This window comes from Arachis ipaensis, chromosome B7, assembly GCF_059453495.1.
Source record: "Arachis ipaensis isolate K30076 ecotype BB chromosome B7, ASM5945349v1, whole genome shotgun sequence".
In the NCBI taxonomy this organism is placed as follows: Eukaryota; Viridiplantae; Streptophyta; class Magnoliopsida; order Fabales; family Fabaceae; genus Arachis; species Arachis ipaensis.
Genome location: NC_142442.1, coordinates 102,779,728 through 102,851,816, shown reverse-complemented (window position 1 = coordinate 102,851,816; position 72,089 = coordinate 102,779,728). Strand labels below are relative to the sequence as shown.

Below are 72,089 nucleotides of genomic sequence, written 5' to 3'. Positions count from 1 at the left end.
TTGGTGCGTGGCCTTTGTCACGCGTCCGCGTGGGTCACGCGGTCGCGTTATTCGGAGCATTTCCTTCCGACGCGGTCGCGTCAGTCATGCGATTGTGTCATGTGCGTTCTGCTTAAGGCGCGCGGTCGCGTCAGTCATGCGGCCGCGTCACTGCTGATTCGCGCTTGGCACGCGATCGCTTCGTCCATGCGATCGCGTGGATGCCAGTTTCTTTAAAAGCTCCGTTTTGTGCTTTCCTTCCATTTTTGTATGTTTCCTTTTCCATCCTTTAAGTCATTCTGCCTTAGAAAATCTGAAACTACTCAACACACTAATCACGGCATCGAATGGAAATAAAGGTAATTAAAATAATTAATATTAAAGCTTAGGAAACATGTTTTTCACATGCATCACATAATAAGGAAGGGAAAGTAAAACCATGCAATTAATATGAATAAGTGGGTGAAGGATTGAATAAATCACTCAAATTAAGCACAAAATATATCATAAAATATGGGTTTATCAACCTCCCCACACTTAAACAATAGCATGTCCTCATGCTAAATTCAAAGTAAAAAGTAAGGTTAAAGTGGTGGAGTGTTATGCAATGCAACCTATTCTAAATGCATCTACCTAAATGAGTCATGCAATTCCAATTTATCCACAAATATATAAGGCTTACATGTAGTCAAATCAATTCACATTCTCAAGGAGTCATATATATATATATATATATAACCCTTAAATAATAAAGCATTTTAGCAAATGAGATGGGAAATAAAAATATTGTACAAACTTGCAAAACAATTAGTAAATTAAGCACAGATATATGTTGATGAGTTATTGAACCCTCACTGGAATTTGTGTTTACCCTCTAGTCACTCAGTGTTTATTGGGTTCATTCACTCTATTTTTCTTTTTATTCTTACTTTCCATAACTTTGTTCTTCATCTAACCAATCAACAATTATAGAGTACAGTCATACCAAAAGTCATGAGGTCTTTAATTAAGGTTGTAATGGGGCCAAGGTAAAGGTAAGGATATATGTATAAGGCTAAGTGAGCTAATAAGTGAATCCTTAATTAGACTAAGATCTCACCTAACATACATATTTAGTAGAACAAGCTTTTTTACCAATTTTCCCATATTATCCCACTTGTTGTTACATGCTCATGTTTCAATTTTTGTTTTTATCCCTTGTGCATTACTTTTATTTTGCATTGGGGAATTTTTTTGTATCCCCTTTTATTGAATGCTGAAAAATAACTTTTTTTTATGCACATAGTAATTGATCACTTCGATTTCTCATGAGCATGCTTCCCAAATTTTCTGAATTATTTTATTTCCTTCAACTTTTCTACCTTTTGTTTCTATCATCCATGTTCCCAATAGGTTTCCCACATTTTAATCTATAGATAATTTTCTATCTTAAGCTAACCAAGGATTCAACTTATGATTTTATTTTGTTTTTCTGCTTAAGGCTAGTAGTGTGGCTAAATAGAATAAAAGGGATTTTAAAGGCTCAAGGGGGCTAACATGGGTGATGTGAAAGGTAGGTTATTTTGGGGTAAGTGAGCTAAAATCAAATGATGGCCTTAATCATTCTTTTGGCATGTATCTATATTCTATAATTGGACATATAGATTAAAGCAAAGTAAAGAACATCAGAATAAAAAGAAACGAAACACACAGGAATGAAATTATGGTTTGAATGCAACCATACAATTAAGCTCAATACTCACAGGCTGTGTGTTCTCTAACTCAAGCATCATATATCATTCATATATGTTATGCAGGTTTAGTTAAAAATTCCCATTATTCTCATAAAAAAAATTATTTATGGTAGCCTTTAAAGTTTTAATGTTCCTCCTTGATGAAATGTTCTCAACTTAACTATATGATGTAATGCTATATATACAAGGTTTATGGATTTAAATCTGTTATGTTCAATTTCCTAGCTTACTTCCTTTTTATAATTTTCAATTTAAACTATGCTATCTTATGCTAAAAAGGGTAAACTATACTAATTAATCCACTAATAAGTCAGAATTGCAAACTAAACTAAATAACTAAAAATATGAACTAGAAATGCAAAATGCAAAAGTAGAGTAAAAATACATAAAAGCAGCAATGTATAAGTAAAAAAAATACAGAAAAATATCCAAAATAAAAGAAAAAGAGATGTAGTGGTTCACCAAAATAAAAATGCCAGAGATGGCGACCTCCCCACACTTAAAATGAAGCATCGTCCCTGATGCTCAGTCAAGCCGAGTGTGAAGGGGTGTCATCACTGGTAGGGATGGTAGCTGGAGGCTCTGTGGTGGTGGTGGGCTGAGGGTCTGGCTGCTGTAGAGGCGGTGCTGACTGGATCGGGATCTCCAGATCTGTAGCCTCTATCTGATGCGTAACCTCCTGATGTGGGGCAGCCTACTCTGTGTCTGCCTGCTGATGGGTCTCCTCCTGGAAGTGAGTCTCTTCCTCGTGCGCATCCTCCTCCTCCTCTGATGGCTCTGATGGTGTGTCGGGCTCGGAGGGGATGTCACCACCCTGTCGGATCATCAGCTTCAGATGCGAATAGCGTCGCTGGCTGCGCCGCTCTAATCTCTCATACCGGCGCCGGTTACGGCGCTCCATCTGATCAAGCTGTCGGAATAGGCGGTGCACGAGGTGGTATACGGGCTCAGAGGCAGGTGGAGGTGCAATGGTAGCAGCAGGGGCAGTAATGGCAGCTGTGGATGAAGAGGGTCCAGCAGATGGTGGGGCTGTCTCATCAGTAGCAGTGAAGGGTGGTGGTCTGTAGCCCAAAGCAAGGAAGTTTTGGCTGTGAGGAATGATCTTCCTGCAGTTCGCCGCTGGTGGTCTCTCATCAGCATCCTCCCATGGCACGTCAGCTCGATGGCCTAGCTGTGTAACTAGATATGGAAAAGGGAGGGTGTCGCGGACATGGACCCTGGCCATAAAATTTCGGATAAAGCGTGGTAGATAAAGGTCCTTACCCTCCAGTACACACCATAGGAGGGTAATCATAGCAGCTGGGATCTCCGTCTCGTGAGTACTCGGCATCACATAATTACTCAAGATCTGGTGCCATAACCGAGACTCAGCATTTAAGTACGCCCTCTTGATCCCTCTAGGCATGGTGGTGTCCTGACCCATCTCCCAAGGAACAGTCGGGTCGAGAGCTATCCGTGCCTTTACAGCATCCCAATCAAACTGCATCAGGCGCATGTCCTCCTCAGCCTTTGAATAACCATCAGGCTGATCGGACTTGGCTGGGAGCTGGAGAATGTCCTCTATGGCCTCCTCAGTGACTAGAATTTGTTTTCCTCACAAGTTCACTACATCTAAGGTGGTGATGTAGTAGTTGCAGTAGAATTCCTGGACCCAAGATGCATTAACCTCTGTCAATGTTCTCTCCAGAAAGAACCAGTCTCTTTGCTTGATTTGCTCAGTGGTGTACTGCTGGAGTGCTTCTGAAATCTTCAGAGTTCTCTCTAGGTATAGATTCCTGGAGTTTGCAAATACCGAATACTTCAGCTCACAGTACCGGTTTGCAAATTTTATGGAATCATTTGCAGGGAGCAGCTAGTCAGCTTTTTCCTGCTGTGTAAAGTTCTTCTCCCGCCATGAGGAATCATGCATGAGAGCAATGATGGACTGGGAGGAATCTCCTCTCTTGCGCTTGCCAGTAGCCTTGCCTTTTCCTTTCCTTTGTGAGGTAGACATCCTGAAAAATGGGAAACCAGGAGATGGATAAAAATAGGGAAGCAAATAGGCAATTAAACAAAGAAAACTCAAAGCGGCCAAGGAGAATTAGAATGAGGTAAATGAGTCAAGTAAATGTGCATTAAGGATTGTTTAGTAGTATAAAATTTGAAAAGGAAGAATTGACAATCCAAAATGTATCAGAATTCAAGTTAAATAGAAAAAAAAATCAGTATGCCATGGTTAGAAAGTTAGCGGAAAGTAAAAAAAATCAGAAAAGAGATTTTGAAAAGGTTAGTATGGTTAGAATTTGAAAAAGAAGTTAGTAAATTAAAATTAGTGAGTCAGTAAGTGGCATAAAGAAAATAGTCCATGTAACAAGGTTTCACAATTATGACTAAAAATAACTCAAAACCTAACAAGGAAAACATGGTGATGTTGATTCAAAGAGATATAAAGAAAGCAAGAATTGGAATCAGAATATCACAGATGCAGTTTATAAACCAGGAAATCAAAGAGGATAGGAAAGTCTGCCATAGCATTCATGAAATGGTTTGGGTAAGGCAGAGGACAACAGAGTTTAGATTGCCAAACCAAAACATGAATGAAAATAGTTCACAAAAAATTTGGGCAGCATTCCGGCTAAAATTGGATTGTCCCGGAAAGTAAACAGCAAACAAGGCAGTTCATATGAATTAAAAAAACTTGCTGCAGTTAGCTATAATTAATAGAAACAGGAAAATTCAGAGTAACAAGCAGCAAATGCAGGAAATCACAGCATATGAACAAGGTCACAGGAACAGCAGAATTGCAGTTAGATAAAACAGAAGCATGAACAGTGCAAGTAAACAGACCTAGATCCACTAACCACAGCCTAAGCTACCTAACAATCTAAAAATCCACTACAGCATGCATTTCTATCTATCCTAATTAAGAACAGAAATAGAAAAAAAATTGTAAAATAACTGTGAAGGACAGAAAGGTGGCGTTCATCGGAACCTGGTAGGCGTGAGGAGTAGAATGGGGTAAGAAAGCGGCTGGGTGGTGGCTGCGGCGGCGTCCGGCGTGGTGGAGGGGTACGGCGGCACGGTGGCGGCTGAGGGGGCAGTGGAGAAGGGGGTAATGGGGATAGGGTTTAGGGTAATTGATAGAGGAAGGGATGGGGGTTGCTTGTGGGTTGCGGAGGGTGCGCGGCTGGGTTGGGTGCGGCGGTGTGAGGTGGAGGGCAGTGGCGGAGAAGGAAGGAGAAAGAGGAAGAAGGAGAAAGAAAGAAGGGGAGGGAGGAAGGGGGTCGGTGGCGGCGGCGTCTGGGCAGCGGCGGCGACTGGGTGGTGGTCGGGGCGGCGACAATGGTGGTTGGGTGGTGGTTGAGAGAAGAGGGGCAGAGAGGGAGAAGAGGGTTGGGGGGAGGGGTTGCGCGGCTGATAGGGTTCGCGTGGCTGGGAGGGTTATATTTTCGAATCTACGCGGTCGCGTGTTTGGGGTGAAAATGGGAGTGACGCGATCGTGTAGGTCGCGCGATTGCGTGAGAGGGGTAGGAGAGGGGATGACGCGATCGCGTGGGTCGCGCGATCGCATGAAAGGGATGGAAGAGGGGATGACGCGATCACGTGGGTCACGCGATCGCGTCGCTGGACATTGTGCTAAACGCACGACTCCAGCACCGTTTCAGCGCAACTCTCTGTCTCGTCCTAGGGTGTTGTGCAATCCATGCGACGCGATCGCGTCGCTCACGCGGTCGCGTGGGATTGGTTTTGTGCAAGTGACGCGATCGCATGGGGCATGCGATCGCGTGGGCCAATTTGTGCATAACGCACAAGGGCCGCACGATTCCAGCCTAACTCTCTGGACGTTGGATTTTTTTTTACGCCAATCTTCAAGGCACGCGGCCGCGTGGATGATGCGGTCGCGTGGATAGTGTATTCGCAGTATGACGCGATCGCATGGGGCATGCGGTCGCGTCGTGCATCCCTTTTTTTTTAAGGAGAATGTAGTATGCAGAATGCAATGATTAATATGAATGTTATGCATGATTCCAGGTTCAATAAAATGAAATAAAATTCGAAAACACACAAAACTAAATAAAATTAAAATTGCAAAAGGAACGATCATACCATGGTGGGTTGTCTCCCACCTAGCACTTTTAGTTAAAGTCCTTAAGTTGGACATTGGAGGAGCTTCCTGCTATGGCGGCTTATGTTTAAATTCATCCAAAAATCTCCACCAGTGCTTGGTATGCCAATAGCCTCCGGGGTCCCATACTAGGCATGTAAAGCTTCTGAGCAGCTTTAGACAAATTTTCAGGCTCCCGGGGTGACAAATGTCAGAATAGATTCCAGGATTCCAAGCTTTGCTATTAAATCCGCCTCCGTCTTGATCTATATGTTTCCATCCGGGCGGTTTAAAAAGTAGAATCTCACCATGGTGACCAAACGTTCTTCGTGATCCATGCAATGGAGCATGATACCAATCCGTGTACTTCGAGGTGAAGCGTGGGACCTTACTTAACCTTGTGCACCAACTCTGAGTACGAGCTATTTCTCTCTTACTGTTAAAGCCGCAAAGAGCTCTAAGCTGGCCATCTGTTTCAAGCAAACCATATTCAAGTGAATAAGTAAAGTTAAAGGTTAAGGATTGTACCCACTTGAAGCTTGTATTAGGTGGTAATGGCCTTAGGATAGGTGTTTCTGGTGGTTCTGTAAGTTCTACTCCCTTTGGTTCTTCTGTGAATTTCTCCACTTCCTCGCAAGGTTCTACAATTGTATCTGTGTCCTGGTCAAAGTCTTCTCTGTCTTCCTCGTCACTTGAGTCATAGATTGGAGGTTGAGAGAAATCTACCTCCGCATCATCTTCATATTTACTTGGGGAAGATTCTTTGATCTCAGAGAATTCGCTTGCGGATGCAAGTTCATTACTAAGAGAATTTGACTTGTGACTATCATCATCAAGGGAATTTGTGTCCTGGATTATTCCGTCTGATTCGCCATAAACAACTTGCCTTGGAGGTTGTACAATATCCTCCTTAGCATCAACTGTAGCGTCGTTGACGGAGTTCTTCTCAGTTCTGGATTCCCATGGAGGTTCAGCATCTCCTAGATCTTCAACCAACTCTTCTTCTTGAACAATGACAGCTTCTTCTACTTGTTCTAGTACGAATTCATTCTCTGTCTTGTCCACTGGAGTTTCTGGTATCTCCTTTATGTTACGCTCTTCGTTAGACTGTTCACATGGGGCTGTGGCTGATCCTTGTGTATTTGAGCGCCTAGAAACCCATTGAATTACTACTTGCTCCATTTGTCAAATGGTTGTTTGAAATTTATTTACTGTTTCCTTTAGGCGAACCTCTGCTTCTCGTGTTGCCGGACTTGGACATGATACAAAGAAAAGTGGTGGTGGTTGGGAGTGATTAGATTGGTACTGGGGTAAGGAAGGATCATATGGTGGCGAATGGTGAAGAGAAGCTTGTGAGTGTGGTGGTTTGAGGTTATATTGAAAGGATGGTTTATATGCACGGGGTGGGGCTTGTTGGTAGTTACAAGGTTGTCCACCATATCTTTCAGTTGGGTATGCACGGTAGAATGGTCTTTGTCCAGGATATCTCGGAGGGTGTTGCTGCCTAAAGGGTTGATTAGCTCCTCTTGGCTCCATCCATCCTTGATTGGTCTGACCTTGATGCATATTCCTGCTGTAACTTCTATTTCCTTCAACAAATTTAGAACCAAACTCAAAGCGAGAGGGGTGAGAGTTCATGGTAGCAATTAAGGATAAAAAGGAAAAACAAAAATAGAGAAACAAGCAAAAGAAAAATATTTACAATAACCAATAATAAGGCACACGTTAGCAGTTCCCCGGCAACGGTGCCATTTTGAAGAACCGAAGATTGATGGTTCAGAGGTTATAAAAACTCTCGTTGTAAGTATAGTTACTAAACCAAGCAATCAACCTTTCTTACAAACGTTTTGGGTGTCACAAGTAACAAACCCCTTTAAAAATTGTTCACCGAGTATTCAAACCTCGGGTCGTCTTCTCAAGGAACTGCAAGAAAGTATGTTCCTATTACTGGCTATAAAGGTTGTAATCGGGGTTTAGAAGGTGAGAAGCAAGTGATTTAAATGACAAGTAAAGTAGATGGCAGTTGAAATAAATAAACACTGTAAAGCAACTTTTGGCAACGTAAGAGAAATTGGAAGTCCAACTTGGTTATCTCCCTCAACAATAATGAAAGTTGAATCTAAATTCCACTTAGTTAACCTTTAATAAAGTAAAGGAAAGTCAAGGGACTAATTAGTTTGACCTTCGAATCCTATTTATTTTCCTAAGAAAAAGTTGGGATTATTGAAGTTCAGTTCAATTTGCAAGATAACGATTATCAATTATGCTGAGTTTAATAATGTTGAGTTACTGATTTCTTAACCAAGACCAAAAGGGAAAAAGTAAAATTGTTGGAATAAAAATGTCCTTAGATGGGAAACAATGGTAACACAAATTAAGGAGAAAGCAATCAATAACTGAAATACCTCAAATAATCATTATTTCAAATCATAACATGGGAAGGATTCATAAGTCAAGTTGGCAACATTTATAGGTACGAATAAAAGCATTAAAGTAAATATTAAACCTGGATCGAGAGTCACTCTTACAAACTAAGAGAAGTCCTAAATCCTAATCCTAATCCTAAGAGAGAGAGGAGAGAACCTCTCTCAAACTAAATCTAAATCATGGAAAGTGAAAATTGGCGAGCTCCCCCTGAATGGATGCATTCCCCCACTTCATAACCTCTGGTCTATGCCTTCTGGACTTGGATTTGGGCCAAAAAGGGCTTCAGAATTCGCTATGAGTGTTTTCTGCAATTTCTGGTGCGTGGCCTTTGTCACGCGTCCGCGTGGGTCACGCGGTCGCGTCATTCGGAGCATTTTCTTGCCACGCGGTCGCGCCAGTCATGCGACCGCGTCATGTGCGTTCTGCTTAAGGCGCGCGGTCGCGTCAGTCATGCGGCTGCGTCGCTGCTGATTTGCGCTTGGCACGCGATCGCTTCGTCCATGCGATCGCGTGGATGCCAGTTTCTTCAGAAGCTCCGTTTTGTGCTTTCCTTCCATTTTTGTATGTTTCCTTTTCCATCGTTTAAGTCATTCTGCCTTAGAAAATCTAAAACTACTCAACACATAATCACGGCATCGAATGGAAATAAAGGTAATTAAAATAATTAATATTAAAGCTTAGGAAACATGTTTTTCACATACATCACATAATAAGGAATGGAAAGTAAAACCATGCAATTAATATGAATAAGTGGGTGAATGATTGAATAAATCACTCAAATTAAGCACAAAATATATCATAAAATATGGGTTTATCAGTCCGACTTGCTGAATCCTGAGATGCTACTGATCCTTGTTCACTGGAGGGTGGTGGTACCTGCAAGAGACTCCGATGCTTAAGTTAGCACGGGCTTTAGGCAGGTTTTTTGTGTAGAATCAGAGTATGAGTTATACTTGGGGGCTCCAGTGTATTTATAGTAGTGTGGACTGACCCTTCTTGAGATAAGCTAGTTATCTTATCTTATCTTGGGCGAGGTCACTGATAATGAGATTTTTGCTCGATGGTCTATAATTTCTTCTTATAGAAAGAATTACTTCGTTGTAAGCATACCTCCAAACCAATAAACAATTCTCACATCAAAAATATTGGTTGTCACAAATATAAACCCCAATAAGAATTAACCGAAGTATTTAGACTCCGGATTGTCTCACGAGGAATTGCAATGAAGTGTTTAATTTTTGGCTATGAAGAAGCAAGGGGGTTTGATTTTGATGATTGACAAGAAAATATAAAAGCAAGAAAGTAAAATAACAAGAACTAATAAAAGAAATGGAAAGAACTCTTGGCTAGACTTAGGTAATTGAGATCACCATCCTTGTCTACAAACCAAATATTGACAATTATGAGGAACCAAGCTCATTAAGTTTACTTCTATACTTGAAGTTTATCAAATAGGCTTGATCACATCAACCCTTAAGTCCCAACCTATCTACTAATTAGATTAGTAGTGGGTTAGTGTCACCAAGGGTTCTCAAATCACCAATTCAATGAGACCCAATGACTCAAGATCACTCAATTTCCTTAGCCTAGGCCAAGAGTCAAGAAAACTACTCAAAAACTAGAGGAAACATTTTATCAAACACATAGTGTGCAAGAAAAGTAAACATTATAAAATGCAAGAATTAAAGGAAATCCATAACCAACATAAACAAGAAATCAACAATACCAATCAAGATCAACATAAAAGAAACATAGAAACATAAATTTGTATTAAAGGAAAATTAAGATCCAACAAGGTTCATGAACATAAAAGCAACAAAATAAAGGAAATGAACAAGAGAAACTAAGAAGATTAAGATATAATAACAAGAAATTAAGAGAGAAAGCTAAATCAAAACAAGGATTAAAAGTTGGATCTAAGAAAATTAAACCTAAACTATCCTAAATTCTAGAGAGAAGGGAGAGCTTCTCTCTCTAGAATTCTAGCCTAAAACATGATGAAAACTAAACTATGACTACTTGGTTCATTACCCCTCCAATCTTTGGGTTCAATAGCATCAGAAATGAGTTGGATTGGGCCCAAAATGAGCTACAAATCGCCCCCAACGAGTTGCCCAAAATGGACCTACGCTGATCCATCGGCGTGTTCAAGTCATGTGCGCATATAAGCCTCTATACATCAGGAAACTATATAAAATTTTATATTATTTCGATACCCCGGATGTTAGCTTTCCAACGTAACTAGAACCGCCTCATTTGGACCTATGTAGCTCAAGTTATGGTCGATTGAGTGCGAAGAGGTCAGGCTTGATAGCTTTGCGGTTCCTTCATTTCTTCATGAGTTCTCCCACTTTGCATGATTTTCTCCTCACGTCTTCCATCCAATAGTTTCCTTATGAACCTGAAATCACTCAACAAACATATCAAGGCATCGAATGGAATTAAAGTAAGTTAAATTTAGCTATTTTAAGGCCTAAAAAGCATGTTTTCACACTTAAGCACAGATCTAGGAAGAATTACAAAACCATGCTATTTCATTGAATAAATGTGAGAAAAGTTGATAAAATCCCCCAAATTAAGCACAAAATAAACCACAAAATCGGGATTTATCAGTCACCTATCTTTTCCAGCCGCCTTTAGAGTGGACTGCGTTCTTCTATTTAGGCCTGCTTGGGCCACTATGGCAATTTGGCCGAACTCTTTTGGGAAGAGGTCGGTGACGACTGATAAACTCCAATTTTGTGGTTTATCTTGTGCTTATTTTGGGGGGATTTTATCACCTTTTCTCACATTTATTCAATAAAATAGCACGGTTTTGTAATTCTCCCTTGAATTGTGCTTAAATGTGAAAACATGCTTTTTAGGCCCTAAAATTGGTAATTTTAATTCACTTTAATTCCATTCGATGCCTTGATGTATTTGTTAAGTGATTTCAGGTTCATAGGGCAAGTATTGGATGGAAGAAGTGAGGAGAAAAGCATGCAAGCGGGAGAACAAATGAAGAAATGAAGGAACCGGAAAGCTGTCAAGCCCGACCTCTTCACACTCAATCGACCATAACTTGAGCTACAGAGGTCCAAATGAGGCGGTTCCAGTTGCGTTGGAAAGCTAACATCCGGGGCTTCGAAATAATATAAAATTTGCCATATGTTGCTTTGCGTTAAGGGGCGCGCACGCGCCATGTACGCGTGCGCACCGATTCTGTCGTGGCCCACTAAGGTGAAATCGCCCCCAGCGATTTTTGAAGCACTTTGGGCCCAACCCAAGTCATTTCTAATGCTATTTCATGCAGAATTCAAGCTTGGGCAAGGGGGGAGCAATTAGTTTAGCCAATATGAGCCTTTAGTTAGATTTCTAGAGAGAGAAGCTCCCTCTTCTCTCTAGAATTAGGTTAGGTTAATCTCTTCTAGATCTAGGTCCAATTACATGTTTTCATCTTGTTTCTGTTATGATTTCTTGTTCCTACTAATTGATTCTCTTAGTTTTCATGTTAATTTCTCTTTTATGTTCATGGATTCTATTGTTGGATTTGATTTACTTTTAATGCAATTTAATGTTTAATGTTCTTTTAATTGTTGATTTGAGTAGTGATTTACTTTCCTTGCAATTGATAGTTGTAGATTTTACTATTTCTTGCTCATTTATTATGCTTTCTTTTTATGCCTTCCAAGTGTTTGACAAAATGCTTGGTTGGATGATAGAGTAGATTTTGAGCATTCTTGGCTTGGAAAGAGTAATTAGGCAATCTTGAGTCATGAAAACCCAACTCATGTTGGTGATCTAGAGTTGTTAGCTAATATTGTTTCCGTTGACGCTAATCTTTTGCTAATTCAATTAGTGAGTTGATTAGAACTTTTGGATTGAGATTAGCTAGTCTTGTTAGACTTTCTCTCATGGAAGATATCCTATATCTTCTTCCAATGTTGGAAATGACGTAATGAGATAAATTCTTGTTTATATTTGTGACATGATTAATTAGTCTTGTTTGACTTTCTCCCTATTTGTTGGAGTTGACTAAATAAAATGAATTAATCATTGCATGACTAGGATAGAAAGCCTATGATCTCAATTCATTGCCATGAATGTCTCCCTTTATTACTTGCTTTCCTTAATTTCTTGTTTGATTTACTTTTTTTGCCATTTAAATTCTTACCCATTTAATTTCTTGCCCTCATATCAATCAAAACCCCCTATACCCCTTCATAGCCAATAAACATACACTTCATTGCAATTCCTTGTGAGACGACCCGGAGTCTAAATACTCCGGTTAATTCTTATTGGGGTTTGTTAATTGTGACAACCAATATTTTTTGATTGGGAGGATTGTTTGTTGGTGTAGAACTATACTTGCAACGAAAATTCATTCATTTGAGGAAATTCTATACCGACACGACAATTTTCTTAAATCAACGACCAATCTAGCAAGAGGTCGGTCACTTTGTTTCCGTCCAACCCAGACCGTATAGCTCGATACAGGGTATGAACAGATAGGATGTTGTTGTTTTAAATCAAACACTTTGTTATGTCTGTATTATCTAGTCGGCTTAAACTCCGCGGCCTAGACTAGTACTCTTTTGATTTTTAGACATATATATATAGACTTGTGCCCTATGCTTTTAGTTATCGTGTGAACATTTTGCACTTTTCTATCTCTGTTTTAAGCTTTATTTCTTCATTGGATTTCTAGTATTATGAATTCTTTCTATATATTATATTATTTGGGCTTTAGAAATGTCGTGGCACTTTGTTATCCTTTTTTTTACGGCATGAGGTAAGGCTTATGGTAATAGGGTGTTACACAATACATGGCGCTTCCTCAGAAAGCAATAAACTCCAATGCATGACTCTTCTATAGATAGCCACCAACTACAATGCACAGCTCTACCTCGGAGAGCCGTCATCTACACTACTTGACTTTGTCATGGAAAGCCAGTGATAAACCCCAATTTTGTGGTTTATCTTGTGTAGAATTTGGGGTGATTTATCAATATTTTCTACACTTATTCATATAAATTGCATGGTTTTGTGCTTCTATTCCGAGGGTTACCTAAAATTGAAGGTCGATCTCGGACGAGATCTTTGAGTGTGATCGGAGCTTTTGGGTCCGACTTGCTGAATCTTGAGATGCTGCTGATACTTGGTCGCCGGAGGGTGGTGGTACCTACAAGAGACTCCGATGCTTAAGTTAGCACCGGCTTTAGGTAAGTTTTTTATAGAATTGGAGTATGAGTTATACCTGGGTGCTCCAGTGTATTTATAGTAGTGTGGAGTGACCTTCCTTTAGATAAGTTTTTTATCTTATCTTATCTTTTGTAGGCAAGATCACCTATCTTTTGGTCAGCCGTCTCCAGGTGGGCTGTGATCCTCTGCTTTAGGCCAACTTGGGCCTCCATTGCGAGTTTGTCCGAGCTCTTTACGAAGAGATTTGTGACAACCAACCTTTACAAGAAGTCGGTCGTTTTGACGTCATCCAACCCGAGCCGTATAGCTCGGCCCAGGGTATGAACAGTGCCCCTGCTTGAGCTTCGATCTTCTCCTTGAGGTCGTGTTTTTAGACTTTGACCCCTTTGAGGAAGTCCTGCTCGAGCATTGCTTTAGTTGGTTTTGTGTAGCTCCCCCTTGGGTGAATCTAACGTTGCTTCTGCTTTAATGCGAAGCGTTTCTAGTCTTTTAATTGCGGCGTGCTTTTGGGATGCGTTTAGCTTCCTTCCCATTTAATAAGGTTTTTAATTTTCTTTTGCCATTCTCTTCCCTCCTTTCAATTTTGAATTTAGAGAAGTTTTCTTTCTTCCTTCTGCTTTCTTGTTTGCGAGAGACTTTTGTTCGTCTGGCTCCTCCTTCTTTGCTTCCGGTTTGCCCCCATCTTTCTTCTTTCTTTGGAGTTCCAAAGAGTCTGTTGGACCGTTCATGCTCTTTGCTGCGCATCCGTTGTTACCTCTTGTTCTTCTTTTCAGGTTGGTATTTTACTTCATACCTTTTCTTTTTTATGCGTTTTAATAACTGCTGCATGCAATCTTTTTGGAAAAGATTGAAGCTTTCTGCATGTCTTTATTTTCCTTCAAAGTTGTGATCTTTTTTATCTTGCTGTTTATGGGAAGAAAAGTTGGTATCTAGGTTTCTGTTTGCCTCCTTGTGTTTTCTGTTGTTTGAGAGGGTTAGGGCTTTTGCGTCGTTTCCTTCTCTGCATTCTGCCCTTGTTGTTGCCTCCAAAGGGTGCCCCTGGGCTTTTGATGTTGACTCGTTATTCTTTGTGAGTCCTGGGGTTCCCTTTTGTTGCCATACTTGATGCTGGTTGGTTATTCCTTTGTTTTCTGTTGCTGTCTGAGTTATTTCTGGTAGTGACTCATTTTATTTTTCTTGCTGTAGGTGTAGTTGCTTTATGTCTTCTCGTAAGAACATTATCGAGATGTCCACTAAAGTTCCTGCTAGTATGGCCGACTGCTTAGATTCGATAGTGTTGATGTGCGTCACTGTGGCTGACCCTAAGTAATGTGAGAAGCTTAGGCGATTTCATAGGATTTGTAGTAGTGGAGATGATGAGAAGAATTATGAGCTAATCTCGCCCGACCCTGAGGAGAGAGTTAGCTTTTCACCCTTAGGTCCAACAGAGTGCCCTTTTTTCTATGCCTATGACTACTTCTTTAGCCTACTAGGTATTACCCTTCCTTTCATTGAATTTGAGGCCGATCTCTTGTGAAACTGTAACATTGCTCCATCGCAACTTCACCCGAATTCTTGGGCGTTTATGAAGATCTTCCAGCTATTGTGTCAGAAGCTGGGTGTCCGACCTTCCTTATCTCTTTTTCTTTACCTATTTGTGCTGACTAAACTTGGGGTGGCCAAGATGAAAGCTTCTTGGATCTCCTTCCGAGCTACCCAGGGGAAGAAAGTATTTTCAATGTTTGATGACTCTTTTCGTGACTTCAAGAATTACTACTTCAAAGTCCGAGCTGTTGAGGGTGCTCGGCCTTCTTTTTAGATGAGAACGATGAGCCGACCTTTCCTTTATAGTGGCAAAAAGAACCTGTAGTTCTTAAGTATCTCTGGGAGAGTTTAGATAAGGTAGAACAGGCCTTTGTGGGTGTTTTAGAGGAATATTGGGGGGAACCTTCTCATCTGGATACGAAGAGATTTATAGGAGATCCTTCCCTCTTTTGTGCTGATCTAGGTAGCATCCGACCTCTTTCTTTACTGATAACTTTCTTCTATTGTCTGTGAATTTATCCCTTTTTCAACTGTGTAATTGTTTCCTTGGCTTCTTTTTAGAGATGGTTAAATCTTCGAATTCTATAAGGTCTTTTCGAAAGGCCAAGAAGGCGGTTGATAAACCACTTTTTTATGGTTTATCTTGTACTCAATTGAGTGGTTTTTATCAAGTCTTTGCACACTTATTCATATGAATTGCATGATTTTACAATTCCTACCCAATTTTATTCTATGATTGAAAACTTGCTTCCTAAGCCTTTAAATTATATACTTTTGATCCCCCTTTCTACCATTCGATGCTGTGATCTGTGTGTTAAGTGTTTTTAGGTTTTATAAGGGCAGGAATGGCTTAGAGGATAGAGAGAAAGCATGCAAAAATGGAAGGAGCACAAGAAATAAAGTAGACAGCCAGTGAGAAGTGACGCGCACGCATGGCTCACGCGTGCACGTGAATTAGAGTATGCACGGCGACGCGTGCGCGTACCTGACACATACGCGTGACACACGAAGATGATCAGCGACGCGTACGCGTGACTGATGTATACGCATGATAAGGAATATTTCCAATCGACGCGTACGCGTGACTGACATGTACGCATGACGTGCACTACCTGCAGAAAATGCTGGGGGCAAATTTGGGCTGAGTTTGGACCCAGTTTCGGCCCAGAAACACAGACTAGAGCCAGGGGACAGGCAGAGACTCAACACACATTCTCATTCGCATAGTTTTTAGTTTTTAGTTTTGAATCTTAGAGAGAAATTACGACTTGCTCTAGGTTTCATTTACATTCATAGAATTCTAGTTTTATGATTTTGCTTTGGATATTGAGAAGTGTCACCTCCGTTGAAGTTTCCATTATTCTAGTTTGCTTTCTTATTCATTTACTCTTTTGATTACTTATTAACCCTGTTCAGACACGTATGTTGCATTTTGGAATTTATTAATGCAAAGGATTATTTTTACTTTTAATTAATTTTCAGTTATTATTTATCATGTCTTCCTTTTATTCTCTTTTTAATTCTGTGCAAGTAATTTTCATGTCAATGGAGTAGACTTCCAACTTGACTTGGGGGTTGATTAAAAGGAAACCCTTAAGTTGGAATACTCAAGTGTCAATTTTGATTGGAAGTTGTTGGCTAACTTTCTGGTCTCTGACACTAATCCATCCTTAGGAGAGGATTAGGACTTGGGATTCAGAGTTGGTTAGTTAGTTGCTTGACTTTCCATTATTCAGTAAAGGATAACTAAGTAGAACAATAACCTTTTACTATTACACTTGGGAAAATCCAACAAGGATAGAACTTCCAATTAATCTTCTCCTGGTCAAGGCTTTTATTTCATTGAATAAATTCCCTCATAATTTTCATTGCCTTAAATTACAATCATTTGATTTCTTGTTCTCCAACTCTTAAAAATTCTCAGAAAATTCTTGACTAATAAAATAGCACTCTTTTGTCAACTCGTTGGGAGACGACCTGGGATTTCTACTCCCAGTATTTTTATTATAATTTTGTGACAACCCTTTCTAAATTGATAAGCGGATTTTCGTCGGTTAAGAAATGTACTTACAACGCCGTTCTATTTATAAATTCTTAATCGGCTAATTTCTGCCGCATCAATTTTCGGCGCCGTTGCCGGGGAGTTGCAATTGCGTGCTAAATTATTAGTTGGTGTAAATATTTTTTATTTTTGCATATTTTATTTTATTTTATTACCATGAACTGTATATTTCTTTCATTGAATGATGCATTTGCTGCCTGATCTGGGCTTAGCCGCGTTTGATCCTGAAATTGAAAGAACTATTTTACGTATTAGGCGAGTGATGAGCGGATAATTTATACGCTTTTTGGTATTATTTTTAGTATGTTTTTAGTATATTTTAGTTAGTTTTTATTATGTTTTTGTTAGTTTTTAAATAAAAATCACATTTCTAAACTTTACTATGAGTTTGTGTGTTTTTCTGTGATTTCAGGTATTTTCTGGCTAAAATTGACGGACCTGAGCAAAAATCTGATTTAGAGGCTGAAAAAGGACTACAAATGCTGTTGGATTCTGAACTCCCTGCACTTGAAGTGGATTTTCTAGAGCTACAAAAGCTCAATTGGCAAGCTCTCAATTGCATTGGAAAGTAGAGATCTTGGGCTTTCCAGCAATATATAATAGTCCATACTTTGCCCGAGATTTGATGGCCCAAACCAGCGTTCCAAGTCAGCATAGAAATTCTGGCGTCAAAACGCCAGAACTAGCATGAAAGCTGGAGTTAAACGCCCAAACTGGCACAAAAGCTGGCGTTTAACTCCAAGAAAAGTCTCTACACGTGAAAGCTTCAATGCTCAGCCCAAGCACACACCAAGTGGGCCCGGAAGTGGATTCTGCATCATTTACTCATTTCTGTAAACCCTAGGTTACTAGTTTTCTACAAATAGGACCTTTTGCTATTGTATTTTACACACTTGAGAATACTTTTCATGTTTGGGAGGCTGGCCATTCGGCCATGCCTAGACCTTTAGTTCTTATGTATTTTCAACAGTAGAGTTTCTACACACCATAGATTAAGGTGTGGAGCTCTGCTATTCCTTGTGAATTAATGCAAAGTACTATTGTTTTTCTATTCAATTCAAGCCTATTTCTTCTCTAAGATATACACTTGTTCTTCAACCTTAAGGATGTGATGATCCGTGACACTCACCATCATTCTCACCTATGAACACGTGGCTGACAACCACCTCTGTTCTACTTGCAATAGCTTGAGTGCGTATCTCTTAGCCTCCTAATTCATGACGCATGGTTGCCTCGCCTGACAATCGAGCCTTCCATTCCATGAGATTAGAGTCTTCGCGGTATAGGCTAGAATCAATTGGCAGCATTCCTGAGATCTGGAAAGTCTAAACCTTGTCTATGGTATTGCGAGTAGGATCAGGGAAGGGATGACTGCGACGAGCTTCAAACTCGCGAGTGTTGGGCGTAATGACAGACGCAAAAGGATTAATAGATCCTATTCCAACATGATCGAGAACCAACAGCTGATTAGCCGTGCGGTGACAGCGCATTTGGAACATTTTCACTGAGAGGATGGAGGTAGCCATTGACAACGGTGAAACCCAACATAAACTTGCCATGGAAAGGAGTATGAATGATTGGAAGAAGGAAATAGGAAAGCAGAGGTTCAGAAGGAACAAAGCATCTTCATACGCTTATCTGAAATTCTCACCAATGAACTACATAAGTATCTCTATCCTATTTTATGTTTTATTCATATTTTAATTATCAATTCTCCATAACCATTTGAATCTACCTGACTGAGATTTACAAGATGACCATAGCTTGCTTCAAGCCGACAATCTCCGTGGGATCGACCCTTACTCACGTAAGGTTTATTACTTGGACGACCCAGTGCACTTGTTGGTTAGTTGTGCGGAGTTGTGACAAGAAGTTGAGATTACAATTGTGCATACCAAGATGTTGGCGCCATTGATGATCACAATTTCGTGCACCAAGTTTTTGGCGCCGTTGCCGGGGATTGTTCGAGTTTGGACAACTGACGGTTCATCTTGTTGCTCAGATTAGGTAATTTTATTTTATATTTAAGCTTTTTACTTTTTAATTTTCAAAAAAAAATTTCAAAAAAAAAAATTTATATTTTTTATTTCTATTTTGTTCTTCAGAACTTTTAAGAATGAATTCTAGAGTTTCATGATGATTTGTTGAAGTCTGGCTGGCTGAGAAGCCATGTCTAATCTTTTGGACCGAGGTTTCAACTTATCATCACAAGGGCTTGTTGATTTCTATTAATCTTGCTGTTGAACGTAATGGTTTGCTAAAGCTTGGCTGGTGATAAACCACTATTTCATGGTTTATATTGTGTTTATTTGTGTGGTTTTATCATGATCTTTGCCCACTTATTCATTAAATAAGCATGCATTTATATTTCCTTCCTAAAGATGTTTTATGGTTGAAAACTTGCTTCCTAGAGACTTTTAATTATGTATTTTATTTCTCCCTTATTCCATTCGATGCCGTGATCTGTGTGTTAACTGTTTCAGGCTTTATAGGGCATGAATGAGTTGGAGATTGGAAGGGAAGCCTGCCAAAATGGAAGGAACACAAGAAATTGAGGAGATGACCAGTGAGAAGCGACGCGGCCGTATGGATGACGCGACCGCGCGGAAGAGAGTAATCTGAAGCAACGCGGCCGCATGGATGACGCGACTGTGCGGATGGAACAGCACGAGTGACGCAGCCACATGGACGACGCGTCCGCGTGGCAAGGCAGAAACGCGAATGACGCGTCCACATGAGCGATGCGATCGCATGACGTGCGCGACCTGCATAATTTGCAGATTCGCTGGGGGCGATTTCGGGCCCTATTTTGACCTAGTTTTCGGCCCGGAACAGCAGACTAGAGCCAGAGAACATGCAGAAAACAAAGAAAACATTCATTCTACACAGTTTTAGTTTTAGATCTAGTTTTACTCCTCCTCTAGGTTTTCTCTCTACACATTCATAGTTCTTAGGATTTTAGTTTCTCTAGCTTTTTGCATTGGGATATTGAGAAGAGTTATTCTAGTTCGTTTTCTTTACTTGGCTTACTCTTCCATGTTCCTTGCTTTGTTTAATTTTACCATTGGAATATTTTTAGGATTATTTAATACAAAAATCACTTTTTTTTGTTTACAATGTCTTTCTTTAATTCCTTTTCATATGCTACGAATTTTACCTTTACAATGAGTGAGTAGTTCCCTAACTTGATGAGGAGTTGATTGAAAGGAACCCTTGAGTTGTAAGGTTCAAGAGAAAGATTGTAATTGGGTTATTGTTGGATTGCTCTCTAATTCCTGACACCAATCCCCCCCAGAGTGGATTGGGACTTGTGAATAGAACAGCATTCTAACTAGTTTTACCTTCCTTTACTTAGTATAGGATAACTAAACAAAACAACTCTCAGTTGTCAATTAATCTTAAGAATGTTCCATCAAGAATAGGGCTTCCATGTAATCAACTCTCAGTCAAGGCTTTTATTTACATTATTCAATTTCATCAATTTAATTTCCTGTTTACTCAACTCAAACCTTTTCAAAAACATCTGATTAATAAAATAGCGCTCTTTCTTGCAACTCGTTGGGAGACGACCTGGATTCATACTCCCAGTATTTTAAATTTCAATTTTCTGTGACACCTTTCTAAATTGAGCGGTGGATTTCTGGCGAGTTAAGAACTTTACTTGCAACGCATATATTCTAATAATTTTTAATTCACCAATTTTTGCCCGCATCAATTTTTGGCGCCGTTGCCGGGAAGTTGCAATAGAGTGCTAAAGTTATTAATTAGAATTTATTTATTTGTATTTTATTTTATTTTGCTACTATGAGCTTCCTGTTTCTTTTGTCAAATGACGCATTCACTTCCTGATCCGCACTTGCTAATTGAAAGGACTATTTCACGAATAAGGTGAGCTCGGCGTCGGTTAGTCCGCTCTGAGGGCGGATCTGAAAGTGAACTTGAGGAAGAAACCTGCTCCCGTTCTACTAATTCGGTTGTTTCACGTGCAGACGACATGGCAGAACCTAGGAGAGTTACCATCCAAGAGGAAGGAGCCTCTAATTTTACAATGCAACCGTTTCAAGCGCATCACCTAGCGGTGGCTACAGATTTTGAAATAAAGACCGCACTGCTCAATTTGATGCCCAAGTTTCATGGCTTACCTGCTCAAGAGCCCATCAAGCACCTGAGAGATTTCCAGGCAGCCTGTTCTACTGTCAGGCGTGATGGTACAGATGAAACTTCAATTCTGCTGAAAGTTTTCCCGTTTTCTCTTGAGGGAAAAGCAAGAAAGTGGTACTACACTCAACCCCTAGCAAATGTATCCAACTGGGATACGCTCAGAAAAGAGTTTTTGGAGAAATTCTTTCCATCTGAAGTTACTGATAAACTAAGGAAAGACATTTTCATAATTGTTCAAGATGACAACGAGACTCTCTTTGAATACTGGGAGCGCTTCAATAATCTTTTGGAAGCATGCCCCCACCACATGATTGACAAGATAGTGTTACTCAGCTATATCACACAGGGTATGAGGCCCCAAGATAAGACCATATTGGAAAGTGCTAGCAATGGGTCTATGAAGAAGTACAAGACCACTGATGAGGCATGGCAATTGATCAGCGACTTAGCTGAATCCACTAGGAACCACAAACAGAAGCAAGGCCATTCAAAAGCCGTTGCAGAAGTATCCTCTAGCAGAGAGACTGCTGCTCTAACTCAGAGTATCTGTGAGATGACCAACTTGCTGAAGAAGATGCAATTGAATCAACAACAAGTTCAGCAAGCTCAACCTTCTCCAGCACAGCAAAGCCAACAGTTAGTCCCACAAAGAGTTTGCGGAATTTGTGCTGATTATAGCCATTATACTGATGAATGCCCGCAACTCCAACAGGAAGACAACATGGTGGCATCCACTCATAACTTCTATGACCGCCCCAACCAAGGGTACAATCAAGGTGGAAATCATAACCATGGATGGCAGGACAATTCTAACTAGAATTGGAGGGACAACAATAATAGAGGAGGCAAGGATAATCAGGGAAATCAGAGGTGGAATAATAACAACAACAGATAGCAGAACCAACCTTACAGAGCACCTCACCTGAGGCAATCCCAAGGACCACAGAATACCCAACAGCAGACCTCTCAATTTACTCATTCTTCTTTATCTCCTAATGAAGAGTTACTACAATCTTTTGAGCGGAGACAACAGACCATGGAAAATAACATTATGAATAACATTAATGTCAGTCTGAATGGTCTGACCTCTACTTTGCAAGCTCTTGTTTCACAGATTGGATCAATGCAAAATTCTAGTAACCAACCTTCAAGCTCCACTGGAATCCCTTCTCAACCATTACCCAATCCAAAGGGAGGCATTAATGCCATCACCCTAACGTCCAGAACCACACTGCAGGAGAGGAATCAGGAGGAGCCAAGCTCACCAGAATACACCTCAGCGGAAGAGGTAGTAGAAATAGAAGATGTCGAAGAAGAAGAGGACATACAGGACATAGCTGAAGAAGAAGAAGTGCAACCACAAGAGGAAGCACCAAAAGACGCAGACACTGCACAAAACACTACTCCCATTCCCTTTCCACAACTTGCAAGGAAGCCCAAGAAGCAACTGGAACCCGATCCCAAAATGGTAGAAATATTCAAAAAGGTTGAGGTAACCGTTCCTCTTTTTGATGTTATTCAACAAGTACCTAAATATGCATAGTTTCTAAAAGATTTATGTATACAAAAGGACAAAATTCATGAATTAGAAACTATTCCTTTAGGTAGTTCCATATCTACTTTAATGGGAGGATTACCTTAGAAGTGTAGTGACCCAGGTCCTTGTATAGTTAGTTGTACTATTGGTGGAGTAGTAATTTATGATTGCATGTGTGATTTAGGAGCCTGTGTTAGTATAATGCCTTTATCTATATATGATATTTTAAGGCTCCCTCCCTTAAAAAGGTCGACAGCTCGTTTTGTGTTAGCAGATAAAAGCATTATTACAGTGGCTGGAGTTGCTGAAGATGTTTTAGTGAACATTAAAGGGCTCACATTTCCCACTGATTTTTATATCTTGGAGATGCCCCATAATGACTCAGATAAGCCATCATCAATCCTACTTGGAAGACCATTCCTGAAGACATCAAAATTCAAATTGGATGCTTTTTCAGGAACATACTCCTTTAAAATAGATGGCCGCATAGTAATCTTCAATCTAAATGGAGTCATAAACAACCCTCCAGAAGATCATTCTATCTTCCAGTGTGATGTCATAGATGAAACTGTAGCTGCAGTTCACAAGGAAGAATTAGAAAAGAGGCACACTGGACAAGGTCCAAGTGTGGGGACCCTCTTAACTGACAATGAGGGCATTTCGCCATTTTCACAAGCCCCAGATAATCCAGAGCCCGCCCATGATCAAAAGTTAGAATTGAAACCTCTCCCTCCACATCTCAAATATGCTTATCTTGAGGATGAGCAGAAGTTTTCGGTTATTATTGCAAGGGAACTGACTTCTCAACAAGAAGAGTAGTTACTTGATGTACTGAGGAAGCATAAGAAGGCAATTGGGTGGAGTTTGGCAGACATAGTGGGAATCAACCCTCAAGTATGCGAGCATAGAATATTTCTAGAAGAGGGAGCAAGACCTGTCCATCAACCCCAAAGAAGATTGAATCCCACCATCCTAGAAGTTGTCAAAAAGGAAGTGACCAGACTATTGGAAGCAGGTATCATATATCCCATTTCAGACAGTGAATGGGTTAGCCCAGTACAAGTGGTGCCCAAGAAGTCTGGAGTCACTACAGTGAAGAATGAGCACAGAGAGCTCATAGCAACTAGAGTTCAGAACGCTTGGAGAGTCTGCATTGATTACAGGCATCTCAACCAAGCTACCCGTAAGGATCACTACCCACTTCCATTCATTGATCAAATGCTGGATCACCTGTCAGGTAAATCACATTATTGCTTTTTAGATGGTTACACAGGTTATTTCCAGATTCATATAGCTCTTGAGGATCAGGAAAAGACCACTTTTACATGTTCTTTTGGGACTTATGCTTACAAGAGAATGCCCTTTGGCTTGTGCAATGCACCAACTACTTTCCAAAGGTGTATGATGAGTCTTTTCTCTGATCTTATTGAGGACTGTATGGAAGTTTTTATGGATGATTTTAGCGTTTATGGTGATTCTTTTAGCCTTTGCTTAGATGGATTATCTAGAGTATTGGATAGATGTGTTAGTACAAACCTTGTATTAAATTTTGAAAAATGTCACTTTATGGTAAAACAAGGGATTGTACTAGGACATGTGGTATCTAATACTGGCATTTCTGTAGACCCAGCAAAGGTGAATGTTATTTCTAGTTTACCTTAACCCTCTTCTGTGAGGGAAGTCCGTTCGTTCCTTGGCCATGCAGGTTTTTACATGAGATTTATTAAGGACTTTAGTAAGGTAGCACTTTCCTTATCCAGATTACTACAGAAGGATATTGAGTTCGAGTTCGGTGAAGATTGCAAGCAAGCGTTTCATAAGCTGAAGGCCGCCCTGACTCAAGCCCCAATTGTGAGAGGACCAGACTGGAGCCAGCCATTTGAAATCATGTGCGACGCTTCCACCCATGCAGTAGGAGCAGCGCTGGCTCAGCGTGAAGGTAAGGACCCTTTTGTTATTGCTTATGCGTCTAAGACTTTAGACACTGCCCAATCCAATTATACTACTACTGAGAAAGAGCTTCTTGCTATTGTTTTTGCTCTCGATAAATTCCGAGCTTATTTACTTGGTACTAGAGTAATAGTGTATTCGGATCATGCAGCTTTAAAGTATCTATTATCTAAAATGGAGACCAAACCAAGACTTATACGTTGGATACTGCTATTACAAGAATTTGATTTAGAAATAAAGGATAGGAGTGGTAACCAGAATTTAGTGGCAGACCACTTGACTCTCCTTGAGCACATTAAGGATGATTCTACTCCTATAGATGATAATTTTCCATTTGATAACCTGCAAGCAGTATCTGAGGTATCTCCTTGGTATGCACCTGTAGCTAATTATCTAGTTAGCCGCACATTTCCTCCAAACTTTTCTAAGCACCAAAGAGACAAGCTGAAAAGCGAGTCTAAATATTATATATGGGATGACCCATATTTATGGAGATGTGGCGCTGATCAGGTAATCAGACGGTGTGTGCCTCAATCAGAATTCCAGTCCATCTTAGAGGCCTGTCACTCATCTGAGAGTGGAGGACATTTTGGCCCCCAAAGAACTGCTAGAAAAATCTTAGACTGTGGATTCTGGAGGCCTACTCTTTTTAGAGACGCTGCTGAATTTTGTAAATCTTGCCTCCCATGCCAAAAATTTGGTAATATATCCAAGAGGGATGAGATGCCTCAACAATATATGCTTTTCTATGAAATCTTTGATGTTTGAGGCATTGACTTCATGGGTCCATTTCCAAATTCTAATGGTTATTTTTACATATTGTTAGCTGTGGATTACATTTCCAAATGGGTGGAAGCAATTCCTACCCGCACTGATGATGCTAAAACTGTTGTTTCCTTTGTGAGAAACCATATTATCTGTCTCTTTGGATCCCCACGAGCAATCGTGAGTGATCAAGGCACCCACTTTTGTAACAGGAGACTAACAAGGCTAATGAAGAAGCACGGGATAATTCATAAGGTTGCAGCAGCATACCATCCTCAGACCAATGGGCAAGCCGAGGTATCAAATAGAGAGATAAAGCGTATCTTACAGAAGATAGTAAAGCCTCATAGAAGAGACTGGAGCACCAGGCTACAAGATGCACTCTGGGCATACAGAACAGCATACAAAACACCCATTGGGATGAGTCCTTTTCGCTTAGTTTATGGAAAAGCTTGTCATCTCCCGGTAGAAATAGAGCACAAAGCCTTTTGGGCAATCAAGGAGTGCAATGTGGGAATTGAGAAAGCCGGAGCTGAAAGGAAGTTGCAACTGCAAGAACTGGAGAGCCTTCGCCTAGAAGCTTATGAGAACTCAAGACTACACAAGGAGAAGATGAAGGCTGTACATGACCAGAACATCAAGAGGAAAGAGTTCCAACCTGGGGACTCAGTCCTCCTTTATAAATCTCGACTGAGGCTCATGCCAGGCAAGTTGAGATCAAGATGGGAAGGTCCATACAGAGTAGAGAAGGCCAAACCGTACGGAGTTTATCACCTTATCCATCCTTCGAGCTCGGAGCTTATCAAAGTTAATGGACATCGTTTAAAGCTGTACCATGGCAAAAAGTGGAAGAAAGACAAGGAACTCGAGATCTTCCTCTTGGAAGATCCCCACATAGCCACAGACTGAGCTAGTGGAGTGTCCAACTTACAGACGTTAAAGCAAAGTGCTAGGTGGGAGACAACCCACCATGGTATGATCGCTCTTTTCTTTATTTTTAGTTTTTCATATTCAATAACTCTTCTCTTTATCAGTACTAATTGCATCTGCATCTGCATATTTATATATATAAAAAAAGAGCTATGCGAAGCGACCGCATCAGCGATGCGTCCGCGTGGTAAGGAGAGGAGAGAAAAATCAGAACGAACAGAGAGTCATGCTGGAGCGTGGCTGGAGGAGTGCCAGTGGCACAAAGCAGCCCATGCGACCGCATCGCCGACGCGTTCGCATCGTATAGGCATAATGACCTCCCACGCGACCGCGTGCCCCACGCGGCCGTGTGCCCTGATTTTCGACGTAAAATGGGTGCACAGCTGAAAGTTGTGCTAGAGTGGTGCTGGACTGGCGCTGGACGCGCAATCCCCCTCACGCGACCGCGTGCCCCACGCGGCAGCATCGTACCCCATAAACTGCCCACTCACGCGATCGCATGCCCCACGCAATCGCGTCCCCCCAATTTTGGCAAATACATCAATTTGAACAGAGAGTTGTGCAAGCGCGAGGCTGCACTCGCGCCAGAAGCCTAACATGGGTCACGCGACCGCGTGACCGACGCGATCGCGTCACCTTACTTGAAGCGCAAGTCGCGTGACCGCATGCTCCATGCGATCGCGTCGCTTGCGGCGCACAGTTTTCCTACTTTTGCCAAATATCTTATCTTTCTCTTCTCCAAATCCTAATTTTTCTTTTCCCTCTTTATTTCTTCCTCCTCCCTTCTTCCTTCTATCTCACCTTTCACTCTCTCTCCCTCACCTCCATTAACAAGGTTTTATTTTCTCCTTCACTCTTTCCTTTTCTACCATTCTTCTTATTTCTTTTTTGTTATTTTCTTTTCTTTTCTTTTTCTTTTCATTATTCATATTTTCTTTCTTCTTCTTTCCTTTTTACATGGTGTTAGAATTTTATTTGAGTCATTATTCTTCATTATATGCTTGTGGATTGTTGCAAATTGTTTGGCAATTATATATTATTTTCTTTAAAGGGTTGCTTGCATGTTCACTTTAATACTTTCTATACCTTCTTCACCTTGCATGCTATGTGTTTGTGAAAAAGCCCATATGGCATTACGCACTTCTCTATGTTATTCTACTATTCAATGGTTGCTTTTTGTAACGACCCAATTTCTGGTATGTCATGATCATACTAAACTGAGCGCTACCAACTTGTCTTCCTAATTATTATCTATTATTTATCATATGAGCCTGATTCATTGTTAAAAATGTAGTTAATTTGCGAGGTACTTTTTTTTAAAACGCTTGGATTAACAAACAGTATCATTCATATTCAATTCACAAATAATAACAGATAAAATAATTATAAACAACCACACATAAATACATCTCAAGTAGTTAACAACATTTAGTGATTCAGCCTTTATTAGAGTATATAGTTTTAGTTAGAACACCCCTAAATATAGCTAGATAATAACTATATACCTATATATACATACAACTAACCTGTTCAAGAAGTCCCTAAGCTGGCGCCCAGGCTAGCCTAGACTCTATACTCACCTAGTCCCTCTAAACTACTAAAGCGAGGGAAAGTACGTTCTAGGTCTTCAAAACTCAAGTCAGGTGGATCGTCATCAAAAGGTGGAAGGTCGTCTACTAATCCTCTGCACGATCTTATGTCATCAAAGAGCGTCTCTCAAGTACTTCATCGAGTGGCCACATAACAGCAACATCGTACGGAGGACTTAGGCTAAAGTTTGTAGATAAGCAAGGTGCAGACGTTGGCTGGCCTCACAGTAAATACATATAAACAGGTAACGGAGTTCACTCTAGACTCAGAAGACTACCTAGAGCGGAATCCTCTTTGCAAAACAGTCATCAGCAAACTACGGAAGGGTACTCATGCTTCCATCTGAAGGGGGAAGGGAGAGAGAAGTGGTAAGAACTGGGGAGTTCTTAGTAGGGTCGGAGTTATTAGTTACGTTCATTTACTTGGGGTCGATTAGCAGACAAATAACATAATATAGTGAAGCAGTAAACAGAAGATAAAGATAGAAAGAGAAAGTAGAGACAATAGAAAGTAGAACACAAACAAAAGAATACAATAAAACACAAAAATAGCATGCAAGCAGACAAACATAAAGAAATAGACCACACACAGAAAGGAATGCAACAGAGAATGATGCGCAGACAAGAATGATGCATGTCTAGCACTAGTGCAGGTAATGAGCTCATCTGTCGGTTACTAACCCACTCCCGACGTTATCCAGCAACCTCTGTCTGGATAAGGCTTTCCTATTGGCTATACCCCTATGTACAGGAAATAACCCCTCTGCCACCACAGGGTCCACTGCACGCAGGAAATAACACATCTGCCACTGCAGGGATGTAAGCCGACACACCTTCTATATACAGAAAATAACCCCTCTGCCACTACAGAAATGGAACAGGTGGTCACGGTACTTCTGTAGCAGGAAATAACCCATCTGCCTTACAGAAATAAAATATGGATCTATACCGCAGCAAAGCGTTCTCAGTGATCACACCATTATCTATCTGACTGCCTCTCTGCAGCAGATGATCATACAAGTATATCTGGAGTTGCCTTAATGCAACAAATGAATAAAAATATCTCTTGGGCCTACAGAAATAGCACTCCCGTAAGTGAACTTCGGCATACAGGGATAGTCTAAACACAACACAACAACTTTTTGTAGGTGAACTTCGGCCTACAAAAATAACACCTCTGTAAGTGAACTTCGGCTTACAGAAATAGCGCCCCTGTAAGTGAACTTCGGCTTACAGGTATCACAAATCTCTGTAGGTGAACTTCGGCCTACAGGAGCAACACCCTGAGATACACAATTGATATTCACTGCAGGTGAACTTCGGCCTACAGGAATAACAACACACTGTAGGTGAACTTGGGCCTACAGGACCTCTAGGGCCATGGAAAAGCAGCAGATGAACATCCAACCGAACATCATGCTACAAGGCTTAACTTTTTATTCTTATACTCTTCTCTTTATATCTCTTTACTCTGTTCTGGTTTCTCTTTTCTCTGTATCTCTTTACTCTGTTTTAATTACTCTGTTATCTGTATCCCTTTTCTCTTCTCTGATTACTCTTTTCATCTGTATCTATATTATTCTTTTTCTCTTTATCTCTTTACTTTACTCTGGTTACTCTGTTCTCTGTGTTACTTTATTCTGCTTTGATTTCTCTGCTTAACTTGTATATTTAAAGCTTATGTAAATTTCGGTAAGAATAGTTAGTCTGTCCCAAGTATAGGTTCATTAAGTCTATACTGAAACAATTTAAATTTTCATATAATGCCTAACCCTAGTCGCGACTCAAGTACTAACTAAGTTGCCCTAGTTCGTTCACTAGTCTCTCTCTGTTTTTCTGTCATTAAAACTTTACAGACTTTTCTTTAGTTTTTATCTTTTCTTTAACTTTATATCTTTCCTTTATCTTTGCCTCACTAATAAGTTTTTACCACTCCCTAAGTGTTTTATGAAGGTAATTATGAGATTCTGCGCTTAAAGTTGTCTTTCTAAAGCTTTTACAGAAAACTGCCTTTTCTGTATTATTTTATTATTTTTATTAAAATATTATTTTTAATTAAATATTATTATTTAATATTTTATTATTATTTATTATTTTATCATTAAATTTTCGAAAATTAACTTACTTTTACTTTTAACCTTTAAAATTCACTTTTTACCACCCGTAATTTTTAATATTTCTACTTTTACCATCCTAACTTCCAGAAATTACCATATAACCCTTCAAACACCAAATTAATTACTTCCTTGCCCTTTTATGAATAAAAAAGGTGTTCTTCATTGTTCTTCATCACACTCAAAGTGTTCTTCATGTTCTTCATAAATTCTTCAGATTCCTTCTCTGTTTTTACCCGTTTTTCAATCTTTTCAGCAACCGATTTTTACTATAATTCATAATAAATTAGTAGCCACTAAAACCCCATCTTTTCTACATGATTTCAACACAAATTGAACCTCAATTTAAGCTTAGGGTTTCGTTTTTCCAGCTTTCCAAGAACATGAACTTTAAAGCTTGAATTTCATCAAATTTTATCAAAATTTCACCAAATTTTCATCAAGAATCAGTCATATATGCAACCAATTTTTAGCACAGCCAATTTATACAACATTCACGCAACTCAAACACAAATAATCAAGATTAATTTCGTGACACCCTACCTGGTTTTTCCGCTCCTAATTCAATTAAACTTTCAGGTGGTCCTTAAGCACTTTTTCCTCCTAAATCACATCAAGAACAACTTTAAATCCAAAAACCCTCGACTGACCAAATTGATGGATATTTTTGTGGAAAAATGAATTCCAAAACACACAAAACTAACCGGCAAGTTCACCGGGTCGCATCAAGTAATAAAACTCACGAGAGTGAGGTCGATCCCACAGGGATTGAAGGATCAAGCAACTTTAGTGGGTGATTAGTTTAGTCAAGCTAACATTGAAGTGAATTGTGTGAAATTGTAGCCAACAGAAAGTAAATGACAATGAATTTAAAGTTGCAGAATGTAAATTGGCAAGTAACTTAAAGAACACGAAAGTAAAATAGCTGAAACTTAAATTGCAAGAAAAATAAATTGCATGAAAAGTAAAGGGGCTAGGGTGCTGGAAATTAAATAGAGCAATATATCAGAATTCAAAACTCTTGCAGCAAGCTTAAATTGCAGGAAAGTAAATTGGGAGCAATGTAAACAGAGAAGCAAAATTGCAGTGAATTAGAACTTAGAGCAATTGCAGAGGAATTTAAAATTGTGCAGAAAATGTAAATAAGATTTGCAGCAGGCTTAATGTAAATTGAATTGAGGAACCGAACAGAAAATGAAATGCAGCTCAATTACAAAATCTAAATGAGAGGTTGAAGATCTCAGGAAATCAATGAGACTAGAAAACAAGTCTAGATCTCAATTCCTTCCTTGATCCGCTAGCAAAGAAGATGCAGGAAAATTAAAGATGAAAGCGATGAAACGAACTTTGATTCAAATCACAATTCACTTGAAAGTTTGCAGAAGAAGAAAACAGAGAGAATTCTCAAGGTGAGATTGAAACAAAATTTCTTCAATTCTCAACCCAAGATTTAAAACAAAAAGAAAAATTAAAGAGAGAGAGTTCTGTATTCCTAATGCTCCCTAGTGGAGCTCGCCTCCCTATAAAATGAAACAGATACCTATTTATAGGCATTTTTACAAAATGAAAATGAAATTCAAAACAAATTACCATTAAAATGAAATTTCTATTCTAACTATCTCTTGTGCCTTTGAGTGGTGTCAATTGGGCCCTTGCTCTTGATGAAATTGGGTTGACAAAAGCCTCTGTTGATTGCTCTTGGAGTTGGAGAGAAACCCATTGTGAACCGGGCCATGAATCATAAAAGTTTGAGTAAAAGTTTGAGTAAAAGTTTGAGGCAAACTTTTACTCAAACTTTTTATACCAGCTGCCCTTATTTGCTACTACCAACGTTTGGGCTAAAGTTTGAGGTCAAACTTTTAGCCAAACGTTGGGCCTTCTTGCATGCATGTTGGGGTACTACTTTGTCTGCTTGTCAACGTTGCAAATTTCATGCCCACTATAGACTATTATATATGGTTAGAAAGCTCTGAATGTCAGCTTTCTAACCCAATTGTAATCACCTCAATTGGACACCTACAACTCAAGTTATGCTCATTTGAAGAGGACAAGGTTGCTGGCCTTGGTGTGCAGCGTTTGAGGTAAAGTTTGCCTCAAACGTGGTCGAAAACGCCAGTTCTGGAGGCTCAAACATATTTTCCACCCCATACTATTATACATTGTTGGAAAGTCCTGAATGTATACTTTCCAATGCCGTTGGAAGCGCATCATTTGGAGCTCTACAGCTCGAGTTATACTCCGTCGAAGGTGCAGAGGTCAGTTGGCCTCACTGCAGGTTGCCACCATGTTCATTTATGCTCATTGCGGGGCAGTTTTCTCCCTCAATTTTAGTGTCCACCATGCAGTGCCATATATGCTTGGAAAGCTCTCGATTCCTACTTTCCATTGCTTTTTGAATCACCTCATTTGGAGCTCTGTATACCCTTTGTATGCCTTGTGGCGCCAACGTTTGCCAAAACGCTTGAGGCAAACGTTGGCGCAAGCTTTTTCTCCCCTGGGTGTGTTGGTGTGGCGCCAATGTTTGCCAAAAAGTTTGAGGCAAACGTTGGCGCAAGCTTTTTTCCCAAAAGTTTGAGCTAAAGTTTGAGGCAAACTTTTGCTCAAGCTTTTTGTTCCCTGGGGTGTTTTCACTTATTCCGAAAGTTTGAGCTAAAGTTTGAGGCAAACTTTTGCTCAAACTTTTTGTTCTCTCTTACTCCTAGCCATTCCTTCTTTCTTCAACCTTCTTCAAAACTCTTTTCACCTATCATCAATCAACCAAACACATCAAAGCTTTGCTCAAAATCATGAGTTTGTTATTCTTTCATAATATATGACAATTATAGCATAAAATCTCATGAAATTGCATTAATTCATCCATGGTTGATTGAATCAAAGGAAACATGAAAATCTACCCAATTGGGTTGCTTATGGCTCAAGAAAGTGCATAAAACATATTGAAAACAAATGAAAAAGCATAGAAAAACATGACATGTTGGCATGTCATCACAAATCTCACTCACAAATCGAGCGTGCCTCAGAAAAGGTTCTATCTTAAAGATGACATAATGAAAATGAGGATAGAGATACTTGATGATATATCAGAGGTTCTCCCCTTACTGATCTTCCAGAGGATTTCATGCCTTCGGAAAAGATCTCGCATACTCAAAAATCAGGGTTGTTACACTCTACCCTCCTAAAAGACAATTTTGCCCTCAAAATTTCAGCCAGGTGCAAAATCCATCTTCAAACAATCTATTTTCTTCAAGCCATCCTGACGAAGAGATAGGTCCGTTCCTTACATCATCCAAATCTAACATAGTCATTGCCATGTATATCATAACAGCTATTAGGATAGCTGGTCTCACATCGATTCGTCGTTCGGATCTCGATTAAACCATGCCTATTCACAGTCATTGAGGTCTTATCTGCACCAAACAATTAACATTAAGGTGATCAGTCTTAATATCTCAAGTTAAGTACGAATATTCCCAAAATGAGCACTCATAGACATTCATGCCAAATGTATCTTAAAGATACCCTAACGGCATGAGACACACAAGCAGAGTATGCAATGAAGCATAGTCAGTCCACTCCCCAGGCTCTACTGGGAACGAACTGCTCTGATACCAAATTGTAACGACCCAATTTCTGGTACGTCATGATCATACTAGAAACTGAGCGCTACCAACTTGTCTTCCTAATTATTATCTATAATTTATCATATGAGCCTGATTCGTTGTTAAAAACGTAGTTAATTTGTGAGGTACTTTTTTTTTAAATGCTTGGATTAACAAACAGTATCATTCATATTCAATTCACAAATAATAACAGATAAAACAATTATAAACAACCATACATAAATACATCTCAAGTAGTTAACAACATTCAGTGATTCAGCCTTTATTAGAGTATATAGTTTTAGTTAGAACACCCCTAGATATAGCTAGATAATAACTATATATATATATATATACATACAACATCCCAAGCCCTGACCTGTTCAAGAAGTCCCTAAGCTGGCGCCCAAGCTAGCCTAGACTCTATACTCACCTAGTCCCTCTAAACTACTAAAGCGAGGAAAAGTACGTTCTAGGTCTTCAAAACTCAAGTCAGGTGGATCGTCATCAAAAGGTGGAAGGTCGTCTACTAATCCTCTGCACGATCTTATGTCATCAAAGAGTGTCTCTCAAGTACTTCATCGAGTGGCCACATAACAGCAACATCGTACGGTGGACTTAGGCTAAAGTTTATAGATAAGCAGGGTGCAGACGTTGGCTGGCCTCACAGTAAATACATATAAACAGGTAACGGAGTTCACTCTAGACTCAGAAGACTACCTAGAGCGGAATCCTCTTTGCAGAACAGCCATCAGCAAACTATGGAAGGGTACTCATGCTTCCATCTGAAGGGGGAAGGGAGAGAGAAGGGGTAAGAACTGGGGATTTCTTAGTAGGGTCGGGGTTATTAGTTACGTTCATTTACTTGGGGTCGATTAGCAAACAAATAACAAAATATAGCGGAGCAGTAAACAGAAGATAAAGATAGAAAGAGAAAGTAGAGACAATAGAAAGTAAAACACAAACAAAAGAATACAATAAAACACAAAAATAGCATACAAGCAGACAAATATAAAGAAATAGACCACACACAGAAAGGAATGCAACAGAGAATGATGCGCAGACAAGAATGATGCATGTCTAGCCCTAGTGCAGGTAATAAGCTCATCTGTCGATTACTAACCCGCTCCCGACGTTATCCAGCAACCTCTGTCTGGATAAGGCTTTCCTATTGGCTATACCCTTGTGTACAGGAAATAACCCCTCTGCCACCATAGGATCCTTGCACGCAGGAAATAACATATCTGCCACTGCAGGGATGTAAGCCGACACACCTTCTGTATACAGGAAATAACCCCTCTACCACTACAGAAATGGAACAGGTGGTCACGGTACTTCTGTAGCAGGAAATAACCCATCTGCCTTACAGAAATAAAATATGGATCTGTACCGCAGGAAAGTGTTCTCAGCGATCACACCATTATCTATCTGACTGCCTCTCTGCAGCAGATGATCATACAAGTATATCTGGAGTTGCCTTAACGCAACAAATGAATAAACACATCTCTTGGGCCTACAGAAATAGCACTCCCATAAGTGAACTTCGGCTTACAGGGATAGTCTAAACAAAACACAACAACTCTTTGTAGGTGAACTTCGGCCTACAGAAATAACACCTCTGTAAGTGAACTTCGGCTTACAGAAATAGCGCCCCTGTAAGTGAACTTTGGCTTACAGGTATCACAACTCTCTGTAGGTGAACTTCGACCTACATGAGCAACACCCTGAGATACACAATTGATATTCACTGCAGGTGAACTTCGGCCTACAGGAATAACAACACACTGTAGGTGAACTTGGGCCTACAGGACCTCTAGGGCCATGGAAAGCAGCAGATGAACATCCAACCGAACATCATGCTACAAGGCTTAACTTTTTATTCTTATACTCTTCTCTTTATATCTCTTTACTCTGTTCTGGTTTCTCTTTTCTCTGTATCTCTTTACTCTATTTTAATTATTCTGTTATCTGTATCCCTTTTCTCTTCTCTGATTACTCTTTTCATCTGTATCTATATTATTCTTTTTCTCTTTATTTCTTTACTTTACTCTGGTTACTCTGTTCTCTGTGTTACTTTATTCTGCTCTGATTTCTCTGCTTAACTTGTGTATTTAAAGCTTATGTAAATTTCGGTATGAATAGTTAGTCTGTCCCAAGTATAGGTTCATTAAGTCTATACTGAAACAATTTAACTTTTCATAAAATACCTAACCCTAGTCGCGACTCAAGTACTAACTAAGTTGCCCTAGTTCGTTCACTAGTCTCTGTCTGTTTTTCTGTCATTAAAACTTTACAGACTTTTCTTTAGTTTTATTTTTTCTTTAACTTTATATCTTTCCTTTATCTTTGCCTCACTAATAAGTTTTTACCACTCCCTAAGTGTTTTATGAAGGTAATTATGAGATTCTGCGCTTAAAGTTGTCTTTCTAAAGCTTTTACAGAAAACTGCCTTTTCTGCATTATTTTATTATTTTTATTAAAATATTATTTTTAATTAAATATTATTATTTAATATTTTATTATTATTTATTATTTTATCATTAAATTTTCGAAAATTAACTTACTTTTACTTTTAACCTTTAAAATTCACTTTTTACCACCCGTAACTTTTAATATTTCTACTTTTACCATCCTAATTTCCAAAAATTACCATATAACCCATCAAACACCAAATTAATTACTTCCTTGCCCTTTTATGAATCAAAAAGGTGTTCTTCATTGTTCTTCATCACACTCAAAGTGTTCTTCATCTTCTTCATAAATTCTTCAGATTCCTTCTCTATTTTTACCCGTTTTTCCGTCTTTTCAGCAACCGATTTTTACTATAATTCATAATAAATTAGCAGCCACTAAAACCCCATCTTTTCTACATGATTTTAACACAAATTGAACCTCAATTTAAGCTTAGGGTTTCGTTTTTCTAGCTGCCCAAGAACATGAACTTTAAAACTTGAATTTCATCAAATTTCATCAAAATTTCACCAAATTTTCACCAAGAATCAGTCATATATGCAACCAATTTTTAGCACAGCCAATTTATACAACATTCACGCAACTCAAACACAAATAATCAAGATTAATTTCGTGACACCCTACCTGGTTTTGCCGCTCCTAATTCAATTAAACTTTCAGGTGGTCCTTAAGCACTTTTTCCTCCTAAATCACATCAAGAACAAATTTAAATCCAAAAATCCTCGACTGACCAAATCTCACTCAGTATGTTAGGAAGAGATATATCACCTTAGACTTGCTGGAAATTCACGTTTCTTGGCCCTCAAGTCAAGTTAAGCATGATTCCTAAGGAAGAACATCAAGAAAACACATGTTTTGTATGGTTTTCCTTGAAAACCGAATTGAAATGGGAGGGAGACAGCCATCTCACCTTATTTCCATCCTTGATAAGTTACATGGTTATGTAGAGGAAGAAGAGAGGATCATTTTGGTGAAATCAGAGTTTTGATTTGAGTTTTAGTTCAGAAGAAATCAAGCTTTGAAGATTAAGTGTTCATGAAAGTTTCTCTCTTTTCTCTCTTGTTATTTTCGGCCAAAATGATGAAATGAGACAGCCTCGGAGGTCTTGGGGGTGTAAGGTGAGTTGTGATTGGTTGGCTTGGAGGTGGATTAAAATAATATTAAAATATCTCACGTGTATAACTACTAAAACTAGATGTATCGGAACACTTGCAAAAACATCTCTAAAAATTATTTTCTGAGCTACTAGCATAAATGACACTAGTAACATATTTATTATGAGAATAAAACATGAATATTGAGGCCTTAGCATTGCTAAAGTCATCAGAGAGTGCTGGTGCTAAGCTGCACCAGTAAATTGTGAATTCGGTTAAACCGGTTTTCTGTTTTTAACTAAAACTGATCAGGTAAACTTATAATATCATTCAAGAAGCTTCTAATACTAATATAATGATAATATTATCCTATTATCTCTCTTGTCTCATGAATCGAGTCCGGTTCGTCAAACTGAGACTATTTACGAAAAATAGAATCAAAACTCCTAATCGATACGGTTAAAAAACTGGGTTTTTCGTGACTACGTTATTGAGCGTGCCTCAGAAAAGGTTCTATCTTAAAGATGACATAATGAAAATGAGGATAGAGATACTTGATGATATATCAGAGGTTCTCCCCTTACTGATCTTCCGGAGAATTTCGTGGCTTCGGAAAAGATCTCGCATACTCAAAAATTAGGGTTGTTACACTTTTCACAAATTCCCTTTACTATTATATTAATTGAATTTAATTGTTAATACAAATGTGATGGTTTGTTACAAAGTAATGCTTGGTCTATGCTACTCATGCCCTTTTCCGGCATGCCAATAAACACCTTGCATTCACTTGTCTTCATATGCACTAACTATTTTTCATTAATGATCTTTCACATGTACTCATGAGCGTGTGTTGACATCCTTTTTCGTTCTCTTCATTGCTATATATTTCTTTGAATTTAATTTACTCTCTCTTCCCTTTTTCATGATGGCCACCAAGAAAGGAAAAGAGAAAGCTACTCCCAAACCACCAGCAAGAAGAGGAACTAAAAGAGCACTAGTGGCGGAGCCTTCTTTAACTACAGTCAAGCCCTCAACAAAAAGAATTAACAGGATTCTCAAGGTTGATAAAAAAGAAAAAGCCTTTCCAGCAAAGAACACTGCGCGATTTTCCAATCGCTACTGTGAGCAGATGTTCCCTATCCTGGCAGAAAGGAGCTATAACAACGAATACCTTCTTATCCTCCCGCCCAATATTGGTACCTTTGTTGAGCCACAAATCGAACGAAGACAATGGGGTTTCCTACGGAGACAGCCAAGGCAGGTCAATCTCTCTTGGGTAGTCAAGTTCTACTCTAACTTCTACCTGCCTACTCTGCAGTCTGTCTATGTACGTCAGAAGCAAGTCCCCATTACAAAAGAGGCCATTCGACAAGCTCTAAGTCTTCTCCCTATTCCAGAAGGAATGGACACCTTTCAGAAAGCCGCACTCAAGCGCCAGCAGTACCAATTTGACTGGGAAGCTGTTCTCAGAGTTATCGCACTACCTGGCAGCCGTTGGATCTACGGATACCATCGTACCCGCCCTAAGGGTATATTGGTGGTGCACGAAATTGTGATCATCAATGGCGCCAACAACTTGGTGTGGCACACTTGTAATCTCAACTCTTTTATCACAACTCCGCACAACTAACCAGCAAGTGCACTGGGTCCTCCAAGTAATAAACCTTACGTGAGTAAGGGTCGATCCCACGGAGATTGTCGGCTTGAAGCAAGCTATGGTCATCTTGTAAATCTCAGTTAGGTGGATTCAAATGCTTATGGAGTTTAAGGTGATGAAAATAAACATAAAATAAGGATAGAGATACTTATGTAATTCATTGGTGGATTTCAGATAAGCGTATGAAGATGCTTTGTTCCCCTTGAACCTCTGCTTTCCTATTGCCTTCTTCCAATCATTCATACTCCCTTCCATGGCAAGCTTTATGTTGGGCATCACCGTTGTCAATGGCTACATCCCGTCCTCTCAGTGAAAATGGTCCTGATGCTCTGTCACAGCATCGGCTAATCAGCTGTCGGTTCTCGATCATGTCGGAATAGGATCCATTGATCCTTTTGCGTCTGTCACACGCCCCACAATCGCGAGTTTGAAGCTCGTCACAGTCATCCCTTCCCAGATCCTACTCGGAATACCACAGACAAGGTTTAGACTTTCCGGATCTCAGGAATGGTTGCCATTAATTCTAGCCTATACCACGAAGGTTCCAATCCTAGATTAGAAACCCAAGAGATACGCATTCAAGCCATTGCTAGTAGAACAGAGGTGTTTTTCAGGCACATGTTCATAGATGAGAATGATGATGAGTGTCACGGATCATCACATTCATCAAGTTGAAGAACAAATGAATATCTTGGAGAAGAAATAGACTTGAGTTGAATAGAAAAACAATAGTACTTTGTATTAATTCATGAAGAACAGCAGAGCTCCACACCTTAATCTATGGTGTGTAGAAACTCCACCATTGAAAATACATAAGAACAAATAGTGTAAGCATGGCTGAATGGCCAGCCTCAAAGGTCTAAGGACTAAACGTCCCAAGATGATAAAAATACAATAGCAAAAGGTCCTATTTATAGGGAACTAGTAGCCTAGGGTTTACAGAAATCAGTAATTAATGCAGAAATCTTCTTCCGGGCCCACTTGGTGTGTGCTTGGGCTGAGCATTGAAGATTTCATATGTAGAGACTTTTCTTGGAGTTAAACACCAGCTTTTGTGCCAATTTTGGAGTTAAACGCCAGAATTCTTGAGCTGATTGGAACGCCTGTTTGGGCCATCAAATCTCGGGCAAAGTATGAACAATTATATATTCCTGGAAAGCCCAGGATGGCTACTTTCCAACGCAATTGTGAGCACTCCAATTGGGCTTCTGTAGCTCCAGAAAATCCACTTTGAGTGCAGGGAGGTCAGAATCCAACAGCATCTGCAGTCCTTTTTCAGCCTCTGAATCAAATTTTTGCTCAGGTCCCTCAATTTCAGCCAGAAAATACTTGAAATCACAAAAAAATACACAAACTCATAATAAAGTCCAGAAGAGTCATTTTTATTTAAAAACTAATAAAAATATAATAAAAACTAATTAAAACATACTAAAAACATACTAAAAACAATGCCACAAAGCGTATAAATTATCCGCTCATCACAACACCAAACTTAATTTGTTGCTTGTCCCCAAGCAACTGAAAATCAAATAGGATAAAAAAGAAGAGAATATACAATGAATTCCAAAAATATCTATGAAGATCAGTATTAATTAGATGAGCGGGGCTTTTAGCTTTTTGCTTCTGAACAGTTTTGGCATCTCACTTTATCCCTTGAAGTCCAGAATGATTGGCATCTATAGGAACTCAGAATCCAGATAGTGTTATTGATTCTCCTAGTTAAGTATGTTGATTCTTGAACACAACTACTTTATGAGTCTTGGCCGTGGCCCTAAGCACTTTGTTTTCCAGTATTACCACTGGATACATAAATGCCACAGACACATAACTGGGTGAACCTTTTCAGATTGTGACTCAGCTTTGCTAGAGTCCCCAATTAGAGGTGTTCAGGGTTCTTAAGCACACTCTTCTTTTTGCTTTGGACCTCAACTTTAACCGCTCAGTCTCAAGTTTTCACTTGACACCTTCAAGCCACAAGCACATGGTTAGGGACAACTTGGTTTAGCCGCTTAGGCCAGGATTTTATTCCTGTGGGCCCTCCTATCCACTGATGCTCAAAGCCTTGGATCCATTTTATCACCCTTGCCTTTTGGTTTAAAGGGGTATTGGCTTTTTCTGTTTGCTTTTCTTCTTTTTTCTCTCTCTTTTTTTTTGCAAGCTTTTCACTGCTTTTTCTTGCTTCAAGAATCAATTTTATGATTTTTCAGATCATCAGATAACGTTTCTCTTTTTCCTTTCATTCTTTCAAGAGCCAACAATTTTGACATTCATAAACAATCAACTTAAAAAATATGCACTGTTCAAGCATTCATTCAGAAAAACAATAGTATTGCCACCACATCAAAATAATTAAACTGTTTTAAAATTTGAAATTCATGCACTTCTTTTTCTTTTTCAATTGAAAACATTTTTCATTTAAGAAAGGTGATGGATTCATTTTAATAGCTTTAAGGCATAGACACTAATGATCATGTAATAAAGACACAAACATAGATAAACATAAAGCATAATTTTTGAAAAAACAGGAAAATAAAGAACAAGGAAGTTAAAAAACGGGTCCACCTTAGTGATGGCGGCTTGTTCTTCCTCTTGAAGATCTTATGGAGTGCTTGAGCTCCTCAATGTCTCTTCCTTGCCTTTGTTGCTCCTCTCTCATGGTTCTTTGATCTTCTCTAATTTCATGGAGGAGGATGGAATGCTCTTGGTACTCCATCCTTAGTTGTCAAATGTTGGAACTTAATTCTCCTAGGGAGGTGTTGATTTGCTCCCAATAGTTTTGTGGAGAAAGATGCATCCCTTGAGGCATCTCAGGGATTTCATGATGAGGAATTTCCTCATGCTCTTGATGAGGTTCTCTTGTTTTCTCCATCCTTTTCTTAGAGATGGGTTTGTCCTCATCAATGAGAATGTCTCCCTCTATGTCAATTCCAACCGAATTGCAAAGGTGACAAATGAGATGAGGGAAGGCTAACCTTGCCAAAGGAGAGGACTTGTCCGCCACCTTGTAGAGTTCTTGGGAGATAACCTCATGAACTTCCACTTCCTTTCCAATCATGATGCTATGTATCACGATAGCCCGGTCTATAGTAGCTTCGGACCGGTTGCTAGTGGGAATAATTGAGCGTTGGATGAATTCCAACCATCCCCTAGCCATGGGCTTGAGGTCATGCCTTCTTAGTTGAACCGGCTTCCCTCTTGAATCTCTCTTCCATTGAGCGCCCTCTTCACATATGTCCATGAGGACTTGGTCCAACCTTTGTTCAAAGTTGACCCTTCTAGTGTAGGGGTGTGCATCTCCTTGCATCATGGGCAAGTTGAATGCCAACCTTACATTTTCCGGACTAAAATCCAAGTATTTCCCTCAGACCATTGTAAGCCAATTCTTGGGGTCTGGGTTCACACTTTGATCATGGTTCTTGGTGATCCATGCATTGGCATAGAACTCTTGAACCATTAAGATTCTGACGTCTTGAATGGGATTGGTGAGAACTTCCCAACTTCTTCTTCGGATCTCATGTCGGATCTCCGGATATTCGCCCTTTTTGAGCTTAAAAGGGACCTCGAGGACCTCGGGGATCACCTTCTTCCTGGCCACAACTTCATAGAAGTGGTCTTGATACACCCTTGAGAGGAATCTCTCCATCTCCCATGACTCGGAGGTGGAAGCTTTTACCTTCCCTTTCCTCTTTCTAGAGGTTTCTCCGGCCTTTGGTGCCATAAATGGTTATGGAAAAACAAAAAGCTTTAGCTTTTACCACACCAAACTTAGAAGGTTGCTCATTGGTGCACGAAATTGTGATCTCCAGGCTCGAACAAATCCTGGTAATGGCTCCAAAGCTTGGTGCTCTGATCTTAATTCATGATTGTCACAACTTCGATACAACTAACCAGCAAGTGCACTGGGTCGTCCAAGTAATACCTTACGTGAGTAAGGGTCGAATCCCACGGAGATTGTTGGTATGAAGCAAGCTATGGTCACCTTGTAAATCTCAGTCAGGCAGATATAAAGTGATAATGGTGTTTTCGAATATTATATAATAAAATAGGGATAGAGATACTTATGTAATTCATTGGTAGGAATTTCAGATAAGCGAATGGAGATGCTTTTCGTTCCTCTGAACCTCTGCTTTCCTGCTATCTTCATCCAATCAGTCTTACTCCTTTCCATGGCTGGCTTTATGTGATACATCACCACTGTCAATGGCTACTTTCGGTCATCTCTCGGGAAAATGATCCAATGTCCTGTCACGGCACGGCTAATCGTCTAGAGGCATCACCCTTGTCAATGGCTTCATCTTATCCTCTCAGTGAATAATATGCTCACGCACCCTGTCACGGCATGGCTATTCATCTGTCGGTTCTCGATCATGCTGGAATAGGATTTACTATCCTTTTGCGTCTGTCACTAACGCCCTGCAATCGCGAGTTAGGAGCTCGTCACAGTCATTCAATCATTAAATCCTACTCAGAATACCACAGACAAGGTTTAGACCTTCCGGATTCTCTTGAATGCCGCCATCATTCTAGCTTACGCCACAAAGATTCTGGTTAGGAGATCTAAGAGATATTCATTCTAGCTTAATTCATGTAGAACGGAAGTGTTTGTCAGGCACGCGTTCATAAGGGAGAAGGATGATGAGCGTCACACATAATCATCACCTTCATCACGTTCTTCGGTGCGAATGGATATCTTAGAAGCGAAACAAGAAGAATTGAATAGAAAACAGTAGTACTTTGCATTAATCTTTGAGGAACAGCAGAGCTCCACACCTTAATCTATGGAGTGTAGAAACTCTACCGTTAAAAATACATAAGTGAAGGTCCAGGCATGGCCGAGATGGCCAACCCCCTAAAACGTGATCAAAGGATCATAAGGTAATCCAAAGATGCCTAATACAATAGTAAGAGGTCCTATTTATAATAAACTAGCTACTAGGGTTTACATGAGTAAGTATTTGATGTATAAATCCACTTCCGGGGCCCACTTGGTGTGTGTTTGGACTGAGCTTAAGTGTTGCACGTGCAGAGGCCAATTGTGAAGTTGAACGCCAGTTTTTGTGCCAGTTTGGGCGTTCAACTCTGGTTTTGGATCCCTTTCTGGCGCTGGACACCAGATTTGGGTAGAAAGCTGGCGTTGAACGCCAGTTTACGTCGTCAATCCTTGGTTAAAGTATGGACTATTATATATTGCTGGAAAGCCCTGGATGTCTACTTTCCAACGCAATTGGAAGCGCGCCATTTCGGGTTCTGTAGCTCCAGAAAATCCACTTTGAGTGCAGGGAGGTCAGAATCCAACAGCATCAGCAGTCCTTTTTCAACCTCTGAATCTGATTTCTGCTCAAGTCCCTCAATTTCAGCCAGAAAATACCTGAAATCACAGAAAAACACACAAACTCATAGTAAAGTCCAGAAATGTGAATTTAACACAAAATCTATTAAAAACATCCCTAAAAGTAACTAGATCCTACTAAAAACATACTAAAAACAATGTCAAAAAGCGTATAAATTATCTGCTCATCACTCATCCTCGAGCAAAAGAAGAAAGAAGAGAGTAGAAGAAGAAGAAATAGAGGAGATGGAGTGGGCTTTGTGTTTTGGCCAAAGGGGGAGAAGTGGTGTTTAGGTTGTGTGAAAATGAAGGAGTGAAGATGGGTTTATATAGGAGTGAGAGGGGTGTGTATGGTTCGGCCATTATGGGTGGGTTTGGAAGGGAAAGTGGTTTGAATTTGGATGGTGAGGTAAGTGGGGTTTTTTGAAGGATGGATGTGAGTGGTGAAGAGAATGGTAGGATTTGATAGGTGAGGGGTTTTGGGGGAAGAGGTATTGAGGTGATTGGTGAATGGGTGAAGAAGCGAGAGAGTGGTGGGGTAGGTAGGGATCCTGTGGGGCCCACAGATCCTGAGGTGTCAAGGATATCTCATCCCTGCACTAAGTGGCGTGCAAAACGCCCCTTTCTGCCAATCCTGGCATTAAACGCCAGGCTACTGCCCATTTCTGGTGTTTAACGCCAGCTTCTTGCCCATTCCTGGTGTTAAACGCCAGTCTGGTGCCCTTTTCTGGCATTAAACACCCAGAATGGTGCCAGACTGGGCGTTTAACGCCCATTCTGCTACCTTTACTGGCGTTTAAACGCCAGTAACTATCTCCTCCAGGGTGTTCTATTTTTCATTCCATTTTTCACTTTGTTTTTGATTTTTCAATTGTTTTTGTGACTTCACATGATCATCAACCTACAGAAAACATAAAATAACAATAGAAAATAGAAAATTAACATAGATAAGTAAAAATTGGGTTGCCTCCCAACAAGCGCTTCTTTAATGTCAATAGTTTGACAGTGGCTCTCATGGAGCCTCACAGATGTTCAGAGCAATGTTGGAACCTCCCAACACCAAACTTAGAGTTTGAATGTGGGGGTTCAACACCAAACTTAAAGTTTGGTTGTGGCCTCCTAACACCAAACTTAGAGTTTGACTGTGGGGGCTCTGTTTGACTCTGTATTGAGAGAAACTCTTCATGCTTCCTCTCCATGTTGCAGAGGGATATCCTTGAGCTTTAAACACAAGGGAGTCTCCATTCACTTGAATGATCAATTCTCCTCTGTCAACATTAATCACAGATTTTGCTGTGGCTAGGAAGGGTCTGTCAAGGATGATGGATTCATCCATACACTTCCCAGTCTCTAGGACTATAAAATCAGCAAGGATGTAATGGTCTTCAACCTTTACCAAGACATCCTCTACAAGTCCATAAGCCTGTTTCTTTGAATTGTCTGCCATCTCTAGTGAGATTCTTGTAGCTTGTACCTCAATGATCCCTAGCTTCTCCATTACAGAGAGAGGCATAAGGTTTATGCTTGACCCTAGGTCACACAGAGCCTTCTCAAAGGTCATGGTGCCTATGGTACAAGGGATTGAGAACTTTCCAGGGTCCTGTCTCTTTTGAGGTAATCTCTGCCTAGTCAAGTCATCCAGTTTTTTGATGAGCAATGGAGGTTCATTCTCCCAAGTCTCATTACCAAATAACTTGGCATTTAGCTTCATGGTTGCTCCAAGGTACTTAGCAACTTGCTCTTCAGTGACATCTTCATCCTCTTCAGAGGAGGAATACTCATCAGAGCTCATGAATGGCAAAAGTAAATTTAATGGAATCTCTATGGTCTCAGTGTGAGCCTCAGATTCCCATGGTTCCTCTTTAGGGAACTCCATGGAGGTCAGTGGGCGTCCATTGAGATCTTCCTCAGTGGGAATCACTGCCTCTTCCTCCTCTCCATGTTTGGCCATGTGAGATGTGGTTATGGCCTTGCACTCTCTTTTTGGATTCTCTTCTGTATTGCTGGGGAGAGTGCTAGGAGGGAGTTCAGTAATTTTCTTACTCAGCTGACCCAATTGTGCCTCCAAATTTCTAATGGAGGACCTTATTTCAGTCATGAAACTTTGAGTGGTTTTGATTAGATCAGAGACAATGGTTGCTAAGTCAAAGTGGCTCTGCTTAGAATTCTCTGTTTGTTGCTGAGAAGATGATGGAAAAGGCTTGCTATTGCTAAACCTGTTTCTTGCACTATTATTGTTGTTGAAACTTTGTTGAGGTCTCTGTTGATCCTTCCATAAGAGATTTGGATGATTTCTCCATGAAGGATTATAGGTGTTTCCACAGGATTCTCCCATGTAATTCACCTCTTCCATTGCTGGGTTCTCAGGATCATAAGCTTCTTCTTCAGAGGAAGCTTCCTTAGTACTGCCTATTGCTGCTTGCATTTCAGACAGACTCTGAGAAATCATATTGACTTGTTGGGTCAATATTTTATTCTGAGCCAATATTGCATTCAGAGTATCAATCTCAAGAACTCCTTTCTTCTGAGCTATCCCATTATTCACAGGATTCCTTTCAGAAGTGTACATGAATTGGTTATTTGCAACCATTTCAATGAGTTCTTGAGCTTCTGTAGGCATCTTCTTTAGATGAAGAGATCCTCCAGCAGAGCTATCCAATGACATCTTGGATAGTTCAGACAGACCATTATAGAAGATTCCTATGATGCTCCATTTTGAAAGCATGTCAGAAGGGCACCTTCTGATCAATTGCATGTATCTCTCCCAAGCTTCATAGAGGGACTCACCATCCTTCTGTCTAAAGGTTTGGAGTTCCACTCTAAGCTTACTCAATTTTTGAGGTGGAAAAAACTTTGCCAATAAGGCATTGACTAGCTTTTCCCAAGAGTTCAGGCTTTCTTTAGGTTGTGAATCCAACCATGTCCTAGCTCTGTCTCTTACAGTAAAAGGAAAGAGCATAAGTCTATAGACTTCATGGTTAACCCCATTGGTCTTGACAGTGTCACAGATTTGCAAGAACTCAACTAAGAATTGATGAGGATCTTCCAATGGAAGTCCATGAAACTTGCAATTCTGTTGCATTAGAGAAACTAATTGAGGCTTAAGCTCAAAGTTGTTTGCTCTAATGGCAGGGATTAAGATGCTTCTCCCATAGAAATCAGGAGTAGGTGCAGTAAAGTCACCAAGCACCTTCCTTGCATTGTTGGCATTGTTGTTTTTGGCTGCCATGGTTTCTTCTTCTTTGAAGAGCTCTGTTAAGCCCTCTAAAGAGAATTGTTGTTTAGCTTCTCTTAGCTTTCTCTTCAAGGTCCTTTCAGGTTCAGGATCAGCTTAAACAAGTATGCCTTTATCTTTATTCCTGCTCATATGAAAGAGAAGAGAACAAGAAAGTAGGGAATCCTCTATGTCACAGTATAGAGATTCCTTGAGGTCTCAGAGGAAAAGAAGAATAGAAGGAGGAGGTAGAGAAGAGGGAATTCGAACTTATCAAGAGGGACAGAGTTCGAATTTTACCTTGATGAGGAGTTTTAGTCCCTTAAATAGAAGGATGTGAGAAGCGGGGAAGAATTTTCGAAAATAATTTAAAAAATTTTGAAATAATTAAAAAGAAATTTGAAAATTTGATTGAGATTTTCGAAAACTAAGATTGGGAAAGAAATAAAGTGATTTTTGAAAAAGATTTTGAAATTAGAAAAAGATATGATTGAAAAAATTAATTTTGAAAAAGATGTGATTGAAAAGATATGCTTGAAAAGATATGATTGAAAATCAATTTAGAAAAAGAAAGTTTTTAAAATTAAAGTTGATTACTTGACTAACAAGAAATTAAAAGATATGATTCTAAAATTTAAAGTTTGATCCTTTCTTAATAGGCAAGTAACAACTTGAAAATTTTTGAAGTAAATCTTGAATTGAAGTAAGGATTTTTGAAAATAGTAAAAATAAATATAAAATGGAAAGAAATTGATTTTGAAAGAGATATGATTGAAAAGATATGATTTGAAAAAGATTTGATTTTGAAAAATTATGAAAACTTGAAAAAATGTGAATTAAAAACAAAATCTTCCCTCTAGTGTCATCCTGGCGTTAAACGCCCAGCCAGGTACCCTGGCTGGTGTTTAAACGCCAGTTTTCCTTCTTCACTGGGCATTTTGAACGCCCAGCTTTTTCTGTTTGATTCCTCTGCTGAATGTTCTGAATCTTCAAATAAAGTTTGTATACTAAGGACTATACTAAGATCAAATAAACAATGCATGCAAGACACCAAACTTAAAAGTTTGTATACTAAGGACTATAACAATGTAAAAATGCATGTAAGAAAAAACAAAACACACAAAACAAGAGAATTTAAAGATCAGAGCAATGAAATCTTCAAGAACAACTTAAAGATTAATGAAGAACATAATGCATATATTCGAAAAATGCAAGAAGAATAAAAACATGCAATTGACACCAAACTTAAAAATTGATACTAGACTCAAACAAAAAACATAAAATATTTTTGGTTTTTATGGTTTTTTTTTTGTATTTTTTTTCGAAAATTATATAGAAAAGAAAATAAAGAGAATCAAAACTTTTAATAAGAATTCCAGGAATCATGCAATGTTAGTCTAAAGCTTTAGTCTAAAAAGATTAGACATGTTTGGCCAAGCTTCAGCTGGACATTACATTCAATAGCTAAATTGATGAGAATCAATCAGCTTTTGTGATGATAAGAACATCACCTTGAAACTCTAGAATTCATTCTTAAAAATTCTAAAATGTACCTAATTTAAGCAACAAGATGAACCGTCAGTTGTCAAAACTCGAACAACCCCCGGCAACGGCACCAAAAACTTGGTGCACGAAATTGTGAACATCAATGGCGCCAACAACTTGGTGTGGCACAATTGTAATCTCAACTCTTTTATCACAACTCCGCACAACTAACCAGCAAGTGCACTGGGTCATCCAAGTAATAAACCTTACGTGAGTAAGGGTCGATCCCACGGAGATTGTCGGCTTGAAGCAAGCTATGGTCATCTTGTAAATCTCAGTCAGGCGGATTCAAATGCTTATGGAGTTTAAGGTGATGAAAATAAACATAAAATAAGGATAGAGATACTTATGTAATTCATTGGTGGATTTCAGATAAGCGTATGAAGATGCTTTGTTCCCCTTGAACCTCTGCTTTCCTATTGCCTTCTTCCAATCATTCATACTCCCTTCCATGGTAAGCTCTATGTTGGGCATCACCATTGTCAATGGCTACATCCCGTCCTCTCAGTGAAAATGGTCCTGATGCTCTGTCACAGCATCGGCTAATCAGCTGTCGGTTCTCGATCATGTCGGAATAGGATCCATTGATCCTTTTGCGTCTGTCACACGCCCCACAATCACGAGTTTGAAGCTCGTCACAGTCATCCCTTCCCAGATCCTACTCGGAATACCACAGACAATGTTTAGACTTTCTGGATCTCAGGAATGGCTGCCATTAATTCTAGCCTATACCACGAAGGTTCCAATCCTAGATTAGAAACCCAAGAGATACGCATTCAAGCCATTGCTAGTAGAACAAAGGTGTTTGTCAGGCACATGTTCATAGGTGAGAATGATGATGAGTGTCATGGATCATCACATTCATCAAGTTGAAGAACGAATGAATATCTTGGAGAAGAAATAGACTTGAGTTGAATAGAAAAATAATAGTGCTTTGTATTAATTCATGAAGAACAGCAGAGCTCCACACCTTAATCTATGGTGTGTAGAAACTCCACCGTTGAAAATACATAAGAACAAATAGTGTAAGCATGGCCGAATGGCCAGCCTCAAAGGTCTAAGGACTAAACGTCCCAAGATGATGAAAATACAATAGCAAAAGGTCCTATTTATAGAGAACTAGTAGCCTAGGGTTTACAGAAATCAGTAATTAATGCAGAAATCTTCTTCCGGGCCCACTTGGTGTGTGCCTGGGCTGAGCATTGAAGCGTTCATGTGTAGAGACTTTTCTTGGAGTTAAACGCCAGCTTTTGTGCCAGTTTGGGCGTTTAACTCTAGCTTTTGTGCCAGTTTTGGAGTTAAACGCCAGAATTCTTGAGCTGACTTGGAACGCCTGTTTGGGCCATCAAATCTCGGGCAAAGTATGGACTAATATATATTGCTGGAAAGCCCAGAATGTTGACTTTCCAACGCAATTAAGAGCGCGCCAATTGGGCGTCTGTAGCTCCAGAAAATCCACTTTGAGTGCAGGGAGGTCAGAATCCAACAGCATCTGCAGTCCTTTTTCAGCCTCTGAATTAGAGTTTTGCTCAGGTCCCTCAATTTCAGCCAGAAAATACCTGAAATCACAGAAAAATACACAAACTCATAGTAAAGTCCAGAAGAGTGATTTTTATTTAAAAACTAATAAAAATATAATAAAAACTAATTAAAATATACTAAAAACATACTAAAAACAATGCCACAAAGCGTATAAATTATCCGCTCATCAATTGGCTTCAGCACTTACCTTGGAGGCTCGTGTATGGGCACAGATCATGTCCCATTATGTCTTTCCGAGCACTTACGAGTCCTCCTTCATAGCGGACATGGCCGTTCTATTATGGTGCATCCTTACAGACCAGCCTCTGAATCTACCAAGACATATCCGGAATGCCATGGGACACGTACAAATTGCGGGCAACTTACCTTTTCCCGCCTTGGTCTCAGATCTTGTCTCAGCAGCCGGAGTTTCCTACAGAGCTGGAGACACCAAAGCCATGCTTCCACGGGATGCTCAGTATGTCCCCAATGGGAAGTACCTCAGACTTCCAGGAGCCACTACAAGCCTTCCTACTGCTCCAGTTGAAGATATTCCTTTTTCAACATCACAAGCACCTACAACTGATGAACTGCTCCAGCAGATAATCAATAAATTGGATCGGCAAGAACAGAAAGCGAGGTTAAGAGAGCGCCGTAACGAGCGCCGATTCAAACACCTCAAGGAGCTACTTAAGGGAAAATTCAAGGACTCAGACACCCCGGACTCCACTTCCTTTACCAGCATAGGGAGCCATGATGGTCCCAACTATGGAGATACTACTACCAGCCCACCCCTGTTCCTGACAGATGGTACCGAGGACGGTGCAACGCCTTAAGTGTGGGGAGGTTGGTCAGTACCTGACTTCCGGTGGTAATTTCTCTTCCCTAGCACCAATAAATTAGGACAAATTGCATAGTAATAGGTTAGTTGCATGCATGCTCTACTTGATTGAAAAGACAATAAGTTTCTTCTAAGACTCTATCTTTGGAACAAATTTCACTAATTTTTAAAATTTTTATGATAAATTTGCTTGAAGTTGTATTTGGAACATGATGTTTGAGCTAAAGAACACACAACCTGTGAAGATTTGAGCCTTTATGCATGGTTACACTATTTAACCATAATTAATTTATTTTTGTGTCTTTACTTCTCTATGATTGTAATCTATATTTTGTTTTATCTTATATGTCCAATATTTATTATATTTGTATGCTTGCATATGATTGAGGCCATTATTTGTTTAGCTTACTTATCCAAATTAAGCCAACCCTTTTAATTTACCTTTGTTAACCACTTTGAGCCTTTAAATCCCATTTGTTCTATATTTCACCACATTACTAGCCTTAAGCAAAAAAACAATTGTATATCCCAAATTGAATCTTTGGTTAGCTTAAGATAGAATTGTGTGTGCTAGTTAAGTATGGGAAATTGTGGGAACAAACGTTATTAAGGGAATGTGTCATGATAATTTAATGGGAATTTGGATACCTACTCATGTGAAACTATAAGAATAAAAAATCTATGTGCATTGATAAGCTATATTTATTTTTATGTTTCTATTAAAAAAATAAATAAATAAATAAATAAAAAACCAATCAACAAATAAGGGGACAAAATTACCCCAATGCTGAATTAAGAATTCAAAAATCAATGCACATATGATAAAATCAAAATAAAAAGTTGATACATGAGTATGGAACGTAAAAGGGAATTCTGGGTTGCTAAGTGTGAATTCTAAGTTATATAGAGTATATATAGGTTATATTAAAGCTTAGGTTAATTAAAGATTCAATTTATAAGCTTACTAGCCATATATGAATCCTTACCCTTACCTTGGCCCCATTACAACCTTGAAAAGACCTCATGATGCTTGCATTGGTATTGTAAATGTTGTTGATTGGTTAGGAGAAGAACAAAAATTAGAAAGCATGATTAGAGAAGGATAGAGTGATTACCCTATACACTACAGAGACTAGAGTGTACATACACCATCAGTGAGGGTTCCATGCTTGAATTTCTATGTTCCCTGCTTTCATGAGCTATCCTCTTGCATTTTTATCTGCTCTTACTTTATAAGATTGAATTAGTAGAATTTGAATTATAATTGTGTTGAAGAACTTACTTACTTTTGATCAAGTGGACAAGAATCATATAGTTGCATTCATATATATATAGGTTGCATTGCATTTCATAGGTTTTACATGTTCTTACTCATTTCATTTATCTCCTTCAATTAAGCATGAGGACATGCTAATGTTTAAGTGTGGGGAGGTTGATAAACCACTATTTCATGGTTTATATTGTGTTTAATTGTGTGGTTTTATCATGATCTTTGCCCACTTATTCATTAAATAAGCATGCATTTATATTTCCATCCTAAAGATGTTTTATGGTTGAAAACTTGCTTCCTAGAGACTTTTAATTATGTATTTTATTTATCCCTTATTCCATTCGATGCCGTGATCTGTGTGTTAAGTTTTTCAGGCTTGATAGGGCATGAATGAGTTGGAGATTGGAAGGGAAGCTGCAAAAATGGAAGGAACACAAGAAATTGAGGAGATGACCAGCGAGAAGCGACGCGGCCGCGTGGATGACGCGACCGCGCGGAAGAGAGCAATTTGAAGCAATGCGGCCGCATGGATGACGCGACCGCGCGGATGGAACAGCACGAGTGACGCGGCCGCATAGACGACTCGTCCGCGTGGCAAGGAAGAAACGCGAATGACGCGTCCGCATGAGCGACGCGATCGCGTGACGTGCGCGACCTGCATAATTTGCAGATTCGCTGGGGGTGATTTCGGGCCCTATTTTGACCCAGTTTTCGGCCCGGAACAGCAGAGTAGAGCCAGAGAACATACAGAAACCAAAGACAACATTCATTCTACACAGTTTTAGTTTTAGATCTAGTTTTACTCCTCCTCTAGGTTTTCTCTCTACACATTCATAGTTCTTAGGATTTTAGTTTCTCTAGCTTTTTGCATTGGGATATTGAGAAGAGTTATTACCTCATCAAGACTTCGTCATTCTAGTTCGTTTTCTTTACTTGGCTTACTCTTCCATGTTCCTTGCTTTGTTTAATTTTACCATTGGAATATTTTTAGGATTATTTAATACAAGGATCACTTTTATTTTTAATTGATTATTTTTAATATTTGTTTACAATGTATTTCTTTAATTCCTTTTCATATGCTACAAATTTTACCTTTACAATGAGTGAGTAGTTCCCTAACTTGATGGGGAGTTGATTGAAAGGAACCCTTGAGTTGTAAGGTTCAAGAGAAAGATTGTAATTGGGTTATTGTTGGATTGCTCTCTAATTCCTGACACCAATCCCCCCCAGAGTGGATTGGGACTTGTGAATAGAATAGCATTCTAACTGGTTTTACCTTCCTTTACTTAGTATAGGATAACTAAACAAAACAACTCTCAATTGTCAATTAATCTTAAGAATGTTCCATCAAGAATAGGGCTTCCATGTAATCAACTCCCAGTCAAGGCTTTTATTTACATTATTCAATTTCATCAATTTAATTTCCTGTTTACTCAACTCAAACCTTTTCAAAAACATCTGATTAATAAAATAGCGCTCTTTCCTACAACTCGTTGGGAGATGACCTGGGATTCATACTCCCAGTATTTTAAATTTAAATTTTCTGAGACACCTTTCTAAATTGAGCGGTGGATTTCTAGTGAGTTAAGAACTATACTTGCAACGCATATATTCTAATAATTTTTAATTCACCAATTTCTACCCGCATCAGCTGGCCATTGGCCATGTCTAGTGTTTTGGACCGAAGCTTTTACTGAAAGCTTGGCTGGCTAGTAAGCCATGTCTAATTCCTGGACCGGAGTTTTAGACTAGCATTGCATGATTCCTGGAATTCTCATTAAGAATTTTGAAGTCCTTTTTCTCTTTTTCCATATAATTTTCGAAAAATCACAAAAAAAAAATTTATAAAATAAAAAAAACCAAAAATATTTTGTGTTTCTTGTTTAAGTCAAGTGTCAATATTTAAGTTTGGTGTCAATTGCATGTCTTTATTTTTCTTGTATTTTTTCGAATATATGCATTATGTTCTTTATTGATCTTCAAGTTGTTCTTAATGATTTCAGTGCTCTGATCTTTAATTTCTCTTATTTTGTGTCTTTTGTTGTTTCTTACATGCATTTTCAAATTGTTATAGTTCTTAGTATACAGACTTCTAAGTTTGGTGTCTTGTATGCATTGTTTATTTGATCTTAGTTGCATTTTTTATTGTTTCACATCATTAAAAATTCAAAAAAATTTTAGAATTGTGTCTTTTCAAGTCAATAACACAGAGAATTGAAGATTCAGAACATTCAGTAGAGGAATTACACAGAAAAAGCTGGGCGTTCAAAACGCCCAGTGAAGAAGGAAAACTGGCGTTTAAACGCCAGCCAGGGTACCTTGCTGGGCGTTAAACGCCCAAAAAGATAGCAGTTTGGGCGTTAAACGCCAGAATGGATACCATTCTGGGCGTTTAATGCCAGGAGGACACAAGAGGGAAGATTTTGTTTCTAATTCAAATATTTTTCAAATATTCATAATTTTTCAAAATCAATTTCTTTTCAATTTTTTTTTCTTTATTACTATTTTCGAAAATCCTTGCTACAATTAGTGATTTAATTCAAAATTTTCAAGTTGTTACTTGCCTATTAAGAAAGGATCAAAAGTTTTAATTCTAGAATCATATCTTTTAATTTCTTGTTGGTCAAGTAATCAACTTTATTGTTAAAAACTTTCTTCTTTTAAATTTGATTTTCAATCATATCTTCTCAATTACATCTTTTTCAAAATAATTTTCAATCATATCTTTTTGATTTCTAATTTCAAAATCTTTTTCAAAAATCACTTAATTTCTTTCCCAATCTTAGTTTTCGAAAATCATTTACCAAATTTTCAAAATTTCTCTTAATTATTTCAAAATCTTTTTACTTTATTTTCGAAAATTCTTTCCCTCTCCTCACATCCTTCTATTTATGGACTAACACTCCTCCTCAATGTACAATTCGAACTCTATCCCTCTTGATAAGTTCGAATTCTTTCTTCTCTACCTTTTCCTTCTATTCTTCTTTACCTCTGACACCTCAAAGAATCTCTATACTGTGACATAGAGGATTCCATATTTTCTTCTCCTCTCTTTTCATATGAGCAAGAGCAAGGACAAAGGCATTCTTGTTGAAGCTGATCCTGAACCTGAAAGGACCTTGAAGAGAAAGCTAAGAGAAGCTAAAGTACAACTCTCTATCGAGAACCTAACAAAACTTTTCAAACAAGAAGAAGCCATGGCAGCCGAAAACAACAACAATGCCAACAATGCAAGGAAGGTGCTTGGTGACTTTACTGCACCTACTCCTGACTTCTATGGGAGAAGCATCTCAATCCCTGCCATTGGAGCAAACAAATTTGAGCTTAAGCCTCAATTAGTTTCTCTGATGTAACAGAATTGCAAGTTTCATAGACTACCATTGGAAGATCCTCATCAGTTCTTAGCTAAATTCTTGCAAATCTGTGACACTATCAAGACCAATAGGTTGATCCCGAGGTCTACAAGCTTATGCTCTTTCCCTTTGCTGTAAGAGACAGAGCTAGAACATGGTTGGATTCACAACCTAAAGAAAGCCTGAACTCTTGGGAAAAGCTAGTCAATGCCTTCTTGGCAAAATTCTTTCCGCCTCAAAAATTGAGCAAGCTTAAAGTGGAAGTCCAAACCTTCAGACAGAAGGAAGCTGAATCCCTCTATGAAGCTTGGGAAAGATACAAGCAATTGATCAGAAGGTGTCCTTCTGACATGCTTTCAGAATGAAGCATCATAGGTATCTTCTATGATGGTTTGTCTAAACTGTCCAAGATGTCATTGGACAGTTCTGCTGGAGGATCTCTTCATCTGAAGAAGATGCCTACAGAAGCTCAGGAACTCATTGAAATGGTTGCAAATAACAATTCATGTAAACCTCTGAAAGGAATCTTGTGAATAATGGGACAAGTAAGAAGAAAGAAGTTCTTGAGATTGATACTCTAAATGCCATACTGACTTAGAATAAAATATTGACTCAACAAGTAAATATGATTTCTCAAGAGTCTGTCTGGAATGCAAGCAACAACAGTCAGTACCAAAGAAGCTTCATCTGAAGAAGAAGCTTATGATCCTGAGAACCCAGCAATGGAAGAGGTGAATTACATGGGAGAATCCTATGGAAACACCTATAATTTTTCATGGAGAAATTATCCAAACCTCTCATCGAAGGATCAACAGAGGCCTCAACAAGGCTTCAACAACAATAATGGTGGAAGAAATAGGTTTAGCAATAGCAAGCCTTTTCCATCATCTTCTCAGCAACAAACAGAGAATTCTAAGCAGAACCACTCTGAATTAGCAACTATAGTCTCTGATCTAATTAAAACCACACAAAGTTTCATGACTGAAACAAGGTCCTTCATTAGAAATTTGGTGGCACAAGTGGGTTAGCTGAGTAAGAAAATTACTGAACTCCCTCCTAGTACTCTCCTAAGCAATACAGAAGAGAACCCAAAAAGAGAGTGCAAGGCCATCAATATAACCCACACAGCCGAATCTGGAGAGGAGGAAGAGGCAGTGATCTCCACTGAAGAAGACCTCAATGGACGTCTACTGGCCTCCAAGGAGTTCCCTAATGAGGAACCATGGGAATCTAAGGCTCACACTGAGACCATAGAGATTCCAATGAATTTACTTTTTCCATTCATGAGCTCTGATGAGTATTCTTCCTCTGAAGAGGATGAAGATGTTACTGAATAACAAGTTGCAAAGTTATTTGAAGCAATCATAAAGCTAAATGCAAACTTATTTGGTGATGAGACTTGGGAGGATGAACCCCCTTTGCTCACCAAAGAACTGGATGACTTGACTAGGCAGAGATTACCTCAAAAAAGACAAGATCCTGGAAAGTTCTCAATACCTTGTACCATAGGCACCATGACCTTTGAGAAAGCTCTGTGTGACCTAGGGTCAAGCATAAACTTCATGCCCCTCTCTGTAATAGAGAAACTAGGAATCCTTGAGGTACAAGCTGCAAGAATCCCACTAGAGATGGCAGAAAATTCAAGAAAACAGGCTTATGGACTTGTAGAGGATGTCTTGGTAAAGGTTGAAGGCCACTACATCCCTGCTGATTTTATAATCCTAGAAACTGGAAAGTGTATGGATGAATCCATCATCCTTGAAAGACCCTTCCTAGCCACAGCAAAAGCTGTGATTGATGTTGACAGAGGAGAATTAGTCCTTCAAGTGAATGAGGACTCCCTTGTGTTTAAAGCTCAAGGATCTCCCTCTGTAACCATGGAGATGAAGCATGAAAAGCTTCTCTCAATGTAGAGTCAAACAAAATCCCCACATTCAAACTCTAAGTTTGGTGTTGGGAGGCCATCATCAAACTCTAAGTTTGGTGTTGAGAGGTCATCATCATGCTTTGAGTATCTGTGAGGCTCCATGAGAGCCCACTGTCAAGCTACTGACATTAAAGAAGCGCTTATTGGGAGGTAACCCAATTTTACTTATCTATGTTAAATTTCTATTTTCCATTATTATTTTATGTTTTCTATTGGTTGATGATCCTGTGAAGTCACAAAAACAATTGAAAAAGTAAAAACAAACTGAAAAACAGAATGAAAAACAGCACACCCTGGAGGAAAAGCCTACTGGCGTTTAAACGCCAGTAAGGGCAGCAGAGTGGGCCTTAAACGCCAGTCTGGTGCTTTAACGCTAGAAATGGGCACCAGACTAGCGTTTAATGCCAGAAAAGGGTAAGAAGCTGGCGTTAAACGCTAGAAATGGGCAGCAAGCTGGCGTTTAATGCCAGGATTGGCAGCAGAGGCATTTTGCACGCCTAATTGGTGCAGGGATGAGAAATCCTTGACACCTCAGGATCTATGGACCCCACAGGATCCCCACCAACCTCAACTCACTCTCTCTCTTCTTCACACCTTTTCATAATACTCTTCCCCAAATACCCTTCACCAATCACCTCAATACCTCTTCCCCAAAAACCCCTCACCTATCAAATCCTACCCTCTTCTCCATAATCCCTTCACCAATCCACATCCATCCATCATAAACCCCACCTACCTCATCATTCAAATTCAAACCACTTTCCCTCCCAAACCCACCCATACATGGCCGAACCCAAGCCCCCTCTCCACTCCTATATAAACCCATCTTCACCCTTTCATTTTCACACATCTTAAACATTACTTCACCCCCTTGGCCGAAACACTACCTGATAAACCCATATTTTATGATATATTTTGTGCTTAATTTGAGTGATTTATTCAATCCTTCACCCACTTATTCATATTAATTGCATGGTTTTACTTTTCCTTCCTTATTATGTGATGTATGTGAAAAACATGTTTCCTATGCTTTAATATTAATTATTTTAATTACCTTTATTTCCATTCGATGCCGTGATTAGTGTGTTGAGTAGTTTCAGATCTTCTAAGGTAGGAATGACTTAAAGGATGGAAAGGAAACATACAAAAATGGAAGGAAAGCACAAAACGGAGCTTCTGAAGAAACTGGCATCCACGCGATCACATGTACGAAGCGATCGCGTGCCAAGCGCGAATCAGCAGCGACGTGGCCGCATGACTGACGCGACCGCGCACCTTAAGCAGAACGCACATGACGAGGTTGCATGACTGACGCGACCGCATGGCAAGGAAATGCTCCGAATGATGCGACCGCATGACCCACGCGGACGTGTGACAGAGGCCATGCACCAGAAATTGCAGAAAACACTCATAGCAAATTCTGAAGCCCTTTTTGGCCCAAATCCAAGTCAAAAAGGCATAGGCCAAAGGTTACAAAGTGAGGGAACGCATCCATTCAGAGAGAGCTCGCCAATTTTCACTTTCCATGATTTAGATTTAGTTTGAGAGAGGTTCTCTCCTCTTTCTCTTAGGATTAGGATTAGGATTTAGGACTTCTCTTAGTTTGTAAGAGTGACTCTCGATCCAGGTTTAATATTTACTTTAATGCTTTTATTCGTACCTATAAATGTTGCCAACTTGACTTATGAACCCTTTCCATGTTATGATTTGAATTAATGATTATTTGAGGTATTTCAGTTATTGATTGCTTTCTCTTTAATTTGTGTTACCATTGCTTTCCATCTAAGGACATTTTTATTCCAACAATTTTACTTTTTCCCCTTTTGGTATTGGTTAAGAAATCAGTAACTCAACATTATTAAACTCAGCATAATTGATAATCGTTATCTTGCTAATTGAGCTGAACTTCAATAATTCCAACTTTTTCTTAGGAAATAAATAGGATTTGAAGGTCAAACTAATTAGTCCCTTGACTTTCCTTTACTTTAGTAAAGGTTAACTAAGTGGAATTTAGATTCAACTTTCATTATTGTTGAGAGAGATAACTAAGTTAGACTTCCAATTTCTCTTACCTTGCCAAAAGATTGCTTTACAGTATTTATTTATTTTAATTGCCATTTAAATTATTTGTCATATCTACTCTTCACTCTCAACCCCGATTTTACAACCTCCATAACCAATAATAAGAACATACTTCTCTGCAGTTCCTTGAGAAGACGACCCGAGGTTTGAATACTCGGTTAACAATTTTTAAGGGGTTTGTTACTTGTGACAACCAAAACATTTATATGAAGGGATTTTTGTTGGTTTAGAGACTATATCCACAACGCGACTGTTTTTATGAACTTCTTTACCACCATAAAATCCTAACGTCACTACCCCCTCCATCTCCTCTATTTCTTCTTCCTCTACTCTCTTCTTTCTCTTTTTGCTCGAGGACGAGCAAACCTTCTAAGTTTGGTGTGGTAAAAGCGTTGCTTATTGTTTTTCCATAACCATTTATGGTACCAAAGACCGGAGAAACCTCTAGAAAGAGAAAAGGGAAGGCAAAAGCTTCTACCTCCGAGTCATGGGAGATGGACAGATTCATCTCAAGGGTGCATCAAGACCACTTCTATGAAGTAGTGGTAAAAAAGAAAGTGATTCCCGAGGTCCCTTTCAAGCTCAAAAAGGGTGAATATCTGGAGATCCGACATGAGATTCGAAGAAAAGGTTGGAAAGTCCTCACCAACCCCATTCAACAAGTCGGGATCTTAATGGTTCAAGAGTTCTATGCCAATGTATGGATCACCAAGAACCATGATCAAAGTGTGAACCCGAACCCAAAGAATTGGCTTACAATGGTTCGAAGGAAATGCTTAGATTTTAGTCCGGAAAATGTAAGGTTGGTATTCAACTTGCACATGATGCAAGGAGATGCACGCCCCTACACTAGAAGGGTCAACTTTGATCAAAGGTTGTACCAAGTCCTCATAGACATTTGTGAAGAGAGCACTCAATGGAAGAGAGATTCAAAAGGGAAGGTGGTTCAACTAAGAAGGCATGACCTCAAACCCGTGGCTAAGGGATGGTTGGAGTTCATCCAACGCTCAATCATTCCCACTAGCAACCGGTCTGAAGTTACTATAGACCAGGCTATCATGATCCATAGCATCATGATTAGAGAGGAAGTAGAAGTTCATGAGGTTATATCCCTAGAACTCTACAAGGTGGCGGACAAGTCTTCTACTTTGGCAAGGTTAGCCTTCCCTCATCGCATTTGTCATCTCTGCAATTCAGATGGAATTGACATAGAGGAAGACATCCTCGTTGATGAGAACAAGCCCATTACTAAGAAAAGGATGGAGCAAACAAGAGATCCCACTCATGGACAAGAGCATGAGAAAATTACTCATCATAAAATCCCTGAGATGCCTCAAGGGATGCATTTTCCTCCACAAAATTATTGGGAGAAAATTAACACCTTCCTAGGAGAATTAAGTTCCAATATGGGACAACTATGGGTGGAACACCAAGAGCATTCTATCCTCCTTCATGAAATTAGAGAAGATCAAAGAATGATGAGAGAGGAGCAACAAAGGCAAGGAAGAGACATTGAGGAGCTCAAGCACTCCATAAGATCTTCAAGAGGAAGAACTAGCCGCCATCACTAAGGTGGACCTGTTCTTTAATTTTCTTGTTCTTTATTTTCTGTTTTTCAAATTTTTATACTTTAGGTTTGTCTATGTTTGTGTCTTTATTACATGATCATTAGTGTCTTAGAGTCAATGTCTTAAAGTTCTGAATGTCCTATGAATCCATCACCTTTCTTAAATAAAAAATGTTTTAATCACAAAAGAACAAGAAGTACATGATTTCGAATTCATCCTTGAAACGAGTTTAATTATTTTGATGTGGTGACAATACTTTTTATTTTCTAAATGAATGCTTGAACAGTGCATATATTTGAATTTGTTGTTTATGAATGTTAAAATTGTTGGCTCTTGAAAGAATAATGAAAAAGGAGAAATGTTATTGATAATGTAAAAAATCATAAAATTGATTCTTGAAGCAAGAAAAAGCAGTGAAAAGCTTGCAGGAAAAAAATGGCAAAAAAAATAAAAGAAAAAAAAAGTAAACAGAAAAAGCCAATAGCCCATTAAACCAAAATACAATGGTAAAATAAAAGGATCCAAGGCTATGAGCATCAGTGGATAGGAGGGCCCACAGGAATAAAATCCTGGCCTAAGCGGCTAAACCAAGCTGTCCCTAACCATGTGCCTGTGGCGTGAAGGTGTCAAGTGAAAACTTGAGACTGAGCGGTTAAAGTCGTGGTCCAAAGCAAAAAAAGTATGCTTAAGAGCTCTGGACACCTCTAATTGGGGACTCTAGCAAAGCTGAGTCAAAATCCGAAAAGGTTCACCCAGTTATGTGTCTGTGGCATTTATGTATCCGGTGGTAATACTGGAAAACAAAATGCTTAGGGTCACGGCCAAGACTCATAAAGTAGCTGTGTTCAAGAATCAACATACTAAACTAGGAGAATCAATAACACTATCTGAATTCTGAGTTCCTATAGATGCTAATCATTCTGAACTTCAAGGGATAAAGTGAGATGCCAAAACTGTTCAGAGGCAAAAAGCTACTAGTCCCGCTCATCTAATTGGAGCTAAGTTTCATTGATATTTTGAAATTTATAATATATTCTCTTCTTTTTATCCTATTTGATTTTCAGTTGCTTGGGGACAAGCAACAATTTAAGTTTGGTGTTGTGATGAGCGGATAATTTATATGCTTTTTGGCATTGTTTTTAGTATGTTTTTAGTATATTTTAGTTAGTTTTATTATGTTTTTATTAGTTTTTAAATAAAAATCATATTTCTGGACTTTACTATGAGTTTGTGTGTTTTTCTGTGATTTCAGGTATTTTCTAGCTGAAATTGAAGACCTGAGCAAAAATCTGATTCAGAGGCTAAAAAAGGACTGCAGATGCTGTTGGATTCTGACCTCCCTGCACTCGAAGTGAATTTTTGGAGCTAGAGAAGCCCAATTGGCGCGCTCTCAATTGCATTGTAAAGTAGAGATCCTGGGCTTTCTAGCAATATATAATAGTCAATACTTTGCCCGAGATTTTATGGCCCAAACCGGCGTTCCAATTCAGCATAGAAATTTTGGCGTCAAAACGCCAGAACTGGCATGAAAGCTGGAGTTAAACGCCCAAACTGGCACAAAAGCTGGCGTTTAACTCCAAGAAAAGTCTCTACATGTGAAAGCCTCAATGCTCAGCCCAAGCACACACCAAATGGGCCCGGAAGTGAATTCTGCATCATTTACTCATTTCTGTAAACCCTGGGTTACTAGTTTTCTACAAATAGGACCTTTTGCTATTGTATTTTACACACTTGAGAATACTTTTCATCTTTGGGAGGCTGGCCATTCGGCCATGCCTAGACCTTTTGTTCTTTTGTATTTTCAATGGTAGAGTTTCTACACACCATAGATTAAGGTGTGGAGCTCTGCTGTTCTTCATGAATTAATGCAAAGTACTATTGTTTTTCTATTCAATTCAAGCCTATTTCTTCTTTAAGATATACACTGGTTCTTTAACCTTAAGGATGTGATGATCCGTGACACTCATCATCATTCTCACCTATGAACATGTGCCTGACAATCACCTCTGTTCTACTTGCAATAGCTTGAGTGCGTATCTCTTAGCCTCCTATTTCATGACGCATGGTTGCCTCGCCTGACAACCGAGCCTTCCATTCCATGAGATTAGAGTCTTCGTGGTATAGGCTAGAATCAATTGGCAGCATTCCTGAGATTCAGAAAGTCTAAACCTTATCTGTGGTATTCCGAGTAGGATCAGGGAAGGGATGACTGTGACAAGCTTCAAACTCGCGAGTGTTGGGCGTAGTGACAGACGCAAAAGGATCAATGGATCTTATTCCAACATGATCGAGAACCAACAGCTGATTAGCCGTGCGGTGACAGCACATTTGGAATATTTTCACTGAGAGGACGGGAGGTAGCCATTGACAACGGTGAAACCCAACATAAGCTTGCCATGGAAAGGAGTATGAATGATTGGAAGAAGGCAATAAGAAAGCAGAGGTTCAGAAGGAACAAAGCATCTTCATACGCTTATCTGAAATTCTCACCAATGAACTACATAAGTATCTCTATCCTGTTTTATGTTTTATTCATATTTTAATTATCAATTCTCCATAACCATTTGAATCCGCCTGACTGAGATTTACAAGATGACTATAGGTTGCTTCAAGCCGATAATCTCCGTGTGATCGAACCTTACTCACGTAAGGTTTATTACTTGGACGACCCAGTGCACTTGCTGGTTAGTTGTGTGGAGTTGTAACAAGAAGTTGAGATTACAATTATGCGTACCAAGCTGTTGGAGCCATTGATGATCACAATTTCGTGCACCAGCGAGCTCGGCGTCAGTTAGCCTCTTAGGGTGGTGAAGTGGTTCTCGCCAATTCACCAATTTCATCAGAGGGCAAATCTGAAGTGCCATCTGAGGAAGAAACAAGCTTCTTTTCTACTAATTCTGTTGATTCACGTGCAAGTAATATGGCGGAGCCCAGAAGGATTACACTACAGGAAGCAGGAGCCCCGGACTTTACATTGCAACCGTATCAAGCGCGTCACCCAAATCTGGCTGCAGATTTTGATCTGAAGACTGCGCTAATCAACTTAGTGCCCAAGTTTCGTGGCTTACATGCTCAAGAGCCTATCAAGCACCTTAGGGATTTCCAGACAGCCTGCTCTACTACTAGGCGTCATGGTGCAGAAGAGACTACTATTTGGCTATATGCCTTCCCTTTTTCTCTTAAGGGAAAGGCAAGGGAGTGGTTTTACACTTAACCTGAAGGAGTCGTTACCAACTGGGATCTGCTCAGAAGGGAGTTCCTAGACAAATACTTTCTGTTCCGAGGGTTACCTGAAATTAAAGGTCAATCTCAGATGAGATCTACTATGGTGGTTGGAGATGTCGTGTCTGACCTAGTGGAACTGGTGGAGCGGGAGATGTTGCTGATCCTTGATCACTGGAGTGGGGTGGTACCTGCAAGAGAATCCAATGCTTAAGTTAGGATGGGCTTTAAGCAGGTTGTTAGTAGAATCAGAGTATGAGTTATACCTGGGTGATCCACTGTATTTATAATAGTGTGGAGTGATCTCCTCTTTAGATAAGATAATTGTCTTATCTTATCTTTGAGTGAAGTCATCTTTATCTTTCAAGGGAACTGTTTCGAGGGTTACCTGAAACTGTAGGTCGATCTCGGACGAGATCTTCTGTACTGATCCGCGATGACGTGTCTGGCATGTGGGTAGCGGCCTTATTTCTATAGGCTTGGGCTGCCTTTGGGTGACGTCATCTTATCTTTGAGTGACGTCATCTTATCTCCAAGGGAACCGCCCTTATTTCTATAGGCTTGGGCTGCCTTTGGATTTGGGTCGTGTTCCTCTATCTGGGCCCTTTTATTGGGCTTTCCAGGCAATTTGGCTGAGCTCTTTGAGAAGAGGTCAGATAGTCTGACCTGAAGAGGTCGGTCGTCTTGTTGTTAAACATCCCGGGTCAGACAGCTCGACCCCAGGGTATGAACAGTGCCCCTGCTCGAGCTCGGTCTTTCTTTTGAGGTCGAGTCTTAGTATTAGGACTTCGATCCTTCTCTGGTGAAGCCGAACTCGAGCATTTTGTCGACTTCTTCTTTGTAGAGTTTTCCTTTGAATGCGGAACGTTTCTCTTTGAATTTTCATTCTTTTGAAAACGCGCGTCTCCTGGCTTTGGGAATGTGCGATGGTTTTGATTAACCTCATTAATTCTTTTTAATGCTCCATTTTCTTTGCCTCCCACGTTCATTTTGAATTTACAAAAAATGGTTTTTCTTCTTTGTTTTCCCTTTTTCTTTCTACCTTTCTGTTTTGCCTGAGACTTTGTGTTTTCACGTTTCTCTCTGCGACGTTGTTTGGTGATTGCTGGCACTTTCTTTGCTTTGGAAGGCAATTCTGGATTCTATCTTTCCGTCCTCACTTTTCTTCGAAGCTTTCGCCTTTTTCCAGGTTGGTTTCTTCTTTCTATTTCTTTACTTCCTTCGTTGCTTTGCATTCGGTTCTTTGGTAAAGCTTTGATTTTTTGTTTGAATGCATGCTGGAAAGTTTGAACCTTTTCGCATTGTTATGCTCAATTGTTGCTGTGATGCATGTTTCTGGCATTTCTCCTGATGATTGAGGTTTTTTAGGGTTTTGCATATTTTGCTTTACAGGATTTTGTAACTTTCTGGGGTAATGGCTTCATTTGATTCTTTTAAAAAAAGGTTGCATCTTTGATGTCCTCCGCTTGGCGTGTTTTGTTGTTTGCTTTCTGATTGAACTGCTATTTTAGTTGCTCCTTTGATGACTTTGTTTTGGCTTTATCTCTTTTTGGATGTTGCCTTTTGGAAAAGGGCTTTTCTTTGCTGGGAGTTTTGTTGGGATGTTAGTCTTGTAGATTTTTTCTGAGTCCTTACTCTGTCACTGCCTCCAAAGGATGCCCCTGGACCTTGTCTTGGGGTTTTCCTTTTACTTGTTTGTATGCTTGAGTCATGCTCTGCTATGAGTTGATTTTGACTTTGCCCGAGATATTTTGGTTAGTAATCTATTTCTTTCTTTCTTGCTGTAGGACTAGTTGACCTCATGTCTTCTCGCAAAAATATTGTTGAGACGTCTTCCTAAGTCCCTGAGGGCATGGCTGATTGGGTGGATTCTATGGTTCTTCTGTGTGTTTCGTTGGTTGACTCCGAGTTTTGTCAGCAGCTTAGGCAATTTCATAGGATTTGTAGTAATGATAGTGATGAAAAGAATTATGAGCTTGTATCTCCCGATTCTGAAGAAAGGGTTTGTTTTTCTACCCGATTTGTTGGAGAACGCCCCTTTTTCTATGCATACGACTTCTTTTTTAGTCAAATGAATATTACTCTTCCTTTTACCCCCTTTGAGGCCAACCTTTTGTGGTCTTGTAATGTAGCTCCATCCCAGCTTCATCCCAACTCCTGGGGTTTTATAAAAATCTTTCAATTGCTACGTCACGAACTAGATATCCCTACTTCGCAATCCCTTTTCTTTTATCTTTTTGTTTTGACAAAGCCTGGGGTGGTTAAGAAGAAGGCCGCCTGGGTTTCTTTCCGAGCTTCCCAGGGAAAGAAGGTTTTTTCCATGTTTGATGAGTATTTTTGCAATTTTAAGAATTACTTTTTCAGGGTCCGAGCTGTTGAAGGAGCTCGGCCCTTTTTTCTGGATGAGAATGATGAGCCTGCCTTTCCTTTAGAATGGCAAAAAAATGTAGTGGTTTCTAAATATATGTGGGAGATGTTAGATGAGGCTGAGCAGGCCTTTGTGATTGTGCTGGAAGAAAACTGGGGGCAGCCTCCCCATCTTGATACAAAGAAATTCATAGGAAATCCCTCTCTCCTTCGAGCTGAGTTGGGTAGTGGTCGATTTCTCTTTTGTTTTTTGCTTATTTTTTCGAGTTTATTTCTTTTTCTCTAAGTTTGTAACAATATTTGTGTCTTTTCCAGAGATGGTGAAAAACAATGAATCTATAAAGGCAATTAAGAAGGTGAAGAGAGCTACTGCGGCTCAGAAAGTCTCGGCCAAGATGACAGGGGAGGGGTCCTCTCAAGTTCCGTTGAAGCCATCCATACCGAGCTCTCCTGGACCGAGGAGGATGATCCCTACTCCCTGGGTTTGTTTGGTTGATCCTCCACAGTCTTCTGTCGCTACCTCTGGCGCTCCTCCACCGAAAAAGCAAAAAACAGCTGAGCCCTTTAACCTTGATGCTCCTGACTTTGATGCTGTCGAGTTTGTGGACCAACAAATCAGTCCTTATGGTACCATTCCTACTGATGATGTTTCTCTTCTTCACCATCTGGATTTTATTACTCGAAGAAGCATCAAGATGGCACACATGGGGGGGGGGGGGCTTATATCAGACTGCCCAAGATCTTCCCCTTCACGCTACAAAGGCCCTTATGGATGAGGCCAAGTTGGAGTTCGATCGGATGAAGTATTTGAAGAAGGAGCTCGAGGTGAAGGTGGCCAAGTTAGAGAAAGAGTTGGAGGGTAAGAAGGCGAGTTCCATTGCCCTGGCTGCTTTTGTGAAATTGGCTGAAGACACGGCGTTGAGGCACAAGGAGAGCTATGTCACGACCTATAGGAAAATGATGCATCTCAGGGAGGATTTGGAGTCTGCCCGAGTTGATTATGCCAAGCTCCAGGGTTACCTTGTAGGTAGCACAACTGCTGCTTATGAGAACCTGAAGGAGCAGGTCTGGGTTCTTGCACCCAAGCTCGACCTTACTCTCTTCAGCTTGGATAACGTCGTAAAGGACGATAAAATTGTCCCTGATGACCCTGATGATGATGATTGCGGATAAATCCTCGTTGCAAGTATAGTTTCTAAACCTTCAAAAGTCCTTTCATACAAATGTTTTGGTTGTCACAAGTAACAAACCCTTAAATAAATTGATAACCGAAGTATTCAAACCTCGGGTCGTCTTCTCAAGGAACTGCAGGGAAGTATGTTCTTATTATTCGTTATGGAGATTGTAAATTGGGGTTTTGAGAATGAGGAGGGAATGATTTAATTAGCAAATAAAGTAAATGAAGAACAAGCAATTTAAATGGCAAGTAAAATAAATAAATGACTGTAAATACTTTTGGCAAGGTATGAGAAATTAGAGGTCCTATCCTAGTTATCCTTATCAATGATGATGAGAATTGAATCTTAATTCCACTTTGTTAACCTTTACTAAGATAAAGGAAGGTCAAGGGATTAATTGGTTTGATCTTCGAATCCTATTTATTTCCTAAGAAAAGATTGGAATTATTGAAGTTCATTTAATTAACAAGATAACAATTATCATTCATGTTTGAGTTTAATAACTCCTGAGTTACTGATTTCTTAACCAAGACCAAAAAGAAAAAAAGTAAATCTACTGGAATAAAAATGTCTTCAGATGGGAATAACAATAATGTAAATAAGAGAAAGCAATATTAAACTGAAATACCTCAAATAACATTAATTCAAAAGAGTAATCTGTAACATGAATGTAGCATAAACCAAATAGGCAACATAACTAATATAAGCATTAGAGTATCTGAAAGTAAGAGATGAATATAAAGTAAAAGAACTTTATTTTAGTAATCCTCTTTTTTGGACCTTGTTCAGGTCTCTTTCAGGGATTACTTTTATAACTTTATGTTCTGGGCTGACTTCATCATGTCGGGCCCTTCTAAGTTATTTTAGTAATCCTCTTTTTTGGACCTTCTTCAGGTCTCTTTCAGGGATTACTTTTATAAATTTATGTTTTGGGCTGACTTCATCATGTGGGGCCCTTCTAAGTTATTTTAGTAATCCTCTTTTATAGGGTTGGCCAGACCTCTTTCCAGGGATTTACTTTTTATAACTTTGGTTATTGTGTTCGACCGGTCCGACTTCTTTTCGTCGGCCGGTCTTTAAGTTATTTTTTAGCAGTCCATTTGTTTAAGACCTCGTCAGGTCCTTTCTATGGATCACTTTCGATAACTTCTTGCATTATTCTGTTTTCATCTTTGCCGATTTGTAGAAATTGGGTTTAATCCCCATTTGGTCGACCTTTTGATGAATTTGATTTTCATCTTTGTTGGTCTTTATCGCGATCGTGCAGTGAATTTGGTTTTCACTTTCTGCCGATCTGTAGCTTTATAATCGGGCGATGAATTTTTAGCGTTTCAGGTTAATGCATCTTGAGAATTTGTAGAAGATCTAAACAATTTTATTCAAAAGAAAATGCAGATATATAGATGTGGGAGTTTTATCCCTCTAAGTTGGGCAATTTGTAGGTCTTGGCTTGGCACCTCATTAAAAAACCTTTTAAGGAAAAAGAGTGCGCCTTATCCTAAGATCCTTTATTACCCCTAACTATAATACCTTCTTAGTTTGCAGGCGTGCCATGACCTAGGAAGCTCTCGCCCTTCGAGTTTGGACAGTCTGTAGTAGCCCTTTCCAACTACTTTTATGACTCGGTAGGGTCATTTCCAATTTACTGCCAGCTTTCCTTCTCCAGGTCAAGTTGTTCCGATATCATTTCGGATTAGGATGAGGTCGTTCTCTGCAAAGTTTCGCGGCACTACCTTTAGATTGTATCTCGAAGCCATTCGACATTTCAATGTCTCTTCCCTGATCCGAGCTCTTTCTCGGATTTCTGGAAGTAGGTCGTGTTCTTCCCTTTGAAGTTGGGAGTTGGCAACTTCATTATAGTGGATCACTCTAGGTGACCCTTCTTCAATCTCCACTGGGATCATTGCCGCCATTTCATAAGCTAATCGGAAGGGTGATTCCTTTGTGGTGGAATATGGCGTTGTTCGGTACGCCCATAGGACTTGTGGGAGCTCTTCAGCCCAGGCTCCCTTTGCGTCCTGTAATCTCCGTTTTAGCCCAGCCAATATGACTTTGTTGGAAGCTTCGATTTGTCCATTGGCCTGGGGATATTCTACGGAGGTGAATTGGTGTTTTATGTTCAAGTCGTCCACTAACTTTCTGAAGCCTGCATCTGTGAATTGGGTGCCATTGTCTATGGTGATGGAGTATGGAACCCCAAACCTTGTGACAATATTTCTATATAGGAATTTTTGACTTCTTTGAGCAGTGGCGTTAGCTAGAGGTTCTGCCTCGATCCATTTTGTGAAGTAGTCTACCCCTACTACGAGGAATGTGACTTGTCTTGATCCCTGAGGGAAAGGTCCGAGAAGGTCGAGTCCCCATTTTGCGAATGGCCAGGGTGAGGTTACGCTGATGAGCTCCTCTGGCGGGGTGATGTGAAAGTTGGCATGTTTCTGACATGGTGGACACGTCTTAACGAACTCTGTGGCTTCTTTTTGTAGAGTTGGCCAATAGAATCCGGCCCGGAGTACTTTTTTGGCAAGTGCGTGTGCTCCGAGATGATTGCCACAGATGCCACTGTGTACTTCTTCTAAAACTTCCTTTGTGTTGGAAGTCGGTACATATTTTAGCAATGGTGTTGAAATCCCTCTTTTGTACAGAGTATTATTTATGATAGTGTAGTATTGTGCCTTTATTTTTAACCTCTTTGCCTCCTTCTTATCTGTGGGGAGTGTTTCTATTTTGAGGTAGTTAATTATGGGGGTCATCCATCCTTGATCCGGACTTGTTATGGCTAGGACTTTTTCTTCTTCTGAGATTGATGGGTTCTGCAGCATTTCTTGGATGAGGCTTCTATTGTTGCCCCCTGGTTTGGTACTGGCTAGTTTTGAGAGTGCGTCAGCTCGGGGTATGTGGCGGACCTCATATTTCCCGAGTTGTCCGAGTTGTTTCCTGGTTTTGTCCAGGTACTTTTTTATGGTGGGATCTTTGTCTTGGTTGCTCCCTGCTATTTGTGAAGTGACTACTTGTGAATTGCTGAAGATGATAAGCTTTTGAGCTCCAACCTCCCTAGCCAGTTTCAAACCAGCTAGTAGCGCCTCATATTCAGCTTGGTTGTTTGAGGCAGGGAACCCGAATTTGAGGGAAAGCTCGATTTGGGTTCCCTGGTCGCTTTCTATTATCACACCCGCACCGCTTCCAGTTTTATTTAAGGAACCATCTACATAGAGATTCTATTCTGTAGGGATTTTCGGGATGTCTGTAAATTCTGCAATGAAGTTGGCCAGATATTGCGATTTGATGGCTGTCCGAGCTTCATATTGAAGTTCAAATTCAGACAACTCGACTGCCCATTGCAAGATTCTTCCTGCTAAGTCTGTTTTCTGCAAAATCCCTTTTATGGGTTGCTTGGTTCGAACCTTAATGGTGTGAGCTTGGAAGTATGGACGCAGTCGTTGGAATGTTAATATGAGAGCGTAGGCAAATTTTTCTATTTTTTAGTAGTTCAGCTCGGATCCTTGTAATGCTTTGCTGATGAAATATACAGGTTGTTGCCCACTGTCGTCTTCTCAGACTAATGCTGAGGCTACTGCCCGACTTCCTACGACGAGGTATAATATAAGTGGTTCTCCTACCCATGGCCGAGATAGGATAGGTGGCTATCTTAGGAATTTTTTGAAATCTTGGAATGCCTGCTCGCACTCTGTTGTCCATTCAAACCGCTTTCCCTTCCTTAGAGTAGCATAAAAGAGAAGAGATCTTATTGCTGATCTTGCTAGAAATCTACACAAGGTAGCCAATCTTCCATTGAGCTGTTGTACTTCTTTGACGC

General features: G+C 39.6%; 1 non-coding gene across 1 annotated transcript; it reads left to right on the top strand.

The window, feature by feature from the left end:
- The first annotated feature begins 46,906 nt into the window (after nt 1-46,906).
- On the top strand, nt 46,907-47,014 carry LOC148553569 (small nucleolar RNA R71). Its single transcript, XR_015893124.1, has one exon. It is a non-coding gene; the product is annotated as a small nucleolar RNA R71 (small nucleolar RNA).
- Nucleotides 47,015-72,089: the final 25,075 nt, after the last annotated feature.